Source organism: Macrobrachium nipponense, chromosome 31, assembly GCF_015104395.2.
Source record: "Macrobrachium nipponense isolate FS-2020 chromosome 31, ASM1510439v2, whole genome shotgun sequence".
NCBI classification, from domain to species: Eukaryota; Metazoa; Arthropoda; class Malacostraca; order Decapoda; family Palaemonidae; genus Macrobrachium; species Macrobrachium nipponense.
The window spans coordinates 16,616,565-16,688,087 of NC_061093.1; the positions used below are offsets into that span (position 1 = coordinate 16,616,565).

Consider the following 71,523-nt stretch of genomic DNA (forward strand, 5'->3'; position numbering starts at 1 on the left):
ATAAAATCTTATATATTATTTGTAAGATGTACACGTAAAAATATGTCAACCCGAACGATAGGATACAATTATATTTGTTAATTTTTGGCAAGTTTAGGACAACTTATTCTGCTTGTAATACTGTTGAAACTGTAAAATACTGTATATTTTCTTAATACGAGAAAAAAATCTCGGTAAATAAAGCCTGTAGGTTTTGAACATTCAGCACTGGCCGACGACACAAGTTGTCCAGGAAAAAGCTTATATATGCGGTCGGTCTATTCAACCAAACAAATCATGTTCTCAAAATATTCCTTAACTCGCACACAAATCGTATGCTTAGGTACTGGGGACCAAGTGGCCACACAAATAGGTGATAGCTTGCCATAATGTATGAAATGTGGTCGAAACAATGTTCACATGACAAACAGGCCATTAGAAAACCACAATGGAAGGAGGACTATCACAGGATTAATTCTAGAGTCAAGAAACGAACCTCCTAGGCCTAATTGGCAAATGTGTTGAAATTCTCCATACCTTACGAAGATACATATACGAAACCTGAGTATACCGAGGAGCTGAACAGGAAAGAAATCCGCATAAAAGTCTTATACAAAATGGTATTACATAATGCCCTATTAACTGACACAACCCTACCCCCGACAACCCCATCTCCCCATAAGGAGTACCAACAACCATATTCTTTAGCGAAGCCAAGTTAACAACGTTTTAACAAATGCTTTATAAAAATATCTATGAAAATTAAAAATGTTAGCTCAGCGATTTGCTCTATCGACTTTTAAAGGTGTCTACGTAGTACAGTCACAAACTATTGTTACTGGTGACAATGCAGTTATGCGTAGTGCTGTTAAATTTTTAAAAACAACACTGTAGATAGATAGCTATATGAATAATACTTCTTGGCTGTGTGAATCTGCTCCTGGGTTACATTGAATTATAAAATAATCATAGGTGGGCTGTGGCGTCCTAGACTATGTTGAGTAGAAATGGGTGCCACTTTAGTGTGTCCTACCAGGTTTTTGTGTCCTACATATGAATTTATCTGTTTTAGCGTGCATCGTACTAAGTCAAAATACGGAAAAATACCAACCTGCCAATAACAGCTCGAAACTATTAAGATAACTAGCCTCTTTTCTGCTATTTTTGGATGACTTGACAACTCATCACCAAACTGCCCAAAAATAGCTCGAACTACCCAAACTGGAAAAAAAAAAAAAACAGATAAATACCGAACTGTCAAAAATTAAAATAACCATCTTTCTATCTATATTTAGATAACGTTAAAATTCGTTACCAAACTGCCGAGCTTGAAGGTTTTGTAAATGAATTTCAGTCGTTTTGACAATTTTTTCATAGTCTTAAAGGACTTGTACAACCAATACAAGATGTATTGTCTGGATTTTTACGCTAACTTTAGTTAAAGCGCTGTGACTACCTTCCTAATTGAAAATGGATTACTGAAAGACAGGAATATTTGTCAGAAGTGCAATGGACCTGTTATTTCAACGAGAAAAAATCACGAGGAAAGGATTGGCCAGTGAGGAGATCCAGGAGAAAGGGATGTCAAGCAGTCATCTTTGTGAGAAAAGGCAATAATTTCTTTTCGTATACAGATTTCAATAGAAAATTACATTGTAACTTGAGCCTTCGTGCAATCTTTGAGCCCGTTTTTTGCGGTCTTCGGACTATCAGTAGTAGAGGTGACAAAATATACTGGATTATCATCCACTACTGTGATTGACTGGTTATTGCCGGGAGGTTTGGACTAGTATAGTTTCCGTCAGTCAAAGAGGGCAAATGGTTGGAACACAAAACAATCCTGTTAAAATCGATGAATCATGATTCGCCGGTCAGCGCAAATACAACAAGGTTCGGATTTTCGAAGGAGACCAAGCATCAGCTATAGTAGATCCAGAAAATGTTGTTATAAACATTTGCGATCATGCTAAGTGTATAGATGATTTGATTTTTATAGATTTTTGGCATTATACCAAACACTGGGACAACTAACGCCATTCAGCGCTGAAACGGAAATTGACAGTAAAATGTTGAAAGGTGTAACAGGAGGAAAACCTCGCAGTTGCACTATGAAACAATTGTTAGGAGAGGGTGTACAGTGAGATGGAAGAGAGAATATGAACAGAGGTACTGTAAAAGGAATGTAAAGTAGTTGCAGCTAGGGGCCGAAGGGACGCTGCAAAGAACCTTAAGTAATGCCTACATTGCACTTTGGGTTTTTGGTTTATGGCAGGGCAACGATGTACGAGAATTCTACATAGAAAAGAGGGATGCAACATCTTAGTTAATGTGATGAAAGGGAAGTAGCCAGTGGATCATGGATGCACTCGGATGAATGGCCGGCTACATCCCGCCGACCTTCACAATTGGGACATGAACATCACACCGTCAACCATCAGAGCGATTTTGTAGACCCCAATACTTCTGCTCATACCCAACAAATTGACAGAACTTGGCTAGAAAGCAAAATTAAGAAGAAAAAACGAGGAGTGCCTAGCCATCATCTGCAGGGACATTCCGACCAGGTCTGTTGGAGGCGTTCAAAGGGAAAGCGTGTCGACTTTTTTCTAGATATGTTAAATAACATTCAGAATGTTTTTTATCTAAAGCCTTCAAATATTTTGTTGTATGAATTTTTAGTCAGATTTCTTTTCATTATTTTAACTGCTTTTAAATGTTATAATACAACAATAAATGACAATCCACCTTCCGTTTTTGCTTTTCCCGTTGATAGTGCACGATGCAAATGCGGTGGTAGGGCACACACTAAAGCCGTAACTGATCGGTTAGGACACACGCTAAAACGGAACCTGGAAATGTTTGAGTGCTAATTTGGCTCGTTATCTACGCGTCATGAATGCGCTTTGGTATGCGATCTACACATTTCGCCGTGTGTAGTAGTTACTGGGCCCTCTGAGACCAAAGTATTATATACACCCATTCGATCCCCGAGGAGCTAGTTATAAACGCTGCAAAGCAGTGATTCAGCTACACTGTTTCGCCATGTTTAGTACTAGCCCCTCGGAAATCAAATGGGTTAATGTTGGGTGGATATAATCGTGGTTATATAATACTTCACCGTGTTTAGTACTATAGCCCCTCGGAAATCAAATGGATTCATTTTGGTTGGATATAATCTTGGCCATATAATACTTCGCCGTGTTTAGTAACACGGCGAAAGTGTAGATCGCATACCAAAGTATCCTCAAGACGCCTAAATAAAAAGCCAAAGTAACACCAATGTACTGGTTCTAGTTTACCTACGATAGACATCATGTTTGAAAAAAAATATAAATATAAAAGGAATGCCGCTCATATCATCACACTAAACTAGTCTTTGAAAAAAACAAGTTAACATTACTGTCCCTCTAATCCGGAAACAAACTTGTCCTGAAAGACCATAAAAATAAAAATAAAGAAATAAAAAAAGGACTGGTTTTTGCCAAATTCGCGAACGAGACGTCCGTCACATGTGAGGTCTCGAAACGTGCGCACCGAAAGACAAAAGAAGCGTAAAAGTCGAATGTTAACCACACCAGATACTAAATTAGCCAACGAATTCCAGAATCGTCATTGTTTTGTCGCCGGTCGCGGAGGAAGGAAGTCGCCAGTCGCTGAGAAGGAAGTCTTGAGAGAATGGAGTCTTCGATACGGCGAAGGTGTCTGTCGCTGATTCTACTCATGGGATTGTTTAGTAAGCAAAATTAGTCATTTTCAGGAATCGAGATAATAACTAACAGAATAAATAACTAACATTTCTTCAGCGAGGTAAGTGAATTGATGTTGCTACGTAGTGAGACTACGAGCCTGAAGAATACTGAAGAGTTCTCTAATTTGCAATAATTAGTTCAGGATTTGCTGGGAAATATTGTTTACTGCCTAATTATTCATTGAAGCGACTGAACGGAGGGATGTTTCCTAGACAGTGGTCGCCTAACGTTTGCGGGGGCTATTATGTAGGACTAATATTTCTTTACGGGTCATTATCTTTACGATATTCAGAGTCTTTAGTTTGTTTTTACGATAATACCCAACGGGCTTGTACTAAACACGCCGCAAAATGTTCAAAGCCTGATTAATCATTAACCAGCATGTCAAGAAATCAAGGCGAATTAGTATCGCCTAAATTATAGGTCTATGGCTTGTATAAATAAACAGTTATAAACCTAACAAAAAACAATGTCACCAGCATTATTCCGGAGAATCCGATTAGTTTTCTGTAATAACCAGTTCGGAGAGAGAGAGAGAGAGAGAGAGAGAGACTCACATTAATTAAACGGTATTGAAAACTCCGGTCATGAGTTGAACTCACGGAGAGTAAACATAATATTTTTTTATAATTAAGATGCTAAAATTGTTTTTTCCGTGATGCAACATTGCACAATTTCTAAAAATTAAAGTTGTCCATCGGAACACTAGGCCTTCTGTGGCCGAATCAAGCAAACGTTAACCAGCACGGTCTAATTCCACACAAGACACCATAAAAGATAAAAAAAAAAAAATACGAAAGTAATTAACTAACAAACTGCAATTTCAGACGTCCAACCAGCAAGAGCCTTCTCTGACATCACCAATGATGGCTGTGCGAATAGACATCCCTGTGATGACTTCACTCAAGATGCTACTACTCAGTAAGAATTTTAATTATCTCCATAATCCTCAATATATATATATATATATATATATATATATATATATATATATATATATATATATATATATAGTGTGTATGCGTGTGTAGACCTAACTATTCACTTTTATTTGGTCTAGCCGTCGAGTAAAGAACACGAACATGAATTATGAGATGCTGTGAGAAATCTTGAAGTTTATTATTATTATTATTATTATTATTATTATTATTATTATTATTATTATTATTATTATTATTATTATTATTATTATTATTATTATTATTATTATTATTAGTAGTAGTAGTAGTAGTAGTAGTAGTAGTAGTAGTAGTAGTAATAGTAGTAGTAGTAGTAAAAAAAATCTATCGGTTTAAAACTTTGCTAATTGCTACGTCATCATTTCCGGATCCACTCTTCCGGTCTGCGGGCGAAAGTGTGTGGTTGAAAGAGTGGGTGTACGTACACAAATCTGTTTAAAACCACAGCGTTGACCTTTCACGTAGTCCATTGTTGAGAGCCGTCAGAGTTAAGTAGTTGGCGCCAAAAGGACGTCGTCGCCCGGCACGCATATGAGAGAGAGAGAGAGAGAGAGAGAGAGAGAGTGTACGTGGTCAACTCGCACTCTCATTGTAACCAAGACCAATAGAATTTTAAACTTTAAATAAAAAAAAAAAATCCGTACCGATTTTTTAAAAATTAAAATTTTGCAGCTGAACTTATTTAAGCACTGAAGTATCAGTTGCACTCACGAGAACAGTGCAAAACTAGTTTTTTTTTTTTTTTTTTTTTTTTTTTTTTTTTTTTTTTTTTTTTTTTTTTTTTTTTTTTTATATATAAGAGAGAAATATCAGAAAGGACAGCGAGTACTACAAGTTTACAACACTGATTAACGAATATTGCTTAAAACACAAAGGCCACTCTATTGTTTTTCACCCTCCACTATAAATGAATGATAACAGATCATAAGATTTCCACCATCTAACGGCAATTAATTTTGCTTCCTGAATGCGTGTACTATACTGTCTAAGGAGGAAGCCAAACCGAGCGGAAGGTCACCTCGAACCACATTAATGGCCATAGAGAGATAATCTCCGTTTTACGAAAGATTTTGTGGTTAGCCTAAAGTGGTTGAACAGCGCGTTAGCTATAATGGAATGAACACTGCATGATGTCTTGTACTGTGTATTTTTTTCCAGTAATATTTTACCCGAGATGAACTTTATATCCATCCTTACGGTATTAAATCGTTTCTCTTACTGTAAATAATTCTGATACTGATATTTGAACAGTACAAGGCCTTTGCACGAATTACGTAGCAGAAAGCGAAGATTTCACAAGAAATTTCACAATTAACATTTTTATACATATATTTTAAGGAACATAGTCGCCCGGAGAGTGGGCCTGGTGATTTTGGGGGGAGGGGTGGCTGGAATAACGGCTGCCAAGAGCTTGATCGAGAACAATTACACCGATTTCGCATTACTGGAAGCTGGCGACTACCTTGGTGGGCGGGTGCGCACTCACAGAGAAGGTTAGTGACAAATGCTGGTTACAACAAAGAGTTTACATTACTTGGACTTCAAAATTGAAGTAAAAAAAGTTAAGGATATTGCAAAATATTAACAATGGAATGTATTTTTTATCTTTTCTGGGAATAGAGTTAAGAAAATTCAAGTTAGCGGGAATAGAACAAATTATTCTCGTACCAGGAAATCGAACAAAGCTTGCGTTACAATTCATAACGGTCCTGACTAGGCCCATAACAAGGTTGATGATTTTGTAAAGTTTATATCTTTCTAAGGAAACATCCTGGTGGAGGACGGAGCAGAATGGATCCACGGGGGAGAGAAGAACCCTATCTATCGCTGGGCAAGAAAATTAAATAAAGTGTCGCCTTATGTAACCGAGGAAGATTACGGTGAGTAAACCATCGTTTGTCCATTACGAACTGACCGTGTTTGGTTTGTATTAAACGATTTAGAAATGATGAGCTGTATGTGCCACAATTGACTGGATATTAGGCCTACGATTTCTGTGTTCCCGAGACAAAGATTAACTGAGAGATTCTGGCAGTCATTCTCAGGATTACTTATTATTTCGAACGGTTTGCGACACAGAATTCATAAAGGCCGGATGAGTACATACATATACATAAATCCTGCTTGTAACAAGGTGAAATGTACATTTTCGAATACTTATATTTGTACATTGACTGACCTTTGCAATGCATTCAAAATCTAGAACCTTTAACTACAATTTAGTAACATTTAGAACTATTTACTTCAATTTAGTACCAGAGTTTAGCACCAGTAACTATAATTTAGTACCATAACAAATAGCCATATTGTAAGAATCAACGGTGTATTTCATACATTTTCCCTAAATTACTTACTTTTGCCCAATTATATTAATTTACTAACTTATTTATTCTGACACTCCAGACTGGCGAGTCGTAACACAGGACGGGACCCGGAGTGACCCCTCCAAGTACAAAGTGATCAAACTGATGGAGACGTGCATGGCGCAAGAAGTCATAGCTCAGTACAGGAACAATTCCTATGGTCGTTGTTACCTGGACAGGTAAGTTAAGACACGTGTTTCTGACTCAGTTAAGCCTTGATTGTTTCTTCGGCAGGTCCTTAGAAAGGTAACTTCATTATACAAGCCCCTCATAAATAGTGTAGAACGAGAAGAGGACCTTGATAGTCATTATAACCAAGGACTTAAAATCCACAAAACAGTGCATAAAAGCTGAAAAGAAGGCACAGAAACTAGTGGGATACATAAAGAGGCAGTTCAAATACAGAAACAAAGAAACTGTGCTGCAGCTCTACACATCAATAGTTAGACCCCATTTTGAATATGCAGTACAGTTTTGGTCACCAACACTAAGGAAGGGCATAAATAGATTAGAAGGGGTACAAGCAAGAGCCACAAAGTTAATTCCATCCATCAGGCAAATAGTTACCAAAGACGACTTGGGACCCTGAACATGTATGGCTTAGAAACACGACGATTGCGAGGACAACTTATAGGAACATTCAAAATACTGAAATACATAACAAAAGTAGACAGTAACCTATTGATGTTAAACGAAAACCAGACAAAAAATAATGGATGGAAACTAGAACTGAAGATATACAACATCTCATTGCGGGAACTTCTTCACATACAAGATATGTGACACATGGAATAAACTGCCACCAGAAGTAAACAGCAACAGTGCGGAAAAGTTTAATAGAAAGCTAAGACACTGAATGAACAGAAAATCTGCTCTTAGAGATAAGAGAAAACACGATGTCTCTTCGGATGGACTAACAAGTCTTTGAGACATCCTAATCCTTGTAACTCTGGATAGACAGAGTACATGCGTAGTCCGATAATTATATAATCGGTCAGGTCAAACAGCTGACCACGTGAAACAGAATAAGGTTGGGGATATTTCCAGATGATCACTTTACAAGTAGCGATACTCCAAAAAAAGCAAATAAATTTGTAATAAAGATATCTTCATGGGTAAAGAAAATTACTTCCTAACCTTACCTATCTTTGCATAAGGATTTTTTTAAACCTTCAAACAAGTTTTCTTGTTGTACTTAGTAGTTAGCCGAATTCCTTGTATTTTTATATACCACAATCAATACACGAAAAACAAGTTGTATTACGAAAAATAAAATTGCAAATTTTGTATAACGTTCAAATACTTCACTTACATGCATTCAATATTAGCAATTCGCCGGGCAAACTGATTCAGTGCAAGTCAATACATGAAGCAACGTTTCGTTTGCAAACGACACCCTTGCATGTTACAAGGTGGTGTTAAAAGCCAATAACTTAATGAAATGATGGCCAATATCGAATTGAAATCCAGAGCAGAAGCTGCTTCATTTAAATCCTATGCTCCGTTCTGAGAGATTCACCTTTATTCAAGTTTAGGCCCAAATTTCACGTGCTTTTCGGAAACGGGGAATCTGAAGAAAGGGGCTATTGCTGTTTCACTTACATGTTGTTTCAACCTAATGTTACACGATGACTGCTTCCAAAAGCAGAACATAACGATCTTGATAGATAAATCAGGGCTGCCTTACCGAAGTTCTTCACATGAAAAATGTAATTTTCTTGCCTGTCTCGAATCAGTTGGAAAAGTATTTCTCTACTGCTGCATTATATGCAATATCTCACAGGAAAGCAATTTAATATTCAATATAATTAATTTGACTAATCTACTTTTGACGTTCCTTTCACAAACTGTGTAATTAAAAATCTAATTATATATAATATTGCAGATTCCCCTACGCCTACGGCAAAGGAACCGAAAGCAAGATCGGAAGAGCCTGGCTTCACCTCCTGGAACAGGTAAAGGCTTCACTCATTGGAGAACACACGAAGTGTTTAGTGAATAACAAGAGAAGGATGTCGTGCAATTGGAACTTCCTTAGTTCAAGCGAAGGTGCAATGCATTGCAATCCTCCTTGCATTTTAACTGTTTACTTAAGTCTTTATTCATTTGTTTATTCTATTTGTGTTTCTAATAACCGGTATTTTATTTCTGTATTTCCCACTACCTTCTAACGAATACCATATTATTTGGCAGCTTGAATTTCAAAGGAGTGTCCCCTATGGTGGTTTTTTCTCTCATAAGAAGAGGGTTCACCTTCTGAAGAATAATAATAATAATAATAATAATAATAATAATAATAATAATAATAATAATAATAATAATATTTTATTACAAATTATTGCTGCATGAGCTTTATAGAGGTTCTTCTCTGCTTTTCTCATTGTGGTTTTTCCATTATTGCTTCAACTGGTGAGCAACTTTTTAAGCAACACTGAGAAAACCACAATCAAAAAACAGAAGAACCTCTATAAAATTAATGCAGCAATGATTCTTAATAATTCATGTTTAAAATAATAGGGATATTATTGTTATTAATAATAATAATAAGTAAAATAATAACTAATAATAATAATAATAATAATAATAATAATAATAATAATAATGTATTTACAGTAAACACGAGTTGCTTTACGTTTAGCATTTCATATTATTATTAATTTTTTGATAGGTAGTCAATTACGAAGAGGGCACCGACAGCTGGCTGGAAAGCTCTGCCCTGGATACAGGTCGGTATGCTAATTACGGCTCGAGCTTCCAGTGGAAAGATGGTTACGACACTTTCGTCAATTTCCTCAAGGTGCGTGTGTTGGTAGAGCTTGAGAGAGAGAGAGAGAGAGAGAGAGAGAGAGAGAGAGAGAGAGAGAGAGAGAGAGAGAGAGACTCCTCTTGTTTCAGTGATAGAAATGACGAAAGGCAGCCATCAATTAAAATAACTCATCCTTGACTTATCATGATTAAAAATTTTCAACTGGAATGAGAGAGAGAGAGAGAGAGAGAGAGAGAGAGAGAGAGAGAGAGAGAGAGAGACTAACACGCCCGTCTACTTCTAGGCCAACATCTCACCCGACCTTGTGAGTTTATCGACACCCGTGTGTCGAATTACCTGGGACGAAACCGGCGCTGGGCGAGACCAGGTCCTGGTCTGGACCAGGAAAGGCCTCGACCAGTCGACGACTTACCTGGCAGATCACGTGATCGTGACCGCCTCTGTCGGTCACCTGAAGGAACGTCACGCCCACCTCTTCCTACCGGCGCTCCCGTCGCAGTTCCTGAAGGACTTGTCCGTAAGGTGTCTGAACTTGAATGTCGGACTTTTAAATATTTTGTTTGGTTGCATTTGCTCGTTTTCTTCGATATCTGTAATCTTATGGGATCTTTGACTACGTTTAGGAGGGGTGCCTATATTATTTTGCTCGTTTTCTTTAATATCTGTAATTTCTGTCTTTGGGATCTTTGACTGCGTTTAGGAGGGGTACCTATAATATTTTGCTAGTTTTCTTTGATATCTATAATCTGTTTTCGGTGATCTTTGACTACGTTTAGGAGGGGTACCCATATTATTTTGCTCGTTTTCTTTGATATCTATAATCTTCTGTCTTCGGGGCTCTTGACTACGTTTAGGAGGGGTGCCTATAATATTTTGCTAGTTTTCTTTTATATCTGTAATCTTCTGGGATCTATCAGTACGTTTAGGAGGGGTATCTTTAATATTTCTTTCTCTGCATCTTATCCCCCACTTCTATTTGGGGCCGATGTTCCTGACAGCTTTCCTCCACCTGGCTCGGTCCAACACATCGTCCTCTGACAATTGGTTGGCTCTTAGATCTTCTTGAATTACATCCTTCCACCTTCGCTTCTTCGTTCTTCTCTCCCAGCAGTCAACTCCCTCTGCATCACTCTCCTTACATATTTATGTCTCATCCCTTCTCATCACACTGCAGTCTCCTCTCCTGGGCCTTCTTTGATAGTTCTAAGACTTTGGCAGTTCCTTTACTTTCATTTATGCTCCTGTCCATTTTTGTTTCTCCACACACCCACCAGAGCACTGTCATTTCTACCGCATCCAATTTCCCCTCTTGCATTCTCTTTGCCGGTCATGTTCTGGACCTTGCATCAAAGCTGGTCTTACCAGTGTCTTTTAGACACTTTCTTTAACTTTTATGTTGATTCTGCGCTATATAAAAATTATATATACACATACATCGATGAAATTTTAGAAATTTTTAACTATATAATCTATATATATAAATATATATATATATATATATATATATATATATATATATAATATATATATATATATATACTTAAAAATATAAAACTCCATCACAATAAAAACTGCAAACTAAGCTACAAGAAAAAATGATCCAACTAACCTCATAAAACGAAATAAACAAGTGATTATAAAAGCTTTGAAAATTCTAATCAGTCGAACCTCCTTTTGAAAAGGGCATCGAGCTGGGCGTGGTGGACAAGGTCCAAATGGGCTGGGCAGCGCCCTGGTGGGGCAGGAGGCCGTTATGGATCATGGTACTTTGGACGGAATTCAATCTCCCTCGTGATATGGTAAGTAGGATGAAGGAGAGAATATTTGTAGGGATTACTAGTCATTTGTAAGCGACTTCGATGATAAGTAATGTTAAAATGCTAGATTTTTGTTAAGGTTACTCGATAGTCGTCAAATGTAGTGGACTGAATTGAAATGAATATAGAATTGAGGTCAAAGGCCAAGCACTGGGACCTGTGAGATTATTCAGCGCTGGAAAGGAAACGGAGAGTATAGGTAGGTCTGAAAGGTGTAACAGGAGTAGCTGTCATAAGAGGGTGGATAGCAAGATGGAAGAAAGACAATATGAAAGGAGTTACAGTAAAAGTAATGACAGAGGTTTGCAGCTAGGGGCCGAAGGAACGCTGCAAAGAACCTTTATTAATGCATACAGTGCACCCCTGGATGGGATGACAAATACACCGTTTTGAAACATTTTCATTTGATTTAACGTAACCGAAGCTATTTGTGGGCATCACTCAAAGTCCTCTGCGGCGTCCTTTCAGCCCCCCCCCCCCCCCCCCCCCCCACTTTCGTTCCTCAAACTGTACCTCTGTTGATATTCACTTTCTTCCATCTTACTAACCTCAACCCTCTCCCAACAATTGTTTCATAGCGTAAATGCTTTGAAGTTTTCCTCCCGTTACACCTTTCAAACCTTTTCGCTTACTCGGGGAGTAAGCCTACGCACTTAGTTGATGATGATGTTCTTGTTGTGGGTTAAGGAAGCCCTATGGAGAAGCCTAAAAAGGTCTGAAAAAGGTATTTCGCGTCGAGTTCAAGATACAGGATTTTTAGGATAGGAGATGCACGATTTATTTATTAGAATGAAAATGTAAAAAATGTTCAGCTTGCTCAACAGTACATAATTATTTCTAGTAAAATATAGCGTATTTATCTAAATTTTCGTTGGTGAAACAACGCTCTATTTGACCGTAGTTGTTAGCACGCGCCTCGATTAAGCTGGAGGTCGGATCACACCTTGTTACTCTCATTTTCCTTTCAGGTCTGAATGACCTCATAGGTCCCAGCGCTTATCCCTTAGCCTAAATTTTTATATCCCAATCACTGTATGGAAGTCAAGATTTTCCAAACCTCAAACATCAGACCCTCTCACGTTCTGCTTCTGTAGGAATGGATGTACGGCGTCGTTCAGGTAGTGAGTGTGCACCAACAGGAAAGCGTCGTGCAAGTTTTTGTGACAGGCCGTCACGCTACTGCCATGGAGAACCTGCCGGAGGAGACTGTTAAAAGACACCTCCGCAGTTTGCTTTCAAACGTCACGAAAACCGAAGTGCCCCAGCCGACGTTCTTCAGAAGGTGAAACATTACTTCTTTCTTTAGAGGAATATCTGTCTGTGTTTGACTTTTCCAGTTCACTCCATTTTTCATGATTTTCTTTGTATCTGAACGAAAACAGTCCTGAAATAATAGCTATGTATACGGTTCTACCTACGCATAGTTCTACCCATGATAGCTTCTACCTATGCATACGGTTATACCTTTGTTATGTATGTATGTATATATTATATATATATATATATATATATATATTATATATATATATATATATGTATAATGTATATGTGTGTGTGTGTGTGTGTGTCTACCAACAGTAAATTAATAATAAAAAGACAATAGCAAAAAAACAATAGCAAATATTTCATTCCTGTAAAAACTATTTAGCAAAACGACCAGTGTTATCATGTAGTTCCTTTTCACAGTTGCGGTAACCTTTATCAAATATTACAGGACATTTTTAAAATCATTTTTCGCTTCCAGGACTCAATGGGGACTAAATCCTTGGACCCGAGGGGCATACTCGTCCTTCGTCACCGTGGAGGGGGACCAAGCAGGACTTCGTTCAAGGATACCATTCCAAGTCCCACTCAAGAATTCCAGCGGGAAGAAGGTGAGTGCATAGGACGTTCACTCATCACAATAAGAAGTTTTTTTGATCGATTATAATTGTTCATGGATCAATAGTTGTGTATATTGCGCGTGTATGTGTATATTTACAATAAAGCCCCTTCCTCACAAGGGGCAAAGACACGACGGGCACTCTGACTTGCCCGCAATTCTCTCGCTTTTCAATAGTGTTACCAGATCAAACAGTCCAAGGGAGGCAGTAGTCACAGGCAGGCGAACCTATTGACCAAACTCTGATCGCCATCCACTCAAAATTGGTAACAGTGTCTGCCCGCCATGTGGAAGGGGCTTAAAGCAGGCTGCTGTAGCAAACAGTGTGACGTTTTAAAGCACCAGGTTTAATACTACTCAGTTTGCTGGGAGTTTGATCTTGGCTACAACACAAATGTAGAATAGTCCGTCTAGCGCAGTTGTGGGATTTTCTGATCTCCAAATTATCTAAGCGAGAAGCAAATTCATTCCTGCTCTCTGCTGCTGACATATGAAATTTCTGGTGTATCAGGTTACTCTTCTTTTCCCTCTCATTTATTTTTCACCTTTTGTCAGTTGTATCTCATTCTCTGTGGGCCGATTTCCCTTTGAAGCCCTCTTGGGGACTATAGTGTCTGATGACTTAAGTTTTTGGTTCTGAAGATTTAAAGAAAGGAAGGAAATGTGCATATCCACAAGATAACACTTACTTTCAAGTACGGTTATGAAAAATTATTGACTACGAAACTGTGTGCAAAGACCTGGTTTCTAACCTGACGGTTGTTAAGACAAAAGGTAATTTGTGGGCAGGGTTACAACATTTAAAAGTGCCAAAATGACGTCTATTCAATTTGTTTAACGACTTTAATCATAACATCCATGTAAAAGTCAAACATACGTAAATATGAAGCTCCGTGTAACCTAAGGTCCTTCGCCATAAAGTCCATGCTTCAAGTTAATTTTTATTCAGTGGTCCTACTTAGTTGTGAGGGAAGTACTAAATGGTTTTGAAATACGAGCCGAAATCTTTTATGAAAAGACCTACTTATACGCGTTATCTTCATAGAATACAATATGATCTAGATGTGACATTATAACGATAGATTTACCTGTAACTTAATTAATGTGTTACTTGGTTCCAGGCCTTGAGGATTACCTCGTCGATGCAAACCAGGGCATACTTCATTCAAACGTTGTTTGTTGTTCGCAGGTTGTGTTGTGGGCAGGGGAGCATACCCACAATACTCACTACAGCACCGTGGACGGCGCCATGGAATCGGGGCTGAGGGCAGCCTCCGAAGTTCTGAGTCATCTGAGAGCAAAGGGACGACAATGAGTTTTGACGTGGTGGTAGTTGTAGTAGCAGTAGCAGTAGTAGTAACAGAGGGATTCGGTTTGGAACGGCTTCCTTACTCGTTCTATGTAGCAGTGCTATCTCAGCTTACGACCACAAGAAGCAAAATAAGACATTTTCTATTAGGAGAATTTTCTTTCAGGTATCTTAAAAATGTATATTGTAGAAAGGATTTTATTTTTATATTATATTTAAAGTATGATATACAAGTATTCTATTGTGCTTGTGAAATACTGTATTTACCGTCAAAGCCGATATTTCTTTAAGATTATACGTACAAATAATGAACGCTATATGTATTAAAAGATTAAGTCAAAAGCTACTCCTCAGTTTCGTAAATTTAATATTATGAAATACTGAGACAATTCACGAGTCTATGAACAGCAATATAGGAAATAGCGAGCATACTTCGACGCTTGTTCACACACATTAATAAATGAGTACATAAACGGATTCTGCATACTGCCGCTCAAAAGAAGTCAACAAAATGTTCATAATGAAATCAATACTGAAAGGTAGTTTACAAATTTGCTTAGTTAGCTAATACAGGGAGAGGTGAAGAATATATTAAGGGAACTGCTTGATGTTGGGAATGATATCTAAGAGCAAAGAGCATTGGTGGTTGGTTTTAGTCTGAGCTGGCCTTATGCCAGTACGAGCTCTTGCATTATATTTAAATATATGAAAATGTTAAGAGCCATAAGGGTCCTGGCTTGAACCTCTGGTCTCCACAAACCAACCGAAACGAACAGCACTAAATAATGACCAAGGTCAGGGCTTATAATGGCAGCATACCGTTAAGAAACCCTTCGCGTCAGACTAGCGAGATGTCTGGCTAACACTTGGAAAGGAATAGCGAGTTGTTCTAAAAGTATTATTCGGGTTTCCTAACTTGAGGAAGAGCTACCAGTATCAGGAAGAATGAAATATATTGGCAAATTTTCACACCAAAGTGTTCAATTTTTATTGCCGCAGTCATCAGAAGATATAAAGGACAAAAAAGCGTAACTGGCAACTTAGGCCAAGTGGAGTACTCATTGTCTCAATTCTCAACGAGAGAGAGAGAGAGAGAGAGAGAGAGAGAGAGAGAGAGAGAGAGAGAGAGACTAAGATATCTTAGAATCTCAGTGAGGCAAGTGAAGTAACCAAGAGAGATCCATGTCAGGACATTTTTAAGTGCGTAGGGGAACAGAATAATAAAACTTGGTCTAAGTTACGGACAAATAGCACCTCAGAGCATTTGAACTAACATAGTACTAGTGAGGTGGAGTTTGTGATGTGATTAAGTGTCATAACAGTGCCTTCTGAGATAACACAAAACTCGATGGAACATAGAGGTAAGGCTGCTTTTAGTTCTTTAATATTGTAGCATAATATATCTATTATATCGCGAAAGAGAAAATGTAGATTGGTCTCAAGTTACAACGGTTAGCTGAAGACACTATGACAGGGCAAGTTAAATATAGAAAATACTCCATGTGGCAAGTGACCGATGAAACGCGCGCTCACTCTCTCTCAACTAGCGGCTGAGAGAGAGAGAGAGAGAGACTCTCCACTAGTGCTTGCCCATCTTATGATCTACAAGGTTTCTTTTACGCTTTTCCACTTTTTCCGACATCATTCGTACGGCTTCATACATTAACGAAGTGTAACGACTTATCTGTCAAAGAACTTAATCAGGTCTTACATATCTTCCACAATTCAGGATATAAAAATGATAAGATATGTCGGAAAAGGGTTTGAAGTAGGGAGGGAGGGAGGACGGTAGGTAGATAACGCTTATCGGAATGGGAATATAAAATTTAGGCCAAAGGCCAAGTACTAGACTTAAGAGGTCATTCAGTGCTGAAAAGGAAATTGAGAGCAGAAAGGTTTGAAAGGTGCAACAAAAGGAAAACTTCGCAGTTGCATGGTGTAACAATAGTTAGGAGAGGGTGGAAAGTAAGAAGGGAGAAAGATAATATGAACGGAGGTACAGTAAAAGGAACGAAAGGGTTTACAGCTTGGGGCCGAAGGGACGCTGCAAAGAACCTTATCGTACCATATTTTGAAACTGTGATATATATATAATCTGTTAAGAAAATTATATTTTTATTTATTCAAATGTCAACAAAAATGGCAAAATTTATGTCTGTATGTTGTCTAGGCAGATATTTAGAATGATTAACGAAGCCTATATATTAACTTAGGAGAGAAAAAAATCTGTATTAGGAAAGAAGAAATAAGTAGCATCTCTCGAGAGTTGCCAAAGCGAATCACTACACAGGAATATCAGTGACATCGCATCGTGGGGCCTGATGCCTCTAAACAGCTGAGGTTACCAATGGGTAGTAATATCCTTTAAGAACGCCATGCCATGCGCACACCAAACCACGGCACGATACGCCGATGACATTTTTATAGCCACAAACAGACAAGAAGACGCCAAATACTTAGCCAATACCCTCCATAATAATTCAACCTCAATTTTACTATAGAAAAAAAAGCAAAAACGAGAAAAAATTATAAAAAGCCCGACAACAGTATACTACACAAAACCCACAAACAAGGTATATAGAATACCTTGCCCACAAACACCAGACGCTGTCTTGACGCGAGAGGTGAGTGGCCCCGAGTCATTCAAGCCAATATCTAAAGAACACAGACTCGAGTGATCGGTAATATTATATGCTTACGTTATACGTGTACTAACACATTGCTCAATCCGGAAAGTAACCCACAGGGAACTTCAGGGAACTTGGAAAAGCAGCCCAGACACTAACCAGTGATGGATATCGAAACAAGAGCGTGTTACTTTTACATATATATATATATATATATATATATATATATAATATATAGTATATATATATATATATATATATAATATATATATATATATATATATATATATATATATATATATATATAATATATATATATGTGTGTGTGTGTGTATAAGAAGAGTGCTCCAATCAGACGACAGCCAGGTAAATGCGCTTTATTAATAAGTTTCGTGTCACCAACACATCAGTCTGCAATCGAAATTCACAATTAAAATAAACTTACAAATCAAAAAAGTTAAAATATACTCAGAACGTTAGACTAGAGAAAGAGGAGAAAACTACCTATTCCAGGAGAAAGATCTGAATGACTAAAAACGGTAAGGTCTGCACACATCACAAACCTCACGCCAGAGAGAGGAGATGACGAGGCGTTGGAGTTCAAACTAGGTGATAGGTGCTTAATAAACAATGACTCAAGGGTAGTTAGCTTTGTGGTGCCAATGATAGAGATATGATTATTTTCAATAATGATTTTACAACTCTTTGCAGGAGTTCTCATATTAGAGAAATCGGGATTAGAGATTCTGGACCCAGTTCTGTAACTTTACCCCAAATGGCTGTAATACTGGACTTGTAACAGTCTACGCGAAGAACCAACATAAATACCAAGACATCTTGGCATTAAAATTTATGTACAACATTGGATTTCATGAAATCATACAATTTGTCCTTGTAATTAAAAAAATCAATTTTTTAATTCATGGGAATAAGTTTTAAAAACCAAACTTTTCAATAATATTTTTAAGTTTCAAGCGTAAAATATCTGAATGAATAAATGGAATGGGTGCGTACATGGTCAGTTTAGGTACATTAAAATTAAGAGAGGGTGCTGACAGATGCTTCGCTAGCAATTTACTAACGGTGCAAAAAACTAACTTTTAGGGAAAATTATTTGTTTACAAATATTCCAAAAGAATCTCGACTTGACATTCCTTGTGAGGTGCTTTACCATTGACTTAAGAGTATCAATTACGGTCATTTCAATATGGCAATTCTTCAACAGATATGCTATCATCACAGTTACATGACAATTACAGAAAACTCAGGGTGAAGTGGGCCCCTTACTTTAGAAAGGAGGACTCAAATTCTTAAAAGGTTAGTCGAGTTGAGTTGAATATAGAATTTTGGCCAAAGGCCAAGCACTGGAACCTATGAGGTCATTCAGCGCCGAAATGGAAATTGACAGTAAAAAGTTTGAAAGGTGTAACAGGAGGAAAATCTCGCAGTTGCACTATGAATCAAGTGTTAGGAGAGGGTGGAATGTAAGATGAAGAAAGAAATATGAAAGGAGGTACAGTAAAAGGAACAAAAGTGGTTGCAGCTAGGGGCCGAAGTCACGCTGCAAAGAAACTTAAGTAATGCTTACAGTGCACCTCATGAGGCCCACTGGCGGCACTACCCCCCTACGGAATCTTAAAAGGTTAGGTATATAAAAATGATAACTTAGTGATATGTAAGTCAGCCAGATAAAGGGAAAGGAATAGAGATTATGGACAAGGCTGATTATCTTGAAAACATTAAAGTTATTTTGTCTGACGGCTCTAAATTTAAACTAATTGGTGAACCCATCTTTGTTTAAATTCATAAAAAAAAGATCAATCGCTTCCTTGGAAAGCTTAAACAGGGAAAAGTAATTTCTGATGATGACTACCAAGAACTAATTGATACCGGGTCTTTCTTTATGGACTTCAAAAATATACAGACGGTATATACCCTTAAGACGGATAATGTCCGCATATAATAGTCCGTCATTCATTTCCAAATTCTTGGTCAAAATACTCAATGAACACGCCAACTCTCAATTTTCGTTAAAGAATGGTTATGTATTTAAAGAAATTATTTTACAGGATGGTGATTTGTATATGGCCAGTCTGGACGTTGAATCGTTGTTCACTAACGTCCCTGATTCTGAGACACTTGAGATAATTCTGGATAAAGTTTTTAGTAATGATGAGACTTTTTGTGGTTTAGTAGGCAACTTTTTAAAACCTTCTTGGAAGTAGCTGCGCATGGTGCCACCTTTGTTTTCAAACGGCAGCTCTTTCTGCAAGCAGAGCGGGTTGCCATGGCTTCTTCTTTGGGACCGGTTTTTGCCAATTTTTTTCTTTTTTTTCTTATGGGACATTTGGAGGAGAGTTTTCTTAATGAGTGTCCTGGGAATTTTAAGCCAGTTTTTTTTTTTTTTAGAAGATAGGTTGATGATGCTTTTGCTATTTAAATTTCCGTGGCAATAAGTTTTTTTTTTCTATTACGTAAATGAGGCTCAGCCTCACATTATATGTACTACGTTGGAAAATGAGAAAGATGACACCCTGGCCTTCTTGGATATAAAAATAACTGGACGTGACCAGCATTTCAACAAGTGGTATGGATCATTATTATTATTTTTTTTTTTTAGTTCGTGTTTTCGTAATTTTAAGATTAATGCTGTCTCTACTCTGGTTTTTAGGGCCCTTCGGTACACCTCTGATTGGCCCTCCTTCAACCTTGAAGTCGGATTTCTTTTGGAATAATTTGTAAACAACTTATTTCCCAAAATGTTGGTGATTTGCATCGTCAGTAATTTGCTAGCGAAGAATCTGCCAGCAACCTCTCTTAATTTTTTTTCTCTTTTTATTGTAAATTTATACATCCATATATATACACATTTTTACATAGAAATCTCATGTACAATAGTCTTTGCACAGTATACGTATGCTCTAAAAAGTACTACAATATGTGGTTAACCCACAACATAAAAAATACATCAGTGTGGGACCGGGTATTGCTCCTCCCTCGCCAGAGGAGGATCTTATGGCTATCAGCCTCCCCCTCCGAGGAGGGCTCTTATGGAGTGCTCACCGGTCCCTAAGAGAAACCCTTACATACAAGAAGCACAAATTCAAGTTACATTGTTTTTGCTATTCTCAAAGAAGCCCTTTTTGCTCATAATACCGTCTCCAAGAAGTCTTCCGTGACTAACTTATTAATCTTTTGCCCATAAACTGACTTTAACATCCATTTACAATAATTAAGCCTACCTTTGAAATAATTAATCATATCTCTTTCATCTAGGTTTTTAACTCTGCTAATCCAAACAACATACAGATAATTGCACACTAAAATAATTGCTGTATTTTTGTCCCTGGTTGTTTTGTAATCAAAATCAAAGTACAAAAGGTTGAACCAATTTCTCTTATTAATAGAACACATTGACGATAATTTCACACTAAACCAATCAAAAAACGTTTTTATCTTAATGCAAAAATAAAATACATGCATTGTGCATTCTTGTTCATTACAAAGGTTACAATGTCCATTGTCTCTTAGTTTCATGTTTTTTAGTCTTACATTTGTGGGCAATACCTCATGTACATATTTGAACAAAAATTCTCTCTCCCGAATACCAATTAATTTGTTATTTATGTTTTTCCATATTCTCCCCCAACACAACAGAGGGTAATTGCTTTTAACTTTTGCGGGAACCTTGGAAAAAAGCTCATAGTAAATATGTTTACTTTTAACAATGGGGTGGGAAAAGATTTATGCTTAACACACTACTCTTATACCCTAATTGCTTTGGTATAGAATGCAGGAGTAACAAATGACACATCTGTGCAGGGAGCAGACTCTACCAAATGGCTTAATCTTATCCTACAGTAATATATATTCATTTTCCCTACCATTCAGAGCTTCCTTCAATGCTTGTGGCAGCAAGAATACCCGCAGTTTTCTTTGGGGTATACACTTATTATGTTTAATCCACCTTCATTCATAGGCAAAAACAAAGTAGCTCTACCTACAGGTTGATATTTCCCTTTCCACAAATACCTAAAAATTATGCTATTTATTTTCTGAGCATATATTTTGCTCTTAATTTGAATGCACCTAAGCTGACCATGTACGCACCCATTCCATTTTATTAATTCAGATAGTTTAGGTTTTAAAGTTAAAAATATTATTGAAAAGGAATATGTTTTTTGAAACTTAATCTCATTCCCACGCATCCAGAAAAAATTGGAGGGTTTTTTAATCACAAGGAAAAAGTGCAGAATTTCATGAGGTACAATATTAAATAATATAAATTTGAATGCCCAAGATGTCTTGGTATTGATGTTGGTTCTTTGCGTAGACTGTCGGTACAAATCCGGTATTACAGCCATTTAGGATTAACTTACAGAACTGGGTCCAGAATCTCCAATCCCAATTTCTCTAATATATAAACACATGCAGTGTTGTAAAATAACCATTGAAAAGAATCATATCTCTATCGTTGGCACCACAAAGCAAACGACCCAGGGGTTTATTAAGCACTTATCACCTAGTTTAAACTCCAAAGCTTCGTCATCGCCTCTCTCTCTCTCTCTCTCTGGCGTGAGGTTTGTGATGTGTAGAGACCTTACCGTTTTTAATCACTCTGTTACCTTTCTCCTTGAATAGGTAGTTTTCTCCTCATTCTCAGTTTAAACGTTCTGAGTATATTTTAATTTTTCGTGATTTGTAAGTATATTTTGTGATTTTCAATTGCAGACTGATGATGTTTTGGTGACATGAAAAGTTCCTAATTACAAAAACGCGTGTACCTGGCTGTCGACTGATTATACCCCTCTTCCTTTATATTTGTGACTTTCCTGATGTGATATACACATACACATACCATGGCTTGGTAATAAGACGAAAGTACTTAGAAACTCAATTGTTTCATTTTTCCTTCGTGACTGTAACTTCGTTCATACACGAGTTCCTCGTTGGACGAGTGGTTTTCACGCTCGGGTAACAACCCGGTGGTCCGAAGTTCTATTCTCCGCTCGGCCAACGTGGAATCGGATGAATTTATTTCTGGTGACAGAAGTTCATTTCTCGATATAATGAGGTTCGGATCCCACAATAAGCTGTGGATCCTTTTGTCAGGTGACCAATTGGTCAAGTAAAAATATCTGGTCCTTCGGGCCAGCCCTATAGGAGAGCTGTTAATCAGCTCAGTGGTCTGGTAAAACTATGATATGTACTTAACTTGCTCGTACACATACACAGTATACACATTATACGTTTATAAATTATAAAGTTTCCCTATCAGGAGGTTGTCCCACCAATAAAGTAACATGAGAAAACTGCCACGCTTATAATTTAACTGCCAATATAAAGACCTACAAAGACAGTTGATCAGCATTATGTCGAACCCACTTGTACTTTCACTCACCTTCAACTGTTATACACAATGGATTCTTTGATATTAAGACCCTTCCTTTCTAATATCGCTTCCACATTCTATCCAGCAAAGTCTATTCCTCTTACCATATTTGAAGTCTCCATATTCTTAATTACTTTTAATAATATTCTTACGCCATATATACTATCAAAACAGCACAGTTACTTTCGAATTTTTCTCGGTTGATCTATATTACTATTCCGCGGCGGCCTAGACTATGACAGTTGCGGTTTTTCTATGCAGTTTTACCTCCTGAACATGAATTTTAAGTTATATTTATTCGGACGACTGTAATTAACACCCAGGGGCCAGTATCCGCGGTTACGTTCCTTGCCGTCCACGCGGAACTATTCTTTAGAATTACCCTTTTCTCTTTATTATTTGGGTACAGTATCCAAACTCCACTTCCATGGAGGGAGAGTTGGCTCAATGATTCCTTCATACATTCCCTCCTTGGCTCCCTTAGATAATCAATCTTCCCCAATCTCTCTTCATGTATTCTGTAACTTAAGACAGTGATAAGCTGAGAGAAGACGTAAGTTCAACTCTTCATGAAATACCTAAATATACCAAACTGCTTTATTCTATTCAACCGTCCACTTTAGCATTCTTCTTGCAATCTCGCTTTTATTTGTCCCCATAAATGTCAACTTTGCTTTAACAAACACAAAACTCTCCCACTATCTGCGCCACCTCATGCTTAACAATCTCAACCAGCACTTAGCCATCTGCAGACATAACCCTTACAAACGCTATTTACGAACTATTTTCTTAAAACACAACTTTGCGCTTAAGTTTATTGTCCTTCCTTTGATTTTTCGCATCGCCAAAAATATTCAACAGCAACACGGACTAGACAAACCTATATCGGATTTAGTTTTTTACAAAAATTAACTACCGGCAATCGATAATATGCCACATCAATAAGGGATATATATACCAAGGATATACATTTACCAGTAGGCCTGCTTAATGTTCGCTGCCGATAAACAAATGGTGCTCCGTTGTAGGGTGGTTTATTATAACAATGTTGTTTGAACGCTTTTAAGAAACTCGTACAAAATACCAAAATATGAGGAACGGGAATAAATAAACCAAATTATCATTTACCTTGCTTGTCCAGGCCAGTTACCGCCTGCGATCCAGTTAACAAATTCCTGCAGAATTGTTTCTGTGCGTTTTATGTACCTTAAATGAATTGTCCAGGTTTGGTAAAAAATCCACTTCTAGTAGAGAAATGTACTTTTCTTAGCTTGGAAAGTTTTCTAACCTCGAGCACCGTTTAAAGGATAAGACCGTACACGCTGAGCTACAGATTAAAACTGTCGGAAACTGGAAAGTTTGAAACTTCAAGCGGGTAGGTGCATTCACTGACATTGCCCCGTTACTGAGGAAGTTAGATACTAAAACGCGCTGAAGAATATTTCAACTACGACAATGAATATCTAAGGATAAGTCACAGACGTAGAAAAACCCAATACATATCTGAAATGAAATATATTCATAGCATTGATTGGCACAACTGGATAATTCGTTAAGTTCTATAACCGAGGAGCAAGGTCGCGCATTATGAAGATAACATGAAAAATCTATCGTAAAACTCTTGATGAAAAATCTCGTACTGGTACTTTTTATTCTTAATAGGTCAAAATTTATATAGGAAGTTATAATTATTTCCCTTGTACTTTTTATTTACTACATTTACTCTTACCTGATTGACTCTAACACTTTCGTCAAAGAATATAGGAAAGTACTGGGTATATAAGGTTTGGCCAAAGTTAATATGAATAAGTAACTTACAGCGAATTGATATAAGTCTAACAGTAGATTAGGTCACACTCACTCAAGAGAACTTACTTTTTTTTTGCATTTGCAGGTGACCCTTCACAACCACCTCATCCAGCCGACATCCTAACTGGAAATTATGAAGAATGGTAAGTCCCACAAGTAACTTAACAGGCATTATAATACACATATATGTACACGAATGAAAAGAATTATATATAGTATATATATATAAATATATATATATATGTTTTAATGTTTATAAATATAAATATATATATATATATATATATATATATATATATATATATATACTATATATAATTTTTTCATTCGTGTAGTACATATATAGTGTGTTATTATATATATAGATATATATATATATATATATATATATATATATATATATATATAATGTGTTTATAAATATATATATAAATATATATATATATATAGTATATATATATATATATATATATACACATATATATATACCTTTTACAGGAATAATAATTCTACCAGTTAAATGTTAGAGAACAGCGCACACACAAACTCCTCTCTATATAGATATATTTGTTATAACTTTCCCTTGTGTTAGTACATTAAAAGAATAATGTCAAAACTTAGAAAAATGGTACGATTTCATAAAATATAATCGGTAAACTAACTGTTTTCTAGTTATTGTAGAAAAAAACTACTGATGATTACAGCAAAATTGAAGAAGTTACAGTGAGAAGTTCATCATTCCTTTTTGTTGATTTTCTAAGAATATTTATTTATTTTTGATTGAAGGAAAAATTCAGCCGTTGAGAAAGAGGTCATTATCATAGGAGGAGGCATATCTGGACTGACGGCAGCCAAGACTCTGATAGAAAACAATATTACCAACATTTTGCTTCTCGAGGCTGACATCAGAATCGGAGGACGAGTCCGGACTTACAGGCAAGGTTGAAGTCTTTGGAGTCATTTTTAAAATGAATTTAAAATATATTAGTGTTCCTTGAGTATATTGAAATGTGTATACAACTGGCTATGATAAGACTGCAAATAAGACTCATAATATTAGTTCATTTATATGGTAACATTATTTATCTTTACGGTACTATTTATCTAGTCTAACGGGTGGGAGAAAGCTCAGTCAAGCAGGCCACATTAGGCCTATGATTCCAGCTTTATCATGGTCTTAAACGAAAATATATAGCCGATAATAATATCTTACTATTCAATAACTGAAAAATTGCCACACGGCCCTTAATCAGTCATTCAATTATTTTAATTTAATCAAGGAAACCTGTCAGTGGAAGAAGGGGCGGAATGGATCCACGGAGGCGAAAGGAACCCACTCTACCGACTTGCCAAGCAACTACAGGCCGTGGTTCCCAGCCTGCCTGATGATGTCTGGGGTTGGTGTAGTATTTTAGGGATATTATCGTTATGTCCTGTTAAGCGTTGTTAAGATTTCTTGAGTATTTGTGGTAGTGATCATACTCAATATTCAATCATGATGAATATAATAGCGAACTGACATCCCGAAAGACAAGAAAACCCTTGAAAAGAAGATACATTCAGGATGCACTTCTTGGCAGTTATCCTGAAAGCATTAGTACCACTGTGACTTAACCAGTATGTATGAGACTTTCTTTTTGTTTTCACTGACAGACGAAAGAGTGGTGACCAATAACGGCCGAAGGAGCGACCCCTTGAAGTACGAGGTAGTGGAGGAACTCATGGAGGAAGCCGACACGAACGGAATTCTCGAGCCTTACTACCATACTGGTTACGGCCAGTTTTACCTCGACAGGTACTGTTCAAAAGGGTCGGTCTGGTCATTTTTTCTGCCTAGGCACCTATATAGTTTTGAATGGATCTATTTATTTGTTCACTTATTCAACAGGTTTTATATGTGCAACTTGAATGCTTAATATCGTTGGTATATGACGTGGTATATTACTGAAATATTTACGTTATGTTATTTGAAAAATTAAGTTGTAAATCCACAGGTACTTGATAAACCGATTGTGAAAGTCACTGAAAAAATATGATAAAATACAATAGATCCTCACAAATAACTGAATACATTACAATAAAGCATTAATTTTTGACAGCATTGCATGACACGGCGGCCTAGGTTTTATTAAGACGGCCTTATGCCGTCACGGGAACTTGTTCTTGGGCAGCAGGTGTGTTAAATGTTGATCAAAGGGTGTGGATGGTATAGCTAATGTGTAAAAGTTACTACACAACTTACGATGAGTTTATTTTGTTGCATAAGCCTTATAAATATCTCTTTAAATAATATGAGTCTATTTCTTAAGACACGTCCACACTTGTTGCATTTCCACGTATCGTATCATCGTTGCGTAGCAGTGTGGACGGGAAAGAGTTGCACCGTTGCGTATCAAAATATGATACAAAGATACGCAACGGGCTCGATCCACCATTTGACGGTCTTTTGCCGTCACATCAAAGGACGATACACAACGCATCAACCCTCGTGTGCACGGGAAGCGTGGCATCGTTCAAATTGCAAGCTCAGTCTTGTTGTAGCGACGACCACGAGTATATATATATATATATATATATATATATATATATATATATATATATATATATATATATATATATATATATAAAGGCTTTTGCCACGGAGGAAAAAATGAAAGGCGAGAGAGCCAAGAACTTTCGGTCTAGTACGACCCTTTACTTGTGCCTAAGTAAAGGGGTCGTACAAGACCGAAAGTTCTTGGCTCTCTCGCCTTTCATTTTTTCCTCCATGGAAAAAACCTTATTTATACATAGCATCATGTTTTATATACTTCGTGATCAAGTTATTCATATATATATATATATATTATATATATATATATATATATATATATATAATATATGTGTATGTATGTGTGTGTGTATGTATTTTCAGCGTGAAGAACTATCTAGGAACTAAAAAAAATGGATTTGAGTAAGGAGGATGTCATACGTCTGATAGAATCGAAGAAACAGGATGATACTGTTGCACCACGGAACGATGATACAGCATGCGTGTACGCACCAAGTGGCACAATACACAACGATGATACGATACGTGGAAATGCAACAAGTGTGGACGCGGCTTTATAGGTCTGTGAACACAGTTTCCCGGATGCATATTCTGCTGTGTTCTGGATAATTATGAGAAAATTTTGTAAATGTATTTAGCATTTTATTATTATTCAGAAGACAAGGTCCTATTCGTAAAGAACAAGCCCACAGAGATCATTAACTTGAAATTCAAGCTTCCAAATTGTATGTTGTTCACTTGAAAGAAGTTACAGAGGACAATACGAAATATACGAAATACAGAAAGAAGGGATCAGTTAGTGGAAAAGAAAAAAATATATATATAATTTAACAGAATAATAAATAAATATACAAAAACATAAAAATAAATTAAGTTTCGTTAACTCATGTTGCTATTTTCCTCGTGTTATATTTAAGCAAATTCCTGAGACCAATTAAAAAGAAGGATGGGTTTTCTTGTTCGCAAACTTACATTTTTTTTTTCTTTTCTTTACCCCTCAGATTTCCAGAAGCGTATGGGAAGGGCTGGGACTCGACCCTGGGCCAAGCATGGCTACACCTGTTGGAAAAGGTATATAAGTAAATACACTTAAGTGACATTTGTATTGATATTTGAATAACTTATTTATATTTCTGTCTGTTTATTTAGTAATTTAATCATTATAGTTTTTTTCTTTTTTAATAACTGATCTCTTCTTTGCATATTTCCTTTTGCATTCTGTAACTTCTTTCAAATGAACACCACAATATTTTTCTGAAGCTTGAATTTTAGTTTATTGGCCCCTCTGGGCTTGTTCCATTTGAATAGGGTTCTTCTTCTTCTGAATTAATAATAATAATAATAATGTGATTATGAAGAAGTCATACATAAGAAATGCGTTAAATAAACAATAATTGAGATTTGAAAAAGAAATAGTATCAAGATCATCCGCAGTTTGTTGGAGTCTGAAGAAAGACTAAAAATGGCAACATCCTCAGAAAAATGGGTCTATTTAAACTGACAGGTCCGTGAATGAGCACACCCAGACAGTTGAGGAGAGTGGTTCCTATACTTTTTATTACCACGTCCCCTCCAAGAGTTGGTCATTCCCTCCACGGCCCCCTTGCATCTATAATTAAAATTCCCTCCCAGACTCAGGGGAAAAAAAACTCTAATCCTTCGGGCCAGCCCTGGGAGAGCTGCTGATCAGTTCAGTGGTCTGGTAAAACTAAGATATACTTAACTTAACCATCCTATAAGACATCCTCACTGACGTTTCCTCTATGTTTCCAGACGGTGAATGCAGAAGAGGGCACCAACAACTGGCTCGACATGTCTGCTCGAGATGCTGACCAGTACGTGGCCAAAGGACAGGACCACCACTGGAGGAACGGATTTGGCACCGTCGTCGAATACCTTCAGGTATATTTTGACCGGATTCGAGTCACGTGGTTAACGAGGCTGCGATTTTCCTCCCTTTTTAATGGTTCTCTGTGTTCCTGGGATAATTTGAGTACTTTTGGTGACGTGGTTCCTTCCTTCTTAGCATACGTTGAAATTTTTACTGGTCTTTAAAAAAAGATGGCGACTCGTAGGCTTACTCAGTAGGATTTCGTTTTATAACTCAAGTCAGTGACAGCTGAAGAGCGCTTGGCGCGAGAAACTATGTGTGAAAGTGTGAGTTCATTTCTTGGGAAAAATACAAATAACTTATTAAAATTTGGTATTTACCCCAAAACATTCGTGTTCGTTGATATGAATTCAACTTCCGCATTCTTAAATGCAATATTGACGTTCCAGGAATCCATTCCAGACGATGTCATTCGACTTTCATCTCCAGTTTGTCAGATCTTCTGGGACCAGGATGACGGAGGAGGAGGAGGCGGAGGCAGTAAAGTGCTCCTTGTGACCAACAACGGCCGCGCCTCCTACTCTGCCGGGCGCGTCGTCGTTGCGATTTCAGTAGGGCACTTGAAGGAGAGACACCAGGACCTCTTCCGTCCTCCACTTCCGGTTTCGCTTGTCAAAGACTTAAATGTAAGAATGATGTATGAGACTTTCGCGTTCTTGTACGAGAATGACCCTCAGTTGATAAAGGGCGTGGACGGTATGGTTAAGATAGACTGAATTTATACTAAAATAATTTGATGCTACAAAACCATTTTGGAAAGTTAATACCAGCAAAATATGTAACTACAGTTTGTAATTATAATAATCTGACACAAAAGTTTTATATTTCAACCAAGTGGGGTTATAATTTTTATTTTATTTATTTATTGTTTTTTTTTTTCTTTTGCAAATAGTCCATAGAACTGGGAGTGGCAGACAAAATCCAAATTGGTTGGGAGGAACCATGGTGGGGTTCCAAAGATCCTTTGTCCGTGGCCATCCTCTGGACAGACCGGAATCTTCCTAAGGATATGGTAAGTGTCTGGAAATCTTTGATCTAAGAGAGAAATCCTAAAGTTTCCTTCAGTTATTTTCTATGGACTCCAAGTCCTTGTTTCGTTGCATCAGAGACAATTTCACATGACGGTTTGCTTACTTACAGAAAAGGTCTTTTGCTGATATCATGAGATTCAGCACAGTAGCTTGAAGTGGAATATTGTGCAGTAACTCATAGTCTGGTGTCTTTAATAAGTTGAAACTGTCTAACTCAGTTTGATAAGCATTGCTACCTTTCACAAGGTAACCTATGGTATCTTGCATAGATCTGCTCATCTTGTGGCCATTTGGTAACGTAAGTTAAACGAGCTTCTTTTAGGTTATCAGTTCCATTGCCTTATCCAAGTAGACATATAATCACGTGTATTGAAAAGTTTATTCATTCCCAAAGGCCCTGATAGTTCCTGTAGTTGCAACAGTACAAGTTATCTAAATATACCAGGCAGAATATGCAGGCTGATGTAAACAGAGATAAGGCAAATGACGATCACGGTTCTTTTATCTGACGTTAGCCAGGGGGTACTGAATTTCAAAGTAACGTGTTCAATATGCTGTAGCATACAGTATAGTTTTTAAAAGTAATAATACATAAAGCTGATTTGGTTAGTCCTTTATGAGATTTGATCTCTAAGGAAAATGAAGTGTTTCGTTTCCTCTCTGTTCGTTTCTGTGCTACTCGTTCTACTTTGTTGCCTTGTAAATCTTGTGGTTGGGCTGAGAACGACGGACAAAGGAGCCGCTGACGAAAGCAAACCTTACCTTTCCTAGAATGCCCGCGACCGGACTTAACCCGCTTAACCAGACGTTACCTTCTAACCTCACTCAGGGGACCGTGCCCTGATCTGACAGGGGTGGGGTTTGCCCAAGGGGCCTTGGGTTTGCCTTAACCCTGGAAACATGGAAACATGGGCTAAACTTCCGCTCGGAGGCAGCGTTACAACCTGCTCCGCCGTTCTGCAAACTGTTCCCACCCCCCACCCCCCCCCCCCCCCCCACCCCCCCCCCCCCCCCCCCCCCCCTCCGGAGTTACTAGCAAGTGATGCTTATAACGTAAATGAGAAAAAGTTTTCCCGGGATATTTATTGCTGAGAAAAGCAAAGCCACACATATATACCGAAATCTTCGTCTAATACCAACAAAATATTGATTTTTAGTTTTCTGTAAAACGGAACTACTGAGATGGTTATATGTCTGTCCGTCCACACTTTTACTGTCCGCCCTCAGATCCTAGAAACTACTGAGGCTAGAGGGCTGCAAATTCGTATGTTGATCATCACCCTCCAATCATGTAGCTTTCATTCTATGTAAGGTTAAAGTTAATTAGTCATGATCAGGTGAAAGTTTCATGGGCCGTGGCTGAGTCATACAGCATTATACGCTGTACAGAAAGCTGGAATGCGTACATGAAATTTCAGCGCCATTTTCACTTGTTTCTTCTAGAAAAATCGTGAAACTCTGTAACAACTATTTACATTTTGTTTAACTTACCTCTCTCCTGTGTCTGACGTCAAATGCTTCACGCACAAACAAACCTCAGAGACATCTGGTGGTGGCCACTCGTGTGAGTTACAAGGTCCACGATAGAGAAAGCTATCAAAACGAATTTTCCCCCAAAAGGAGTGGCTCTACGGCATCGTGGAGATCTCCAGCGTGACCCAGCACCCTAACGTCCTGCTGACGTTCGTCACGGGAGAAGAGGCGAAGGTGATGGAGAGTCTGCCCAAGGACTCGGTGAAGCGGCATCTGATGCGCCTCCTGGCCACGATCACCGGCCTCCAGGTTCCTGAACCGATTCTCTTCACCAGGTTTGGCCACCTTTTTTTATTTTTGTATCGATTTATGTATTTATAATGATTTTATTTTATTAATTAATTAATCTTTTTTTTTGAGTACGATGGATTTCCATGGCTGGCAATTTAACCTCTTTTTTTTTATTGTATTGGTGTCAGTATATTTGCGATCTTTCCTCCCGAACACACACACACACTTAAATCTACGGTAGAAAGGTAAGTGAAACAGGGACTTGGAACAAGTACTTTCGTAGTATATTCTACATTTTCATGTTCACACTCAATATAATAGAAGTTGACAGTCCTTTATACAGAAAAACAGAAAGAGGGGGCGGAGTTTTTGTATATAAAGACTGTCAACTTATATTATATTCAGTAGAATATACTATGAAAGTACTTGTTCCAGTTCCCTGTTTCACTTACCTTTCTACCGTGGATTTAAGGATATTCTCAAGTACGTGTTCCTTCGTGCTACATTGGACTCACATAATTGTATTATTTGTCTGGAATCCAAATTATGACTGCACAAAAATAAATAAATAAATTAAAACTACAAAGTAGGAAAAACCTGAGGAATCAATATCATATAAAATTTCTCATACCAAAAGAAAAAAATAAATAAAAACCTCTTATGACGTTATCCTTCATAGGAGTCAATGGGGTCGGAATCCATGGACACGAGGTTCCTATTCCTCTTACATCACAGTTGAGGGCGACAGAAGCGGCCTTCATAAACGTCAAAAACTCGGGATGCCGCTGACCAACTCCTCAGGAAAGACAGTAAGTCATAATGATATTATCATTTTAATTCATGAGCTACATACTTCTCTCTTTAGACTTTTGAATCTACTCATCACATTCAAGCGATACGTACGTGATCTATTCTTCTTATTGCTAATGTTATTACTCAGGTGGTGTTCTGGGCAGGTGAACACATCCACAATACAAGGTACGGCACAGTTGACGGAGCAATGGAGGTGGGAGAACAACAGGCGAGGAGGCTTATAAGAAAAATGAAAGAAAGTGGTGACCAGACCTACAGTAAATCCACTCGTGTGGTGAATGGTATCAAGTGACCAATACTCTGCCTTTATATTTCAAATATTATATTCTAACATCGTACAGCCTGTGGAATATTTTGCTATATGATATCATATTTACTTATTTTATATATATATATATATCATAGTATATATATATATATATATATATATATATATATATATATATAGATATATTTAATTATTATATTACTATTATATACATAATATATACATATATATATATATATATATATATATAATAATATAATATATATATAATAAATATAATCGTTTTTTATTACTGTTTTTTGACTGATTTTATCATTGTTTTTGGGTGCTGTTTATACAAACACCTGGAGAATTACCACTACAAAAAACGGGAATATTGCTGCAGTTCAATAACCATTTTCTTTCTATAACTTTTTAAGGTAAACTAAAGGATTCTTGGCATTCTATGAATTTTAAGTAAACTGAATTATACAATGCTATTCTTAATCGTCATTGTCAATTCAGGGTTTTCCCGTCAAATTTGTAATAAAAGAATATTTATGAATATATTTTTTCACACCGGATTATTTTTGTAAGGCGTTCTGACAAATCTTTCATAAAGCACAATTTCATACTCTTGTACGTGACATGATGTTCAATTTTGACAAATAAATACCGAAAACTAGACAAACAGTGGATATTATTATATCCTTTCGGTTTTATAATACTCATAGCAACGCAGGAGTATGTTTAATCGGTTTGGAAGTCGAATTTCCCCCTCTAAAATGGGAACGTTCATTGTTCTTCCAAGATTGGAAATTGTACAGTGTGTAGTAATATTAGTTTCAGGTGAAGCTTTAAAGGCTAAACAGTTAGAAATTTTATTGGAGAAATCATTTAATAGAGTTGTAAATCCTTACATTGATTATATAGTATACACGCTCTTTAGGAAGTTATTGTCCAATTCATGATTGTTACAGGTATACTGTAAATTACCAGATGAGAAAAACAACGCATACACACACACGAGTTCTCAGAGACATATTTAAGTCAACAAACCCAAGCCAAAAGCGTTGACTACGTTTCAGCGAGATCAGCCGATCATAACAAGCACTAACTTACAAACCTGAAAATGGGAAAATATAATTCGCCCTTCAGATCTTCCCATATTAATGAATCACTCCAGAGTTAGAATTGTGTATTGAAACTCCTCTTTCTAAGTCTACGAAAGCAACTCAGTCACTCCCTTTAAGCCCATCTTGATGCGAAACAGAAATCACGGCTTGAAACTAAGGGTAAATGATGTTGTTGATGAAGTCAATATGGTCTGCCACGCTGGTGTAAAATCCAGGCAGCCTGGTGGCATTAGGTTGGTTGCATAAGACATCTTTGCTCACGAAACCGACGAGGAACCGACGTTCAGACACGTCTTGGAAGAGAGGTCCTCTAGTGTGCTTCTGAAGGAGATACAAGTAAAACAAAATAACTCGCTTAGATGTAAGCTTCCACATCAGAATTTAAGAGAAAATTACATTAAACACCTGTATACATACATTTATTTAGACACGTAGCAGATAGAAAGTTTTTATTGTATTTTTCACGTGTTTATCAAGTATATAGTCCTCTGAGGGAAGCGGAGAGAGACTTATGGATATAAATAAGTAGGTACTGTCAGGAAAGCGCAAGTAGGAACACTACAGGTGGGCATTCCAATCAATATTGATATCCATCTGACGACATCCTCAAATCTCTCACAATTTTTGACTCATGGGGCCAACACGTCTCCTAGAACCTAAGCACAAATATTGTTGTATATCATCTACGGGGTGGGGGGTGGTGAGAGAGAGAGAGAGAGAGAGAGAGAGAGAGAGAGAGAGAGAATCAATGACTTACCTCACATGTACTATTTCCCTGAAAGTCAGCGCAAAACATGTCTGTCTGCTGAACGAACCGAGGATACTCAGTTCTCAGGGAGTCCAACATCTCCTGGTCTTTGTAAAGGTTTTCGCACTTAACCGATTGGACTATTTCTAGGCGATCGTTACCCTCACCGGCCGCGGCAGTAGAATTCACTTTTTCAGGTACTGTAAAAGCAACCTTAATTAAATAGACCCATACTGTATTCTTTATATTACTCTTTTATGTTTTCCCGTAAGGGATTAGGCTGATGTAGAGATGGTGGTGAAAAAATTGAATGAATAAAATAAAAATTAATTACACTGCAAGAAAATGTCCATTACAGTTTACCACAATTCTCTCTTTAAGATAAAAACACAACTGGTTTAGTTTGTCTTCAAAGCTTTAAATTGAATGTTTGTCATATGCAGTAAATAACAGTAAGCAAGATAGTCACCATTTCCCACAGAAAACCTAAAGCATTTGCATGTACAATCAAGAGTTCGTAAGTGACGAGTCTCAATCACTCCATGAAGAATTTCGAGTCACAGACAAAGGTTGTCTCTGTTACTTGAAGTGTCATATAGATTGGTAGACTCTGATACCTGAAGCGTCACAGATAGGTCTAGTTAGTCTCTGATACCTGAAGCGTCACACGGATGGATCTATAATAAGTTTTTTCCATCTGTCCACCCACCTGTAGTGCTCGCACATAGTAACACTGCATCCTGGGCTTTAAATAGTTACTCTATGTGTAAGTTTTAATAAATAAAAGGATATCTGGGTGGACATTTGCAACGGAAAAGTGTTCTAATAATTTACTGTATGCAAATTACACCTTTAATATTAGAAATAGGATATTGTTATTATTATCGAATGTAAGCTGCCTTTTCGGGGTGGCGAATGGAACAGCCAGACGCAGTGGCGGGAAAATTGCTTCTCTCGCTGTTCACCACGGCAAGATGTCGACTTTATTGGACCACACCTACTCTGCTACTAAGCTAGGTGTTACTTCATTACAAGTAAGTATATCAGTATATACTTTTAATTTTTATAAAGTGCGTTTTAGCCAGATACGATATGACGTAACTTGGTTTAGCATCTGTTTAATGGAATTTGCGTCTGGCTGCTCCATTCGCCACCTCGAAAAAGCAGCTTACATTCAACAATAATAACAGTATCCCATTTCAAATATTAACGGTGTAATTCGCATACAGTAAATTATTAAAACACTTTTCAGTTGCAAATGTTCACCAAGATAAAATTTTATTCACCTAAAACTTACACATAGCGTAACTATTTAAAGCCCGGGACGCAGTGTTACCATGCGCGAGCACCACAGGCGGGTGGACATTTGAAAAAAAAAAACAATATAGTTAGTCTCTGTCACATAGATAGGTCCAGTTAGTCTCTGATACCTGAAGCGTCACGTAGATAGGTCTAAGTTAGTCTCTGATACCTGAAGCGTCACTTAGATAGGTCTAAGTTAGTCTCTGATACCTGAAGCATCACGTAGATAGGTCTTGTTAGTCTCGTTACCTGAAGCTTCGTCTGTGACGACAGAGCCAACAGGAGGTCTCTCGTCTGACAGACAAGAGGGAAAAATCTCCTCGCCGAATTGGACGGTCTCTTTCGTCTCCAGAAGGGCGACGTCGTTGTATCTCTCGTGGGAATTCAGTCTTTTAAAAAGAAAAAAAAAAAGGAAAAAAGAAAATACGAGAATTAAAAAACAAAGTACTATTCATTTACATGACAGGAACTTAGTCATGCTACCAAAAATAAAATAGATATTACAGAATGCTTTTAAATATGTGGATGGTACGTGCTATAATTATTTCACAGCCTTCTGGTGAAAAGTATTAGATAATTCAGGGATGACTTATTATATGAAATATAGAACTCGTTCCAAATACTGGATGTATATAATCGAAAAGAAAAAAAAGGGACATATTTAATTAACAGCAAAATCAAGCTTCCCAGACACCAAATAAAAATAAAAATACAACTGATCTTAGCTTACTACTTCTACGTATAAAGTATATCTAGAAAATGGACCTTCAATGTCAACTTGAAAAATAAACTAATTTAAGGTTATGTTTCTTGATATCTAAAAATCGTCGTAACGAAAATTCTTATTTTCGGGAATACAATTATTTTTGGAAGATTAATTTTCAAATATTAATATTAATGTAAACACAGCAAAATATTAATAAAATGTTAACGTGAAATTCCTCAATATTGTATATATATATTGTTTGAACTATTTAAAATAGGCAGTGACCGATTAAAATAGGCAGTTATAAGCATTTTAGTTTCAGGCACTACTCACTTGTAGTTAGGGTGGACGATGACCCGCAACACTTCATAATCGACGGGGTTGAGGCTGCCCAGGCGAATCTTTCGAACACTGAGTGGAAACAGAGGGTGAAATGCGATTACAATTCGCTCTTATTTCATCATTTTATACAAATGGACAAACAACAAAGTGAAAAGGACAAGTAAAGATTGGTAATTAATCAGTCCTGATAGGTGTAGAAAGATATAGTTATATTATATAATATATATATATATATACATTATATATATATATATATATATTATTAATATATATATAATATATATTAATATAGTATATATATATATATATATAATAAGTATATATATATATATATATTATATATATGATATCATATATATATATAAAATATATTATACTATATATTATTATATATATATATATATATTATATATATATTTATATATATATTATTATATATATATATATATATATAATATATATATATATATATAAGACAAGCAAAGTTTAAAATAATCGTTCAATATTCGATAGGGACGGTAATCAATGTTATATGCTGGGTCCAAATACGCCAAATAACAAAGCTATTTTTAAATCACGTTCACAATATACTGGATAAAAATACGCTGAATAAAAGTTTTTTATTTCTGAAGTTATTATGATGAAAATAACAAAGACATTCATTCACTTGACAACATGACATTCTATGCAAAAATCCTCATATATATGACGTTCCTTGGAATAAAAGCAAAGATAATATCTGATTCATTCAAACGGAAACAGAAATAGTTCCTAAGCAAAGCAAGTAAAAAATGAGCCAAGGTTTCTTCGGCGCAATCGAGTTTTCTGTACATCGTACAATCAAGGCCACCGAAAATAGATCTATCTTTCGGTAGTCTCTGTGTAATGCTGTATGTGCCGCAGCCCAAGAAACTAACTACTGCTCAGTGGTGGCCTGCCTATGTCGTTGCCAGACGCACGATTGTGGTTAACTTTAACCTTAAATAAAAAAAGAATATCTATTGAGGCTAGAGGGCTGCAGTTTGATGCTTGGAGGGAGGGTGATCAACATATATACTAAGAAAGTAGATTCACATCTCCCATTTGATGTCTAGGCCAGTCCCTTACGACGTTCCTGATTGGCTGTTGATAAGCCAGTCACAGGGTTGGAAACTCTCAGTCTCTCTCTCGAGAGTTCACATAGGCAGTGTGTACGTTCCACTTCTGAAGAATACGTCTTTCATAAGTATCCCTCGGGAGAGATGGAGCATACATCCTGCCTATGTGAACTCTCTCGAGAGACTGAATGTGAATCTACTATAGCAGCCCCTCTGGCCTCAGTCGTTTCTGAGATCCGAGTGCGAACGGACAGATAAACAAATTTCTTTACTTTTACAAAAAATTGATCGTACTGACGAAAACAAAAGACTCACGGACTCTCTGGATCGAGGACGCAGTGGGCAGCGATCAGCAAGAACCTCTCGTGTATCAGGACAGGGGAGCAGTGGTCCTTTCCGAAATTAATTGGGGCGCTCGGTGGGTCGTGGGCGTGTACGGAGTCGGCGTCGGCTTGAACGTGGGGATGTTCGTGCTGGTGATCGTGTACATGAGCGTGTGCGTGTTCGTGTACGTGGTCGTGTTCTCCGTCGTGTTGGTGCACGTGCACATGAGGATGTCCTGAAATAAATATTCTTCTAGTTCAAAATAGATACATGTGCACACTGCCTCTAGATAGCCTACAAAAATGTCCACATCTCTATATACACACTGCCTCGAGGTAACGTTATGAAAATATATACCTATATGTATTTACATGAACGCCAATCTATATGACACACTGACCTCTTTGTACTTTATAAAAATGTACATCTCTATATACACACTGCCTCGAGGTAGCGTTATGAAAATATATACCTATATGTATACTGCAACGTACAATCTATATGTACACATTGCCTCGGGGTAGCTTTATGAAAACGTACATCTCTATGTACACACTGCCTCTAGATAGCTTACAAAAATGTACATCTCTATGTACACACTACCTCGAGGTAGCTTTATGATATTGTACACCAGTCAAAGTCTAACATTCCCGAGTGAAACTGAATATAGCTACAATATATATAAAAATGTCACAGTTTACAATCATAATACAAATAGAACAGTATACAACTGTATTGCTGTATAGTACCTGTGTCGTGTCTTCTAGATCTGCTGTGTGCAACATCCTGAAAATAGGATACAAACACTTATGTAACCAGTTCGCTCATTTGAATTCTTGTAAAAACCAGCCTTTTAGTCAATTATATCCATAATAGACAGTCTAGGACGCATTTATGTCTTCAGAGAACCAAGAATGATAATCAGATTGTTTAAAAATCGCAGTGATTTTAAAGAAGTTAGATTTGAATGTTTCTGAATGTAGAAATCTTTTGAATTCCTTCAGAATAAGATTTTACCCACCAATCCAAAAACAGTACCAGCGACGCCCTGTCGTTTTGTCCTTTCTAAACTTGGTCCACTTTCCTTTACAGGTCTCCCGCAGTCTGTCGGTGAATAAAAAACAAAAGGCATCAACTTTAGAAAACTGAAGATTTAAACTGATAATGAATTCATAGAAAATGAGCATCAAATGAGGTCCGAAAATGGACTTGAAATTGAAGTCATAGAAAACTAACTTAAAAAATAATGAGGGTATAGACAAATGGACTTGGACTGAAGTCATAGAAAATTGGTTTAAAAGATAATGAGGGCGTAGAAAATTGGACTTGAAAATGAAGGCATAGAATATTGACTTAAAAAATAATGAGGGCATAGAAAATGGAATAAAAAATAATGAGCCATAGACAATGGACTTGAAATAATGAGAGCATAGAAAACGGACTTAAAAACAAGCAGGGCATACAAAATGAACATCAAGAATAATTAGTGGACAAAAAATGGACTTAAAAAATAATGAAGATATGCAAAATGGACTTAAACAATGGGGGAAAAAAATCCGGGTTTCGAAAATAAACAGGGCATAAAAAGGACTTCAAAAACAATGAGGGCATTAAAAGGGCTAAAAAAAATAATGAAGGCATAGAAAACGGAATACACAACATAATGCTGTGCAGTTAAGGAACAGAATTTTCCCTTGACAAGTAACGACCTTTTGCGAGTCTTGCTTAGGCCTGTGCACAATAACACTATCTTTATTCTAGAAGGTACAAGATAATATATCTGTGATAGCAGTTGTCAAACTTTTTAGAACAAATATATAAAAGCTTTCGAACCCTTCCCTTGGGTTCAGCTTCAGTTTATAAGAGTAATTTACCATAACATGCACCAAGGCAATAAACTCGAGGGCCAAGGACACCAAGAATGGCTGCCCCCAGCAGCATATTCCCGAACTGTAACCGAGTACTGACCCTTCCCTGGAAAAGCGGAATGCCATATCTTAAAAACTAACTATAGAATTGTCTTGAAAATAATCTCTTTATGTTCCCCACACCCAAATTACCCAGAGCATCCTGATTTGACCTGACCTAACCTAATTTAACCCATCCTTACCTAACCTAACCCAATCTAGGGGCATGGAATAAAACCGGGGCTAGTGCAATATCAGTATAAATCTCGGGAATTTGCCCTCCATTACCTAACCTAATCTAACCTAGGAGCATGGAAAAAAACCGGGGCTGGTGCAATACCAGTATACATCTCGGGAATTTGCCCTCCGTTGGAGATCTGACTGCCCGGGGGCAAATTCCCGAGATGTATACTGGAATTGTACCAGCCCAGTTTTTTTCCATGCCCCTAGGTTAGGTTAGGTTAAGTAAGGATAAGTTAAGTAGGTTAGGTCAGGTCAAATCAGGATGCTCTGGGTAATTTGGGTGTAGGGAACATAGAGATTATTTTCAAGACGATATGGCATCTCACTTTTCCAGGGAAGGGTCAGTACTCGGTTGCAGTTCGGGAATATGCTACTGGGGGCAGCCTTTCTCGGTGTCTTGCCCTAGAGTTTATTGCCTTGGTGCGTTTTATGGTAAATTTACTCTTCTGAACTGAAGCTGAACCTAGGGAATGGTTCGACAGCTTTTATAAAGTTTGACAATTGTTATCATCAGATATATTATCTTGGACCTTAAAGAACAATGATAGTGTTATTGTGCATAGGCCTAAGCACCATGGTGAAGAAAGTGGTCAGCTGACCCTACTAGGTCATTCCATTCCTCTGCTGTTATTTCCGGCTGTAATGACTTACCGAACTCTGGCCGAGCGATGCTTCTGGTGTTGTTTGACAAGAACTCGTCAGGAATTTGGCAGAGGTCGCAGGAGTGGGGGCACAGCCTCCTCACGTCAGCATAACGGCTACAGAATCCCTCCAGTTCCCAAGAATCGCAGAATGGGATTCTGTTGAAGCAGCCTGGATCTGCGGGCGAAAAGAACCCAATTCTGTAGAATATATAAACGATAGAACATTCTGTGGGAATATATAAACGGTAGAAGAGATATTATTCTGTATAAATGTATAAACAATAGAAAGTATGTTTAAACGAAAGAAGAGGTATTATTCTGTAGGAATGTATAAGCAACAGAAGAGGTATTATTATTCAGCAGAACTGCATAAATGACTGAAGAGATATTATTCTGTAGAAACGTATGAAAGATAGATAATCAATAGAACAAATATTATTCTGTAGGAATAGATAAGCGGTAGAAGAGATTATTCTGTATAAATGTATAAACAATAGAAAGTATGTATTAACGACAGAAGAGGTATTATTCTGTAGAAATATCTCAGCAACAGAAGAGGTATTACTATTCTGTAGAATTGCATAAATGAATGAAGAGATATTATTCTGTAGAAACGAACATAAATGATAGAAGAGGCATGAGATGTCTATTGTTATTCCATTGAACCAGCTCCAGTGAATGTCTGATACTGGAAGTTAAGTATATCTTAATTTTACCAGACCACTGAGCTAATTGATTAACAGCTCTCCTAGGGCTGGTCCGAAGGATTAGATATTTTTACGTGACTAGGAACCAATTTGATACCTAGCAACGGGGTCTACAGCTTATTGTGGGATCCGAACCGCATTGTATCGAGAAATGAATTTCTATCACCAGAAATAATTCCTCTGGTTCCGCGTTGGCCAAGCCGAGAATCGAACTTCGGACCACCGGGTTGGTAGCCGAGCGCGAAATGCACTCGGCCAACGTGGAACTTGAAACTGGAAGACCTTACCTAGACAGACGTTGCAGGTGACGGGGCAGTTCTGGGCCATGAATTTCAAATTGGTGTCACAGAAGCCCCAGGACTCCCATTTGGAGCATTCGGGAGAGTGGTCCTCGCAGCTTCCTAGAATAGTGCATAGGGGCCTATGAACATAACTGGAGATGGGAAATAGTTTAGTTTTCTCTAAATACATGACATGTAATAGTGATACAAGCTCTGTAACTGTAGTAGATTCACATCAACTGTGCATTTGAGGTCTAGGCCAGTCTCTTACGGCGCTCCTGATTGGCTGTTGATAAGCCAATGACAGGGCTGGAGAGGTGGAACATACATCCTGCCTATGTGACTCTCTCGAGAGACTGAGAGTTTCCAGCCCTGTCATTGGCTTATCAACAGCCAATCAGGAGCGTCGTAAGGGACTGGCCTAGACATCAAATGCACGGTTGATGTGAATCTACAAGTCCCTTCTCCCGTTGATCATTTTCCCACAAGTGCAAATACGTGTTAGTTCAAGTTAGAAGTTCCATAGATATCATGAAAGTTGAAGCGCTGGCTGTGCTAAAATCCACGGATAGTGATAAATAAATAAACGAATATATTAAAATATAAATAAATATGTATAAGGCAAATGAAAGAAACAAATGAGTGCTGAGAAACCAAATCAATAAAAAAGCGCTTCGAAGGTTCTTCGGCGCAATCGAGATTTCTGTACATGTATCATCAAGGCCACTGAAAATAGATCTATCCTTTGGTTGTCTTGGTGCAATGCTGTATGAGCCGCGGCCCATGGAACTTTAACCTTAGCCCGTTGGTGGCCTGGCCTAAATCGTTGCCAGACGAACAATTATGACTAAATTTAACCTTAAAATAAAATAAAAATCACTCAGGCTACAGGGTTCCAATTGGTATGTTTGATGATTGGAGGATGGATGATCAACATACCAATTTGCAGCCCTCTAGCCTCAGTAGCTTTTAAGATCTGAGGGCGGACAGACAAAGTGCGGACCGACAGACAAAGCCGGCACAGTGACAGTAGTCTTCCTTTCAGAAAACGGCAAATCCACGCCAAGGCTCAGCAATCAACGCAACTTCTTCCTCCAAATGGCTTTTATCCAATTGGGGGACTCCTGGCATAATCTTTTCACGGTTACCACTGACTGGATCCCAATTTGGCCAAATTTTCGTCACTTTATAAAACCTATCCCGTAACATAGGTTATATTGGGCACAATTTTCAGTGTCGAAAATGATGACAATGATTGCAGGTCCACAATAATATCGCATGTGAAGTATAAAGTCTTTAATAATAAGAGCTTTCGAACCTTGTACTAGGTTCATCTTCAGTCAGATGAACCTAGTACAAGGTTCGAAAGCTCTTATTATTAAAGACTCTATACTTCACATGCGATATTATTGTGGACCTGCAATCATAGGTTAAATTGTTAAAGATATGAACAGTATAATCTTTAAGATATAAAAAGTTTTAGCCTATATAAGGAAAATGCATTTTAAATTCAAGCCATGATGTGAGGTGTTGCTAGCTCATACCAAATGAGAGAGAGAGAGAGAGAGAGAGAGCCCTTTCAAGATACCCTGCTTAGAAAACTGGTGACCGTCATTCGTCATTTTATTTCTTCAACATAACAAAACTTAGCAAGTGGATTTTTGCATTCCATTCATAGCAAAAGAAAACTAAACGGGAAATAGGACTAAAGCAACATAATTCGCAGGCAAACAAAAAAAAAAGTTAATAATCGTAAGGAAGGTCACTTACCAAGATGGGCTCTGATGTTCGTCGCCAGTGATATCAAGGTCAAGAGAAGACAAAACAGGATGGGAGAAGGACGCGAGGAAGGAAACATGATTCCTCAGATAAAATCTTTCCTCACTTTCCTCAGGTCTTCTTTGAAGAGGTAGTCTTTCCTCTGAGACGATTATCTGGATGTGGGCTGTGGCAAGATTGTGAGTATTACCTTATTCCTGAAAACAAGTACCTACAATTAAGCTGTATATCTGTGATGTGAAAGAACAAACTAATAAAACAAATCGCCTAGTATTTTGATAAGTTATTTATATTAATGATGTATTAATCTGTTAATTTCTTAATTTATCTTTTTTTCTGTTGCTCTAATAACTGAACCCTACTTTCTGTATTTCTTATTGCCTTCTGTAACTTCTTTGAAATGAACGCCATATTCTTTGGAAGCTTGAATCTCAAGCTAACGGTCTCCGTGCCCGGGCCTGTTACATATGAATAGGGGCTTACCTTTGGAATAATAATGACTTATTTAAAAGTTCACATGAAGAACAAGAAAGAGATAAATGAAAAGAGAAGGGTCTTGAAATAAGAACAACTCGGGTATTCCCCTGAGAAAGGAATCCACTGGCCATCTTACCCTTTCGAAAACCATCAAATTAAACTCGGGGAAAGAAGGGATGGGCTGAATGGTGTAACTTCAGGCCGTACCCAGAGTTTTTATGGAGGGGGGTGGGGGATCGTTTTTCCCGAAACTAGACCTTTTCACCTATATATGCCATTGCATATATAGGTATATACAAAATGAAATACTTGAAAATATGGACTTCCAGAAACGACCCACTCGACCTCCCCCCGTCCCCGGTACATGTCTGAACTTAAACACCTCAGACCAGGGAGGATGGTGCAACGAACAAACTTGGGAGTTAGCTAATTCAGTTGAACACATGATTGCTACGCACATGAGCATTTCCATGGACAGTTACCAGTTACTTAGCAATTTTAGACACTTTAATTCTAAGCATATATTTTTCATTACAACGCATCGTTTAAAGCTCTGATGTGGCCATGAAAACACGACAAAATAGTCTGTTGTACGTAAAATGCGTTATGTAGCAGTTAAGCGCATGCGCTCCAAGAACACAGCATATTGACTTGTTTGTTTCCGAATGACCCTGTCAACTGCAATTGTATACACATATAGCACTATAGACCAAACTAGTCTTACAGCTTTAGTTCGTAGAAAGATAAGAGGTCACGTTACTGACATTGTGGACTTCGAGGAATACAAATCAAACAGTTTGAACTTGAGAGACATTGGGATGGCGACTGAACGGAGAGGGAATGCAGCAAACAGGTCTTTCTCATACAGCATTCCAGCCGTCCTTCACAGGCTTACCAACTGTGCCTATTACCGTCCGCTGTTTCCCTGTTTTCTATCATATTTTGCAAATGCCACACCAATATCTTCTTGTGGGAAAATTACGTGATGTTTGACAGAAGTGTTATCTCATTTATTCACGTTTTTTTCTGGCGGATTAAAATAAGGTTTTCAGGAAGAAAATGGATGTGATGGAGATTTCTAATGGTGTAAGATCTTTGTTGTGGTATTGCTGGAAGTTGAATCAAACTTCTCTTTCACTATATCGGATTATTGCCCTTATGGTGACACGAATCAAGATTACGAAGAAATAATTATGTACTGGTCAGCCTGTATCAGCTTGACACCGGGAAGTAACTTCGTAGTAGTTAGTACGCTTGCTCTTTTCACTGCTCTCCTTTTCCTAGTGACTAGTCCTACAGCGCCTGTTTACCCGAGAATCTTGGTCAACTGTCATCAAACCGTCTTCTTTAAACAACGCAATTCCACAAAACTGAACGCCGCTCACTCTTCCTCTCTTTCCCATCCCGCAACAAAGGAAACACGGGGTAAAATCATCCTCACCAAATAGTGCCCAAGAATTCAACATTCACTGAAGAAACAGAAGCGCCAAACTACGAATCCACGCAGTAAAGCCACCGAGTAACGTATGTTTTTAGGGAAGACTTAGCGGTCCCCAAAGGTATACCCGAGTTACAAATCCACCTCACAGATTTACTTTGTACACTAAGGAGAGGCGAGCCTGGAGGGAGTTGCCAGAAAGGACCCTGAGAGAGAGAGAGAGAGAGAGAGAGAGAGAGAGAGAGAGAGAGAGAGAGAGAGAGAGAGAGATTCTGTCCCTCGTACGTTGCCTACTGATTAGGAATCACCCTCCCCCACCTCATCCTCCCCTCTATCCAGGGAAGAGGCTGGTTGGTATAGGTACGTGGGTGGGATTCTCCAGGACTGGTTTTTGTGGCTCTAGGAAAACTTCAGTAGGTAACTGGCGATGACGTTCGATGAGAAATGAAAATGGCTGTATTTTTTTACCTACAATCGTATGATGCTTGTTATATATGTATATATATATATATATATATATATATATATATATATATTATATCTATATATATATATATATATATATATATATAATGCATGGCGCGATTTCTGTAGCGTATGATTATATGGACATCTATACTTGGAGGGCGGAGGTTAATTAGCTTGCTTAAGATAGACTGCACCTAAATTGCACAATTTTCAAAAATCAACTTTTGATCAGAGCGTTTATAGTCATAAATGCGTGACACACACACACACACACACACACACACACACCCACACATAGATATATATATATAGATATATATATATATATATATATATATATATATAATATATATATATATATATATACACTTTCTAGCAGGACGACCAGGAGGACGCTGGGGATTCCCAATGGGGATACCTAGCTAGCTATGTATCATTGTGAGTGACCCCTAGAAGTCGAGAAGGTGAACAATACGGTCGAGGCTGTGAAGTGTAATTTCATGAATTTACAGTCAGTAATCTGACTTAAAGATGGAGTACCCAGTAGGGGAGTATTGCTGTCAGTGCCCCTCACGCACAACTGTAGGCATTACTTAATGTTCTTTGCAGCGTCCCTTCGGCCCCTAGCTGCAACCCCTTTTATTAATTTTACTGTACCTCCGTTCATATTCTCTTCTTCAATCTTACTCTCCACCCTCCCCTAACAATTGATTGATAGTGCAACTGCTTCGAGGTTTTCCTCCTGTTACACCTTTCAGGTTTTTCTTCTCAATTGCCTTTTCAGCGCTTAAATCCAGTATTCAATTCAATGAAAGAGAGAATTGTTCATTTCTGGGATTTAAATCAGTGAATGAAAATCTTAAGACAGATTCATGACATTAGGAAAGGGATTTTATTTAGAAGTTACAATTCGCTCTTAAGATCCGTTTAGTACAGCCGCTTACTTTGGTTGGAAAAACTAAACTAAATCAATTGACAAACACGAGAATTTAAAAAAAGAAATCAATCAAATCTCTCAATTGATACGATTTGCTGAACTCGAAATGTTTCGTATCAACAGTGTCATAAAATGATTTTTGACATTAACGCTATATTGGGCAAAAATGCAGTTCACTTCATACACAGCCAGGCACTTTCATTTCCTCCGGCCAATTTGGATTTGTAGCATAATAATATAAAGGATAAAAGTAAACAAATGAGTCAAAGTCTCGTCGGCGCAATCGAGTTTTCTATACAGTGTATAAAGCTGTATGAGCCGTGGCCCATGAAGATTTCAGCCACAGCCCAGTGGTGGCCTGTCCTTTAGCGTTGCCAGACGGACTATTATGGTTATCTTTAACCTTGAATAGAATGAAAACTACAGAGGCTAGAGGGCTGCAATTTGGTATGTTTGAAGAGAGAATAAGCCTAAGTGATGCAACATGGGGACTTTCCGAAGATTATAGAGAGTTGCAGACAGAAATCAAGTTTCCATCTAAAACCGTAATAGAGGTCTAGATTTATTTTTCACAAGGTACATCCATCAATAATTTGTGCATCAATATTATATTGCATTCCATCCTAACTTTTATTCCTTGTTTATACTTCAGCTGAAATACCGAAATATTCTGGGTTAACTCACCTAACACGACCTGAGGATACGATATCTCCTAAATCCGTTTTCTATAATTTCTGATCCTTATAAACACCGTTTTCTTTCCTGTCGCGGCGGTCTGAATGTAGTACTCCTCTGGTGAGTAACAACAGATGCAGCTGTTACGTCCGACACCGACAGATAAGCATTGCTTTTATGGCTTCTGTAGAGGGTCAGTCTGTCTCCGTAGTACGGAAGAAGGAAAACCATTCCTCTAGTTCAAATCTGTAATAGAAAGCAGGGACAATTGGTCTCGGATTATGTGAAGTTTCTACATTTTGGAGAGCTAAGACTTTTTAGGCATTGCGATTGTCTTCGTAATTATTACACTTACGCAGTGGAATAAAAATAATAGTAATAATAAGATTTCTGCCTTAATCAGTTAAACTGCAGAATATAAACAATCTTGTATCAAACAATTAAGTACCAAAATTCCTATCAGTCTAGAAACATTAACTTCTGGAGCTATTGCTACGATATTCAAAATAAACAACCAGCAAATTCTTCAGATAACTATGTCGCAAGGTTTACCGAAGAGGAGCGTTGTTAGATCAATAAGAAATCAATCGAAAAAGATTTTCGAGCTGATGCGAAGGTCGGAATCCTTTGCAAGTTCATTGAAGTGTAACTAGGTCTATTGATGGTGCTGAGTGATGTTGGCTGCAAATGGCCTGGGTGGGGACATTGCAGACAGATTAGTCTGGTGGTTGTTGACATTATGGTATCTGCAGCCATTGTACCCTGATACGTTTCGCTAGATTTACATTGCAAAGTAACGTTTATATTATGTATATGTCAATGCAGTGATCGGGACACCTGGGTTTCGAACGCTCGGTGAATAAGGGTGAGGCTTAGCCGTTAGAGAACCTACTAAACGTAAAAAGTGCTCTGACAACCATGTGACTCAAACTTGCGATGAACTGGGAAAGAAGAAATGGAAAATAAACAAACCAAAGTGTAGTGGATGAACGAACATTCGAAAGAAAAAGGAAGGACTCAGATCTTGCAGAGCTCTGACATTAGAATGTAATGGTTAATATAGCATCTCACTAGAAAGTACAGAACTTTGCAAATGTTGGTTGTATGAAATATGGTGAGTCCAGTCCCATCTAACTAATACACTTTCGAGCAAAAAGTGTAATATGCAGTTAACACGGTCTATTCTATCACGTCAGTTTCTTTGGCGGTAAAGCTTCAAGTAAATGAATACCTACCGCTCTCCTCCTTTTGTGTTTCAGTTCCTCCTCTGTAGCTTAAGTTGTGTATTTATTCTACGAATCGTTGTTCCTTTTTTGTTTATTCTACATAGGAATCACATTCTTATTCAGTCATTTTTCCCCTTTGCTCATTGCATCCTCTTCTGATCTTCTGAACATGCAGTGTTCCACTTTTATTATTGTCAAACTCTTTTTATACTGTAGGGAACTGGAACACCTTAGACTGGTATTTCACCATATCACTAAAGAATCTACTCGCGACAAGGACCCTTGATCGAGAACGGTCATCAGCTTTAAAAGTCCATCCATTGGGAACTTTTTAGAAGGGGTCACATAGTACCATGACTTGCGCCTTCTAAGTGGGGTCATCTGAGACTATGACGTTAGACAAACATGCGTCTATTTTCCCCGCCCGTTTCCATGGTTACTTATCGAAGCTTTTCTTTTCTTTCTTTCAGTAGTCATAAGCAAACGTGGTATGCAATGTACACCAGCTTAATTTAAGACTGTTTACTATTTCTAAGATAAGACTGTTACTACACCCTTATATCGAATAACACTAGAAGTAAATGCCGTGCTGTGACACTAGGCAGAGATACATGACACACAAAAATACTGGGGAATTTTGGCAGATTGCCATTCTTTAAAGAATGGCCAGTTGCTGACCTGACAAGCACAACTGGTAAATTGCCATATACCAATGTTAAAAACAAAATAAAGCTTGAAATCATCTTGACTGTACGATGAATGTTAACGGGAACAACTCACCAGCAAAGGCAGACAAACATACCTGAACCAGATAGCTACGGGCTGCTCTATGAGCAAGAGGCCGTGCTGGCATAAAGCCAGCTCAGTCAAAAACAACAGCAACCAGATAGCATTGAGATAAATAGTTCATGAACACTTCTTAACTCCGAAGCAGGGTATTCCTTGACTTGTAAATAGGGTGCATTTCAAACACGTTCTCAGTAAACTGCTCGAACAGTCAAATGAACACAAACAAAATAATTTTCATTATCAACGCTCCATGTTTAATCAAAATGACTATTGATATAACAAGAATACTTTCACACGCGGATTCACTTATACACGCTCAGAGAGAGAGAGAGAGAGAGAGAGAGAGAGAGAGAGAGAGAGAGAGAGAGAGTTAACTGATCAGTAACACCTGCAGCTGTGACGTCAGACAAATATGCATTTTTTTTCCGGCACTTCTGATGGTCAGTTTCTCCAACTTCAACTCGGGGTCTGCCCCGAGGTCAGTTGTGGAGGGAAATATTACGACTCATTATTCGTCTGATGCTTAAATGACTTTTAGCACCTAATTGTCAAAAATTTTAAATCGAATAAAATCTTACTGGCTTAAGAATTCTAAAATTGCACCAATAAGCTAGAATGGGAATGGAAACATGATGCATTGATGTCATAAGTTATATTGTACTTAGATGATTTCACTGACGATACATTATTGAGAAAACTATTTTATCGAGGCCAAACAACTTCTCTAAGATGAAGACAATTAGAGTATGAGAGAATTTGGTCCAAAGCTTTCCTTCCCTCTTAGGAAAGTCTCCTCCAGTCCAGAGATCCTTTGAAAAGTTGCAAAGACTGACCATCGAAAAAGACCAGAAAAACTCTGCATATTTGTCTGACGTCACAGCTTCTGCAGCTGTTGCTGACCAGAAGTACTTGAGGGAGAGAGAGAGAGAGAGAGAGAGAGAGAGAGAGAGAGAGAGAGAGAGAGAGAGAGGGTGGAGGTGGCAAAAGATTTGAATTCTATAAATGACTGAAACACATTGCAAATAAAAGCAGAAAGCAAGGGTTAAGAAAAAAAAGATAAAGTGTGAGACTATCACTCTTTTTTTACTTTCATATAATGGTCATGAATCTATTCAAACAGGTTTATTCCAGAACACCTGATCCAGCTCTTCACATCATAACCAATGGGAATATAACCCTAACCTATATTAACCTTCATGGAAGGCGTTACAGAATAAAGCGGTGTACAAACAAAATACTGCCCAATTTTGGTTTGAGAATTTTTAAATATTTTTTAGTTCCATAAAGGCTTAGGCGTCTCTTTTCTCCAATGATATTTAGACGCTTTGAAAGATGATGTGGCGTTGTAAACCACTTAACGCAATAGAAGGATCAATCTACAAGATGTTTTCCAAGCTGAAGAAAATATGATTTTTTGTATAATAATAATAATAATAAAATAATATAATCATAATAATAATACATAATAATAATAATAATAAACTCGGCGATACCTGAAACTTCAGAGAGAGAGGAGATGAGAGAGAGAGAGAGAGAGAGAGAAGAGAGAGAAATAATAATAATAATAATAATAATACCAGCGATACCTGAAACTTCAGAGAGAGAGAGAGAGAGAGAGAGAGAGAGAGAGAGAGAAATAATAATAATAATAATACCAGCGATACCTGAAACTTGAGAGAGAGAGAGAGAGAGAGTGACCTTACCTTACAGACCTTACAGTTCGTTCGGGTTGCCCCAGGTCCCTCAGTGTGAGGCACCTCTAATGTCTACCAGAGAGTTGCTAGTACATCTTCCGGTATATTTTGCATCTTCCCAATCTTGGATGGTCTGGATGCAGTTTAGATATTTGTCGAGCTTATTCTTAAACACAATCTACGCTCACTCCTGATATATTCCTCAGATGAGCTGGCAACGCATTGAATAGACGCTGCATTATCGATGCTGGTGCGTAGTGGATTAATGTCCTGTATGCTTTCCTTATTTTTCCTGGTATTGTTTTGGGCACTATTAATCTACCTCTGCTTGCTCTTTCTGATATTTTTAGTTCCATGATATTTTCTGTTATTCCTTCTATCTGTTTCCATGCCTGAATTATCATATAGCGTTCTCTTCTCCTTTCTAGACTATATAATTTTAATGATTGTAGTGTTTCCCAGTAGTCAAGGTCCTTCACTTCTTCTATTCTAGCTGTAAAGGACCTTTGTACACTCTCTATTTGTGCAATATCCTTTTGATAGTGTGGGTACCATATCATATTGCAATATTCAGTGGACTACGAACATATGTTTTATAAAGCATAATCATGTGTTCAGCTTTTCTTGTTTTGAAGTGCCGTAACAACATTCCCCATTTTTGCTTTACATTTTGCCAAAAGAATTGCTATTTGATCATTGCATAACATGTTCCTATTCATCATCACACCAAGGACTTTAACTGCTTCCTTATTTGTGATTGTCTCATTATTAGGTCCCCTATATGCATATAGCTTTCCTTCTCTGTCTCCATAATTTATTGATTCAAATTTATCAGTTAAATACCATCCTATTTTCCTCTGGCCCAATCATATACTTTGTTAAGGTCTCTTTGTAGAGCGTTCCTATCTTCATCACAAGTAATTTCTCTACTTATTCTTGTGTCATCAGCGAAAACTACACTACCGAATCCTTAACATTACTGTCTATGTCTTCAATCATAATAACAAACAGTATTGCAGCTAACACCGTACCTTGTGGCACACCGGATATTACCTTGGTTTCATCCGATTTCTCATCGTTTGCAATAACTATCTGTTTTCTGTTGTGTAAAAATAAAAATTCTTTTAAACCATCTTCCTATTTTATCTACGATATTGTGTTTTCTAATTTTCTTTGCTAATATATTATGGTCCTACTTTGTCAAAGCTTTTGCAAAGTCTAGATAAACTACATCTGTTTCATTTCCGCTTTTCATATTTTTGAATATGTTCTCACCGTGGACTAACAGTTGGGTTGTGTACTTTTTCCGGGTACGAAACCGTGTTGTCCTATATTAAACAAATTATTTTTTATTAAATGTTTTCATAATATTTTTGTTTCTTCATTACCCTTTCATACACTTTCATAATATGTGATTGTTAGACTCACAGGCCTATAATTACTTGCCTCAAGTCTTGTTCCACTTTTTTTTTTGGAAAGTAGGGGTGATATATGCTAATTTGTGCTCATCATAAATCTTGCCTGTATCTACACTTTGTCTTAATAATATTGCAAGTGGCTTTTGCGATAGAATGAACTACTTTCTTTAACAAATAGCAGGGATTCCATCAGGCCCTGCAGCAGCTCCATTTTTAATTTCATTAATTGCCTGCACAATATCAGCTTCATTAATTTCTATGTCAGCTAAATATTCACTATTTTCGTCCCTTACTTCTATATCATTATCTTCATTATCTATTCTAGGGGTGAATTCTCTCTTATACCGTTCTGCCAGTATGTTGCAAATTTTCCTTTTTTTCATTCGTTAATCTCCCTTCAATTCTCAGAGGGCCTATTTCTATTCTTCTTTTATTCATCTTCTTCGCCTATGAGTATAATAGTTTGGTTTTGCTTGATATTTAATAGGGTTTTTTCTTCCAATTCCCGTTTTTTCATTTTCTTTTGATTGTATAATCTTTTGTTCTGCATTTTCTATCTTACTTTTTAGTTCTATAACTTTCCATGCATTTTTTCTTTTTGCAAGACCTTTTTTCCACTTTCTGATTTTCTGGAACAAGATCCTTCTGTCTCTTGGTATGCATGACTGATGTTTACTTTTCTTCTTCGGTATATATTTATCCACTATTTTCTCTATTTTATATAATATCTCCGTATTTACCCTTATGTCATCGCTTACGAAAATGGTATCCCAATCTTTGTTTAATTCTTCATTTATTTTCTGACCATTTTATATTTTTACTGTAGAAGTTGTATTTTCCATATCCTTCCCACTTTTTCATTTCTTGCTTATCTCTGTTTTCACTTGCTTTGGAATGAACTGTTAATTCTATGACATTATGGTCTGAAATACTCGCATTATAAACTATTATTTCTTTAACATAATTCACCTCGTTCACAAATACTAGGTCTAAAGTATTTTCCTTTCTTGTTGGCAGGTGATTTATTTGTTGAATGTTGTATTCTAGTAGCATATCTAATAGCTTTTCGAATTGCCTCTTATCTTCTGCACTACTATTACTCTCTTTTTTATATGTATAAGTACAGCCACAATCTCCTATTCGTTCTTTCCATTCTACGAAAGAAAGTTGAAAGTCACCAGATAGGAGAATAGTCCCAGTCCTTGTGATTTCTACATATATCATTCAATTTTTCAATTATTAAGTCAAACTCTTTAGTATTAGGAGGTCTATATATTACTATGTTCATTAATTTTTCAGATTCAAATTCTACCGCTATTAGTTCACATTCTGAGTTACTATATTTCTCATATATTTTTCCTTGTTTTTTGAGAGAGAGAGAGAGAGAGAGAGAGAGAGAGAGAGAGAGAGAGAGAGAGAGAGAGAGAGAGAGAGAGAGTGGTCTTTCTGGAGGTCAGACTTTCCAACTTTTCATTCCAGGTCAGCCTCATGGTCAGTTGTGAGATAAACACTACGACTCATATTATTCGTCTGATGCTTAAATGACTTTTAGTTCACTAATTGTAATAAATTTGAAATCGAATAAAATCTTACAGGCTTATGAATGAAAACATTGCACCAATAAGCTACGAGCGGGAATGGAAACATGATGCATTTATGAAATAAGTTATATTGCACTTAAATGCAATCACTGACGATACATTATTAAATTAAACTAAATTATCAAGGCACAAACAACTTTCCTAAGATAGAAACAATCAGAATATGAGATAATTTGCACGAAGTCTTCTACCCCTATAAGGAAAGTCTGCTCCAGTCCAGAGATCCTTTGGAGTGTAAGAGACTGACTATCGAAACAGACCATTAAAACTCTGCATATTCCTCTGACGTCACAGCTTCTGCAGCTGTTACTAACGAGAGAGAGAGAGAGAGAGAACAAGCGAAAAAGGGGGGGGGGGGGGGGGGGTGTGGGGAGTTAATGTTGAAAGACTGGAGGATTCTGAAATCATTAAGCAACTTGCAAATAGTAACTGCAGCTAAGAATTAGGAACAATGCGGTCCTCCGGCTGCCGTCCGTTCTCCAGCCAGTGTGGGTTCGGGCGCCTCCGTTGGAAAGGGCCAGTGAGTGTCCGGCGGTCCCCTTGCTGCCGTCCATTCTCCAGCTAGTTTGGGTTCGGGCGCCTCTGTTGGAAAGGGCCAGTGAGCGTCTGGTGGTCCCCTGGCCGCCGTCCGTTCTCCAGCCAGTTTGGGTTTGGGTGCCTCCATTAGAAAGGGCCAGTGAGCGTCAGGCAGTCCTCTGGCAGCCGTCCCTTCTCCAGCCAGTTTGGATTCGGGCCCCTCCCTTGGTATAGGCCAGTGAGCGTCCGACGGTCCCTCGGCCGCTGTCCGTTCTCCAGCTAGTTTGGGTTCAGGCCACTCCCTTGGTATGGGCCAGTGAGCATCCGGAGGTACCCCGGCTGCCGTCCGTTCTCCAGCCAGTTTGGGTTCGGGCGCCGCTGTTGGAAAGGGCCAGTGAGCGTCCAGCAGTCCCCCAGCCACCGTCCGTTCTCCAGCCAGTTTGGGTTCAGGGGCCTCCATTGGTATGGATGGGCCAGTGAGCGGCCGGCGGTCCCCCGGCCATCGTCCGTTCTCCAGACGGTTTGGGCGCCTCCATTGTAAAGGGCCAGTGAGTGTCTGGCGTTCCACCACCTGCCGTCTGTTCTCCAGCAAGATTGGGTTTCAGCACCTCCGTTGGAAAGGGCCAGTGAGCGTCTGGCGGTGCCAACGCTGCAGTCCGTTCTCCAGTCAGTTTGGGTTTGGGCGCCTCTGTTGGAAAGGGCCAGTGAGCGTCTGGCAATCCCCCGACTGCAGTCAGTTCTCCAGCCAGTTTGGGTTGGGGCGCCTCCATTGGAAAGGGCCAGTGAGCGTCCGGCGGTCCCCCGGCTGCCATCCGTTCTCCAGACAGTTTGGGTTTGGGCGCCTCCATTGGTATGGATGGGCCAGTGAGCGTCTGGCGGTTCACCCGGCCGCCATCCGTTCTCCAGACATTTTGGGTTCAGGCGCCTCCTTTGGTATGGGTGGGCCAGTGAATGTCCGGCAGTCCACCAGCCGCCATCCGTTCTGGAGGTGCCTCCGTTGGTATGGATGGACCAGTGAGTGTCCGGCGGTCGCCAGGCCATTGTCCGTCCTCCAGCCAGTTTGGGTTAGGGGGCCTCTGTTGGTATGGGATGGGCCACTGAGCGTCAGGTGGTCCCCCTGCCGCCGCCCGTCCTCCAGCTAGTTTAGGTTCAGGCGACTCCGTTGGTTTGGGATAGGCCAGTGAGTGTCCGGCAGTCCTCCAGCCAGTTTGGATTCGGGACCCTCCCTTAGTATGGGCCAGTGAGCATCCGATGGTCCCACGGCCGCCGTCCGTTCTCCAGCCAGTTTGGGTTCAGACGCCTCCGTTCGAAAGGGCCAGTGAGCGTCCGGCGGTCCCCTGGCAGCCGTCCGTTCTCCAGCAGGTTTGAGTTCGGGCCCCTCCCTTGGTATGGGCCAATGAGTGTCAGACGGTCCCCCGCCTGCTGTCCGTTCTCCAGCAAATTTGGGTTCGCGCACCTCCTTTGGTATGGGCCGGTGAGTGTCCAGAGGTACCCCGGCCGCTGTCCGTTTTACAGCCAGTTTGAGTTCAGGTGCCTCCATTGGTATGGGTGGGCCAATGAGCGTCTGGCGGTACCCTGGCCGCCGTCCATCCTCCAGCCAGTTTGGGTTCGGGAGGCTCCGTTGGTATGGGATAGGCCAGTGAGCGTCCGGCGATCCCACGGCTGCCGTCCGTCCTCCAGCCAGTATGGGTTTGGGACCCTCCCTTGGTATGGGCCAGTGAGCGTCTGATGGTCCCCCGGCCACTGTCCGTTCTCCAGCTAGTTTGGGTTTGGGTGCTTCAATTAGAAAGGACCAGTGAACGTCAGGCGGTCCCCCGGCCACCGTCCATTCTCCAGCCAGTATTGGTTCGGGTGCCTCTGTTGGAAAGGGCCAGTGAGCATCCAGAAATCCCTCGGCCGCCGTCCGTTCTCCAGCCAGTTTGGGTTCGGGCACCTCCGTTGGAAAGGGTCAGTGAGTGTCCGCAGGTCCCCCGATCGCCATCAGTTCTCTAGCCAATTTGGGTTCGGGTGCCTCCCTTAGCATGGATGGGCCAGTGAGCGTCCAATGGTACCCCGGCCGCCATCCGTTCTCCAGCCAGTTTGGGTTGAAGCGCCTCAGTTGATATGGGTGGGTCAATGAGCGTCTGGCGGTCCCCCGGCCGTCGTTCGTCCTCCAGCCAGTTTGGGTTCGGGCGCCTCCGTTGGTATGGATGGGCCAGTGAGCCTCCGGCAGTTCCACGGCCGCAGTCCGTCTTCCAGCCAGTTTGGGTTCGGGCGCCACCGTTTGTCTGGGATGAAACAATGAGCGTCTGGTGGTCCAATGAACGCTGTCTGTCCTCCAGCCAGTTTGGGTTCCCATCCCTCCTTTGGTATAGGATGAACCGGTGAGCGTCCGGCTGTTCCCCAGCAGCCGTCCGTCCCCCAGCCGCCGTCCGTCCCCGGCCGCCGTCCGTCCCCCGGCCGCCGTCCGTCCCCCGGCCGCCGTCCGTCCCCCGGCCACCGTCCGTCCCCCGGCCACCATCCGTCCTCCAGCCAGTTTGGGTTCGGGCGCCTCTGTTGGTATGGGATGGGCCAGTAAGTGTCCGGTGGTCCCACAGCCACCGTCCGTCCTCCAGCCAGTTTGGGTTCGAGCACCTCCGTTGATATGGGATGGGCCAGTGAGTGTCCGGTGGTCCCCCGGCCGCTGTCCGTCTTCCAGCCAGTTTGGGTTTGGGCGCCTCCGTTGGTAAGGGATGGGCCAGTGAGCGTCCAACAGTCCCCTGGCCGCCGTCCGTCCTCCAACCTGTTTGGGTTCAGGCGCCCGGCCGCTGTCAGTTCTCCAGCCAGTTTGGGTTCAGGCCCCTCCCTTGGTATGAAGGTTCCCAGGCCGCCGTCTGTTCTCCAGACAATTTGGGTTCGAGTGCCTCAGTTGGAAAGGGCCAGTGAGCGTCTGGCAGTCCCCCGGCTGCCGTCCGTCCTCCAGCCAGTTTGGGTTCGGGCCCTTCTGTTGGTATTGGCCAGTGAGTGTCCGACGGTCCCCCGGCCGCCGTCTGCTCTCCAGCCATTTTGGGTTCGGGCGCCTCCGTTGGAAAGGGCCAGTGAGCATCCGGCGGTCCCTCGGATGCCATCCGTTCTCCAGCCAGTTTGGGTTCGGGCCCCTGCCTTGGTATGGGCCAGTGAGCGTTCGACGGTCAAGCAGCCAGTGTCCGTTCTCCAGCCAGTTTGGGTTCGGGTGCCTCCATGGGAAGAAGCCAGTGAGCGTCCGGCGGTCCCCCGCCCGCCGTCCGTTCTCCAGCCAGTTTGGGTTCGGACGCCTCTCTTGGTATGGATGGGCCAATGAGCGTCCGGAAGTCTCCCGGCCGCTGTCCATTCTTCAGCCAGTTTGGGCGCCTTCATTGGAAAGGGCCAGTGAGGGTCCGGCGGTCCCCCGCCCGCCGTCTGTTCTCCAGCCAATTTGGGTTCAAGAGCATCCCTTGGTATGGTTGGGCCAGTGAGTGTCTGGCGGTCCCCCAGCCGCCGTCTGTCCTCCAGCCAGTTTGGGTTCGGGCGCCTCCGTTGGTATGGGATGGGCCAGTGAGCGTACATCAGTCCACTGGCTGCTGTCGGCCCTCCAGCCAGTTTGGGTTAGGACGCCTCCGTTTGTATGGGATGGGCTAGTGAGCGTCCGGCGGTCCTCCAGCCGCCCTCCGCGCTCCGGCCTAGTTTGAGTTCGGGCGCCTCCATTGGTATGGGATGGGCCAGTGAGCGTCCGGCGGTCCCCAACCCGCCGTACATCCTCCAGCCAGTTTGGGTTCGGGCGCCTCCATTGGTAGGAGATAGGCCAGTGAGCGTCTGGAGGTCCCCTGCCTGCTGGCTGTCCTCCAGCCAGATTGGATTTAGGGGCCTCTGTTGGTAAGGGATGGGTCAGTGAGAGCGTACAGCAGTCCCCCGGCCGCCATCCGTCCTCCAGCCAGTATGGGATGGGCCAGTGAGCGTCCGGTGGTCCCCGGCCGCCGTCCGTCCTCCAGCCAGTTTGGGTTCAGGCGCCACCGTTGGTATACGATTTGTCACTGAGTGTCCGGTGGTCCTCTGGCTGCCGTCTGTCCTCCAGCCATTTTGGGTTCGGGTGCCTCCGTTGGTATGGGATGGGCCAGTGAGTGTCCAGCGGTCCCCCGGCCGCCATCCGTCCTCCAGCCAGTTTGGGTTTGGGCGCCTTCATTGGTATGGGATGGGCCAGTGAGCGTCTGGCAGTCCACCGGCTGCCGTCCGTCGATCAGCCAGTTTGGGTTCGGAACCCTCCTTTGGTATGTGACAGTGAGTGTCCGATGGTACCCCGGCCGCTGTCAGTTCTCACGCTAGTTTGGGTTCAGGCGCTTCGGTTGGAAAGGGCCAGTGAGCGTCTGGCGGTCCCCTGGCAAACGTCCATGCTCCAACCAGTTTGGGTTCGGGCGCCTCCATTGGAAAGGGCCAATGAGCGTCTGGAGGTCCCCTGGCCGCCGTCCGTTGTCCAGCCAGTTTGGTTTGCGCGCCTCTATTGGGAAGGGTCAGTGAGCGTCCGGCGGTCCCCCGGCCGCCATCCTCTCTCCAGCAAGTTCGGGTTCGGGTGCCTCCGTTGGTATGGATGGGCCAGTGAGAGTTCGGCGGTCCCCCGGCCGCCGTCCTCTCTCCAGCCAGTTCGGGTTCGGGCGCCTGCGTTGGTAAGGATGGGCCAGTGAGCGTCCGGCGGTCCCCCGGCCGCCGTCCTCTCTTCCAGCCGTTTCGGGTTTCGTGCGCCTTGCCCGTTGGTATGGATGCCAGTGAGCGTCCGCGTTCCCCCCGGACGCCGTTCCTCTCTCCATCCTTTCGGGTTTCGGGCTCCCCGTTGGTATGGATGGCCCAGTGCGCGTCCGGGCGGTCCCCCGGCCGCCGTCCTCTCTATTCCAGCCGTTCGGGTTCGGAGCGCCTCACATTGGTATGGATGGGCCCCGGCCACCGTCCTCTCTTCTTCCCGTCCATTTCGGGTTCGGGCGCCTCCGTTGGTATGGAAGGGCCAGTGAGGCGTCCCGGTGTGGTCCCCCCTCCGGCCCGTCCTCCATCTTCTCCAGCCGTTCCGGTTGTTCGGGTTCGGGCCCGCCCTCCGTTTGGTATGGATGGGCCAGTGAAGCGTCCGGCGGATCCCCCCGGCCAGGCCGTCCTCTCTCCCATCCGTTTCGGGTTTCGGGGGGCGCCTTCCTTGGAAAAATGGATGGGCCGATGAAAGCCTGCCGGTTCGGTCCCCCCGGGCCCATCCGGTCACTCCTCACCTCCAGGCCGTTCCGTGTTCGTGGGCCCTCCGTTGGTATGGATGGGGCCAGTTGATCGTCCGGCGGTCCCCCAGCCGCCCGTCCTCTCTCCAGCCTTTTCGGTTCGGTCGCGCCTCCGTTGGTATGATGGGGTCCATTGAGCTCCGGCGGTGGTCCCCCGGCCGCCGTCCTCTCTCCAGCCAGTTCGGGTTCGGGCGCCTCCGTTGGTATGGATGGGCCAGTGAGCGTCTGGCGGTCCCCCGGGGCGCCTCCATTGGTATGGATGGGCCAGTGAGAGTACGGCGGTCCCCAGGCAGCCATCCTCTCTTCAGCCAGTTCGGGCCGGGCGCCTCCGTTGGTATGGATGGGCCAGTGAGCGTCCGGCAGTCCCCCGCCCGCCGTCCTCTCTCCAGCCAGTTCGGGTTCGGGCGCCTCCGTTGGTATGGATGGGCCAGTGAACGTCAAGCGGTCCCCCGGCTGCTGTCATCTCTCCAGCCTAGTTTCAGGTTTCGGGGTGCTCCTCCGTTGGTATGGATGGGCCAGTGAGAGTCCGGCGGTCCCCTGGCCGCCGTACTCTCTCCAGCCAGTTCGGGTTCGAGCGCCTCCGTAGGCATGGATGGGCCAGTGAGCTTTCGGCGATCCCCCGGCCGCCGTCCTCTCTCCAGCCAGTTCAGGTTCGGGCGCCTCCGTTGCTATGGATGGGGCCGCTGTCCTCTCTCCAGCCAGTTCGGGTTCGGGTGCTTCCGTTGGTATGGATGGGCCAGTGAGCGTCCGGCGGTCCCCCGGCCGCCGTCCTCTCTCCAGCCAGTTCGGGTTCGGGCGCCTCCGTTGGTATGGATGGGCCAGTGAGCGTCCGGCGGTCCCCCGGCCGCCGTCCTCTCTCCAGCCAGTTCGGGTTCGGGCGCCTCCGTTGGTATGGATGGGCCAGTGAGCGTCCGCGGTCCCCCGGCCGCCGTCCTCTCTCCAGCCAGTTCGGGTTCGGGCGCCTCCATTGGTATGGATGGGCCAGTGAGCGTCTGGCGGTCCCCCGGCCGCCGTCCTCTCTCCAGCCAGTTCGGGTTCGGGCGCCTCCGTTGGTATGGATGGGCCAGTGAGCGTCCGGCGGTCCCCCGGCCGCTGTCCTCTCTCCAGCCAGTTCGGGTTCGGGCGCCTCCGTTGGTATGGATGGGCCAGTGAGCGTCCGGCGGTCCCCCGGCCGCCGTCCTCTCTCCAGCCAGTTCGGGTTCGGGCGCCTCCGTTGGTATGGATGGGCCAGTGAGCGTCCGGCGGTCCCCCGGCCGCCGTCCTCTCTCCAGCCAGTTCGGGTTCGGGCACCTCCGTTGGTATGGATGGGCCAGTCGGGTTCGGCGCCTCCGTTGGTATGGTAGGCCAGTGAGCCATCCGGCGTGGTCCCCCAGGCCGCCGTCCTCATCTCCAGCCAATTCGGGTTTTTTTCGGCGCCTTTCCGGGTTGGGTATGGACGGGCCAGTGAGCCGGTTCCGGTCGGTCCCCGGTCGCTGTCCTCTCTCCAGCCTTATTCGGTTTCGTGCGCCTCCGTTGGTAATGATGGCCAGTGAGCGTCCGGCGGTCCCCCGGCCCCTCCGTCCTCTCTCCTAGGCCATTTTCGGGTTCCGTGCCGCCTCTTGGTATAGATGGGCCGGTGAGAGGCCGGCGGTCCCCCGGCCGCTGTTCCTCTCTCCCAGGGCCGTTTTCGGGTTAGGGCCGCCATCCGTTGTATAAGATGCGTCCGTGAGATTCCGGGGCGGTCCCCCGGCCGCCGTCCTCTCTCCAGACGTCGGGTTCGCGGATCCTCCGTTGGTATGGATGGGCCAGTGAGCTCCGGCGTCCCCCGGCCGCGTCCTGTCTCAGCCGTTTCGGGTTCGGGCTGCGCTCCGTTGGTTTTAATGGGAAAATTTTGTGCCAGTGCGCGTCCGGCGGTTCCCCCGGCCTGCCGTCCTCTCTCCAGCCATTCGGGTTCGGCGCCTCCTTTGGTAGGATCCATGAGCGTCCGGCATCCCCGGCGGCCGCCTCCAGGTCCGCCGTCTGGCCCGGCCGCCTTTCCCTCTCTCCAGCCAGTTCCGGGTTCGGGTTGCCTCCGTTTGGTATGATGGGCCAGTTCGGGTTCGGCGGGGCCTCCGTTGGTTTTTATGATGGGCTAGTGAGCTCCGGCGGTCCCCGCCGCCGTCCTCTGCTCCAGCCAGTTTCGGGTTCGGGCGGCCCTCCGTTGGTCGGGTTGGGCCATGTGTGAGCCCGTCCAGCCCCCGGCCGCCGTCTCTCTCCAGCCAGTTCGGGTTCGGGTGGCGCCTCGTTGGTATGGATGGGGCCAGTGAGCGTCGGGCGGTCCCCCGGCCGCCGTCCTCTCCAGTTTCTTCCAGCAATTTCGGGTCGGGCGCCTCCGTGGTATGGAATGGGCCAGTCGAGTCGTCGGGGTCCCGCGGCCCCCGCCCCCGTCCTCTCTCCAGCCGTTTCGGGGTCGGCTTTTTTTTTTATTTCGGGCGCCTCAGTTGGTATGGATGGGCCCAGTGAGCGTCCCCCTCCGGTTCGTCGCCGCCCGTCCCTCTCTCCAGCCGGTTTTCCCCCGGGTTTCGGGAGCGGGTTCTCCGTTGTAGGATGGCCATTGCCAGTGAGTTTCGTGCCGGGCCGTCCCCGCGCCGCCGTCCTCTCTCAGCCGTTTCGGTTCGGCGCCTCCGTTGGTATGGATGGGCCAGTGGCGGGTGCCCGGGGACGGTCCCCCGGCCCGCCGTCCTCTCTCCGCAATTTCGGGTTCTGGGCGCCTCCTTTGGTAGGATGGGCCAGTGAGCGTCCGGCGGTTTCCCCCGGGGCGCCGTCCTCTCTCCAGCCGGGTTTTCCGGGTTCGGGCCGCCTCCGTTGGTATGGATGGGCCAGTGAGCGTCCGGCGGTCCCCCGGACCCGCCCGTCCCCCCCTCTTCTCCAGCCGTTTCGGGTTCGGGCCTCCTCCGTTGGGTATGGTGGGCCATGAGCGTCCCGGGTTCCCCCGGGCCTCCGTCCTCTATCCAGCCGTTTCGGGTCGGGCGCCTCCGTTGGTTATGTATGGGTCCAGTGAGCGTCCTTGGTACCCCCGGCCGCCGTCCCCCGGCTCTCCGCAGTTCGGGTCGGGCGCCTCCGTTTGGTATGGAGGGCCAATGAGCGTCGGCGGTTCCCCCAGCCGCCGTCCCAAAATCTCCAGCCCCGTTCGGGTCGGGCGCCTCCGTTGGTAGGGATGGGCTGAGACGGTCCCCCCGGCCGTCCCCCTCTCTCCCAAGCCGTTTTCGGGTTTGGGCGGGCCTTCCGTTGGTATGGAATGTGGCCAGTGAGCGTCCGGCGTCCCCCGGCCCGCCGTCCTCTCTCCAACGTTTCTGGGTTCGGGCGCCTCCGTTGGTATGGATGGGCCAGTGAGCGTCCGGCGGTCCCCCGGCCGCCGTCCTCTTCTCCAGCCGTTCGGGTCCCGGGCCGCCTCCGTTGGTATGGATTGGGCCAAGTGATGCGTCCGGCGGTCCCCGGCTGTCCTCCTCTCCAGCCATTTGTTCGGCGGGGCGCCCTCCGTTGGTATGGATGGGCCAGTGAGCTCCATCCCCCAAGCCGTCCCCTAGTTCGGGTTCGGGAGTCCGCATCTCTCTCCCAGTTCGGTCCTTCGGGCCCCGGATCCGAGGGTGGGTTCCAGTGTTACCGGGCCCAGTAACCGCCTGCGATCGTCCGGTCCGCGTCCTCTCTCCCCAGCCAGTTTCGGGGGTCGGCGGGCCCCCTCGTGGTTATTGGATGGGGCCAGTGAGCATGCGCGGTCCCCCACCGCCGCCTCTCTCCAGCCAGTTCGGTTCTTCCGGGTGCCTCCGTGTGAGGCTTCCAGTGAGCCGTGTTGGGCGTCCCCCGGCCGGGCCGCCTCCTTGGTAGCCAGTGGCGGTCCGGTCGGCGCCGCCGTCCTCTATCCTCCCAGCCAGTTCGGGTTCGGGCACCTCCGTTGAAGCTCCACTGTCTGCCGGCCGCCCGTCCTCTTCTCCAGCCAGTTTCGGCGGGTTCGGGCGCCTCCGTTGGTATGGAAGGGCCAGTGAGCGTCCGGGCCTGCCCCCACCCCCAGCCGCCGTCCTCTCTCCAGCCAGTTCGGTTGGGCGCCTCCGTTGGGTAGGATGGGCCAGTAGCGCCGGTCCCCGGGTCCCCCGGCCCGCCGTCCTCTCTCCCATTCCGGTTTCGGGTTTCGGGCGCCTCCGTTTGGATGGATGGGCCAGTGAGCGTCCCGCGGTCCCCCCGGCCGCCGATCTCTCATCCCACCTTTTCGGGTTTCGGGCGCCTCCTTGTATGGATGGGGCCAGTGAGCTCCGGCGGTCCCCGCCGGCCCGGGCCGTCCTCTTCTTCCAGCCGTTTCCGGGTTCGGGCGCCTCCTTTGGTATGGATGGGCCAGTGAAGCGTCCGGCGGTTCCCCCGGCCGCCGTCCCTCTCTCCAGCCTTTTCGGGTTCGGTGGCGCCTCCGTTTGGTATGGAAAAAGGGGCAGTGAGCGTTCCACCCGGCGGTCCCCCCGGCCGCCCGTCCTCTCGTCCAGCCAATTTCGGGTTCGGGCGGGGCCCTCCGTTGGTATTGGATGGCCATGAGCGTCCGGGCGGTCACCCCCGGGCCCGCCTCCTCTCTCCCAGGGCGCCCGTTTTCGGCGTCCCGGCGGTCCCCTGGCTTTGCCATCCTCTCCTCCAAGCCAGTTCGGGTTCGGCGCGCCTCCGTTGGTATCGGATGGGCCAGTGAGCGTCCCTGCGGATCGTCCGCGGCCGTCCTCCATCTCCTGCCAGCCATTTCGGTTCGGGCCGGCCTTCCCGGTTGGGAGGATGGGCCAGTGGCAGCGGCGGTCCCCCCCAGCCGCCGTCCCTCTCCAGCCGTTTCGGGTCTAGGGCGCCTGCCTTGGTCATAGATGTGGCCAGTGAGAGTCCGGCGGTCCCCCGGCCGCGTCCTCTCTCCAGCAGTTAGCTTTCGGTTCGGAGCCTCCGTTGGTATTGATGACCAGTGGCGCCGGCGGTCCCCCGGACCGCCGTCCTGTCTCCAGCCAGTTCGGGTTTCGGGGCGCCTCCGTTGGTATGGATGGGCCATTGAGCGTCCCGGCTGTCCCCCTCGGCCGTCCTCCGTCCGCCGTCCTCCAGCCGCCGTCCTCTCTCCAGCCAGTTATAGTTCGGAGCGCCTTCGTTTGTATGGATGGGCCGGTTCGGGGTTCGGTGGGCGCCTCCGTTGGTATGGATGGACCAGTGAGCGTCCGGCGGTCCCCCCGGCTGCCGTCCTCTCTCCACCGTTTCGGGTTCGGGCCGCCTCCGTTGGTATGGATTGGGCCATTTTGAGAGTCCCCGGCAGTCCCCGCCGCCGCCGTCCTATGATCCAGCCAGTTTCGGGTTCGGGCGCCTCCGTTGGTATGGATGGGCCGTGAGCGTACAGCGGGTCCCCAGGCCGCCGTCCTCCTCTCAGCCAGTTCGGGGTTCGGGCGCCTCCGTTGTATGGATGGGCCAGTGAGAGTTCCGGCGGGCCCCCGCCGCCGTCCTCATCTCCATCCAGTTCGGGTTTCGGGCGCCCTCGTTGGTATGGATGGGCAGTGAGTCCGGCGGTCCCGCCGGGTCCGCCGTCCTCATCTCCAGCCTTCGGGTTTCGTTGGCGCCTCCGTTGTATGGATGGGCCAGTGAGAGGTCCCGGCGGTCCTCCCCGTCCGCCGTCCTCTCTCCAGCCGTTTCGGGTTCGGGCGCCTCCGTTGGTATGGATTGGCCATGAGAGTTCGGTCGGTCCCCCGGCCGCCGTCCTCTCTCCACCAGTTTTCGGGTTCTGGCGCCTCCTTTGGTATGGATGGGACAGTGAGCTTGGTCGGACGGTCCCCCGGGCCCCGCGTCCTCTCTCCAGCCGTTCGGTGTTCGGGGACGCCTCCAGTTGGTATGGATGGGCGTCGAGGCCGTCCGGCGGTCCCCCGGCCGCCGTCCTCTCCCCAGCCAGTTCGGGTTTCGGGCGCCTCCGTTGGTATGGATGGGCCAGTGAGCGTCCGGCGGTCCCCGGCCGCCGTCCTCTCTCCAGCCAGTTCGCGTTCGGGCGCCTCCTGTGGTATGGGATCAGCGGCGGACCCCCCGTCCTCCTCTCCAGCCAGTTCGGGTCAGCGCCTCCAGGGTTGGTTTAGGAAGGGCCAGTTGCGCGTCCGGCGGTTCCCCCGGCCGCCGTCCTCTCCAGCCAGTTCGGGGTCGGGCGCCTCCGTTGGTATGGAGGGGCCCATGGCCAGATGAGTCGGCGGTTCCCCCGGCGCCGTCCGCCTCTCTCCAGCCATTTCGGGTTCGGGCGCCTCCGTTGGTTGGTATAGATGGGCAGTGAGCGTCCGCGGTCCCCCCCCCGGCCGCTCCTCTCTCCAGCCGTTTCGGGTTCGGGCGCCTCCGTTTGGTAAGGAATGGGCCAGTGAACGTCGGCGGTCCCCCGGGCCCGCCAGTCCTTTCCTCCAGCCGTCGGTTCGGGCGCCTCCGTTGGTATGGATGGGCCAGTGAGCGTCCGGCCGGTCCCCGGCCGCCGCCTTTCCCTCTCTCCAGCCAGTTACGGTTCGGGCGCCTCGTTGGTTATGGATGGGCCAGTGAGCGTCTGGCCGGTCCTCTCTCCAGCCGTTTCGGGGTCGGGTGCCTCCGTTGGTATTGGCGGGCAGTGCGTCCGGGCGGTCGGGCTGCCCGTCCTCTCTCCAGCCAGTTCGGGTTCGGGCGCCTCCGTTGGTATGGATGGGCCAGTGAGCGTCCGGCGGTCCCCCGGCCGCCGTCCTCTCTCCAGCCAGTTCGGGTTCGGGCGCCTCCGTTGGTATGGATGGGCCAGTGAGAGTCCGGCGGTCCCCCGGCCGCCGTCCTCCTGACCAGTTCGGTTTCGGGGCGCCTCCGTTGGTTATCCGGATGGGCCAGTGAGCGTCCGGCGGGTCCCCCGGGGCCGCCGTCCATCTCCCAGCCGTTCGGGTTCGGGTGCCCTCCAGTGGAGGATGGGCCAGTGAGCGTCCGGCGTCCCCCGGCCCTGGCTGCCATGCCTCTCTCCAGCCAGTTCGTTTTGGGACGCCTCCGTTTGGTATGGATGCCATGGGCCTGAGCGTCCTGCGATCGTTCCGGCGGCCTGTCCTCTCTCCAGCCAGTTCAGGGTTCGGGCGCTCGTTGGTATGGATGGGCCAGTTGAGCGTCGGCGGTCCCTCCCCCGGCCGCCGTCCTCTCTCCAGCCAGTTTCGGGGTTTCGGGCGCCTCCGTGGTGAGTCCAGCTGTCTGCCCCCAGGCCGCCATCCTCTCTCACCAGTTCAGGGTTCTTCGGGGCGCCTCCGTTGGTATGGATGGGCCAGTGAGCGTGCGGCGGTCCCCCGGCCGCCGTCCTCTCTCCAGCCAGGGTCGGGTCGGCATCCTCCGTGTGAGCATCCAGGCTGTCTGCCAGCGCCGTCCTCTCTCAGGGCCAGTTCGGGTTTCGGGGAGCCTTCGTTGGTATGGATGGCCAGTTCGGGGTTCGGGCGCCTCCGTTGGTATGGATGGGCCAAGTGATGCGTCCGGCGTGGTCCCCCCGGCCGCCGTACCAGTCTCGCCTCCAGCCGTTTCGGGTCGGGCGCCTCCAGCCTTAGTATGGGTAAGGGCCAGTGAGAGTACGGACGGCCCCCGGTCCCCCGGCCGCTCCCGTCCTCGGGTCTCCAGCCAGTTCGGGTCGGGCGCCCCCTACGTTGGTTAGGGCTGGGTTGGCAGTGGGCCAGTGAGCGTCCGGCGGTCCCCCGGCCGCCGTCCTCTCTCCAGCCAGTTTCCGGGTTCGGGCGCCTCCGTTGGTCTGGATGGGTGCCCAGTGAGCGTCCGGCGGTCCCCCGCGGCCAACGTCCTCTCTCCTGCCGTTTCGGGTTCAGGGCCTCCTCCTAATCCGTTGAGTATGGATTGGCCTGTTTGACGGGTTTCCGGGCGGTCCCCCGGCAGCCTTGTCCCTCTCCACCTTTTCGGGTTCTGTGGCCGCCTCCGTTTGGTTATGGATGGGCCAGTGAGCGTTCCGGCGGTCCCCCGGCCGCCGTCCTCTCCTCCAGCCAGTTTCGGGTTCGGGTGCTCCTCCGTTGTAATGGGATGGGGCCAGTGAGCGTCCGGGACGGTCCCCGGCCGGCGGTCCCTCAACGACCTCTCCAGCCGTTCCGGTCTCGCCTCCCGTTGGTATGGATGGGCCAGTGAGCGTTTCCGGGCGTTCCCCCGGGCCGCCGTCCTCGTGGTCCAGCCGTTTCGGGATTCGGGCCGGGCGCCTCTCGTTGTATGGATGGGCCAGTGCAGGCGGTCCCCCCGGGCGTTCCCCCGGGCCGCCGTTTTTTTTTTTTTTTTCCCTTCTCTCCCAGCAGCCTTTTCGGGGTTCAGGGGTGCGCCGTCCGTTGGGTATGGATGGGTCCAGGTGAAGCGTACCCAGGCGTCCCCCCGCCCCGCCGTCCTCTCTCCAGCCGTTTCCGGGTTCGAGCTCCTCCCCGCTGATATGGTGGGGCCGCCGTGAGGCGTTCGCGGCGTTCCCCCCGACCGGGCGCCGTTCCTCATCCTCCCAGGCCGTTATCGGGTTCGGGCCGCCTCCGTTGGTAGGGATGGGCCAGTGAGCGTCCGGGACCGGTCCCCCCGCGCCGTCCTCTCTCCAGCAGTTTCGGGTTCGGGCGCCTCCGTGTATGGATGGGCCGTGTGAGCCGGTCCGGTCGGTCCCCCGGCCCGCCGTCCTCTCCTCCCAGCCGTTTCGTTCCGTGCGCCTAACCGTTGGTATGGATGGGCCAGTTTGGGAGCGTTCCGGGCGGTCCCCGGCCGCCGTCCTCATCTCCCGCCGTTTCCGGTTCGTGGCTCTCCGTTTGGTATGATAGCCAGTGAGCGTCCGGGGACGGTTCCCCCGGACCGCCGGTCCTCTCTCCAGCCGTTTCGGGGTTCGGGCGCCCTCCGTTGGTATAAGGATAGGCCAGGTGGAGGGGCGTCCGGCGGTCCCCCGGGCCGCCGTCCTCTCTCCAGCCGTTTCGGGTTCGGGCCCCTCCGTCCTGGTTAATGGTATGGGCCGAGTGAGCGTCCGGCGTTCCCCCCGACCGGGCCGCCTCTCTCCAGCGCGTTTCGGTTCTGGGCGCCTCCGTTGTAATGGATGGGCCAGTGATCCGGTCCGGCGTTCCCCCGGCCGCCGTCCTTCTTCCTCCAGACCGTTTCGGGTTCGGGCGCCGTCCGTTGGTATGGATGGGCCAGTGAGCGTTGCCGGCCGGTCCCCGGCCGCCGTCCTCTCTCACAGCCGTTTCCGGGTTCGGCTCCTCCGCGTTGGTATGGATGTGCCAGTTGAGGCGTCCGGCTCCCCCGGCCGCGTCCTCCGTTCTCCAGGCCAGTTCGGGTTCGGGCGCCTCCGTTGGGTATGGATGGGGCCAGTGAGCGTCCGGCGGTCCCCCGGCCGCCGTCCCCTCTCTCCGACAGGTTCCCCCGGGTTTCGGGCCCTCCGTTGGTATTGGATGGCCATGAGCGTCCGTGCGGTCCCCCGTCCAGCCGTTTCCTCATCTCCAGGCCAGTTCGGGTTCGGGCCGCCTTACCCGTTGCTATCGGATGGGCCATGGTGAAGCGTCCTGGCGGATCCCCCGGTCCGGCCGGCTGTCCTCCTCCAGCCAGTTTCGGGTAGGTTCGGGTGCGCCTTTCGTTGGTATGGATGGGCCCAGTGGAGCGTGCCGGCGGTGCCCCCAGGCCGCCGTCCTCTTCTCCAGCCAGTTGGGTTCCGGTGCGCCTCCGTGTGAGCCGTCCACTGTCTGCCAGGGCCGCCGTTCCTCTGGGCTCTCCAGCCCCCAGTTCAGGTTCGGGCCCTCCGTGGTATGGATGGGCCAGTTGAGCGTGCCGGCGGTTCCCCCGGCCAGCCTTCCCTCTCTCCAGCCAGTTCGGGTTCGGGCACCTCCGTGTTGGACGTCCAGCTGGTCTGGGCCCACGGCCGCCGGATCCTCTCTCCAGCCAAGTTCGGGGTTGGTTTGGGCGCCTTCCGTTGGTATGGATTGGCCAGGGTTCCGAGTTCGGGCGCCTCCGTTGGTTGGAATGGGCCAGGTGAGACCGGTCCGGCGGTCCCCCACCGGCCGCCGTTCCTACTCTCCAGTCTAGTTTTCGGGTTACGGGCGCCATCCAGTTGGTATGGATTGGGCCGCAGTGAGAGTCCGGCGGGTCCCCCGGCCGGCCCGTCCTTCTCTCCAGTCCAGTTTCGGGTTCGGGCGCCTCCGTTGGTGTTATGGGCCAGGGTGAGCCGTCCAGGGCGGTCCCCCGGCCGCCGTCCTCTCTCCAGCCAGTTTCCGGGTCGGCGCCTCCGTTGGTATGGATGGGCCAGGTGAGAGTCCGGCCGGTCCCCCCGGCCTGCCGTCCTCCTCTCCAGCCAGTTTCCGGGTTCGGGAGGCGCCATCCCGTTGGTATGGATCGGGCCCAGTTGAGCGTCCCGCGGTCCCCCGGCCGCCGTCCTTTCTCCTCCAGCCAGTTTCGGGTTGTTTCGGGCGCCTCCGTTGGTATGATGGGCCATGGAGAGTCGGCGTCCCCCGGCGCGCCGTCCTCTCTTCCAGCCAGTTCGGGTTCGGGCGCCTCCCCGGTTGGTATGGATGGGCCAGTGGCCCCCGCCGGCGGTCCCCACGGCGCGCCGTCCTCTCTCCAGCCGTTTTCGGGTTCGGGTCGCCTCCGTTGGTATGGAGTGGGCCAAGTGAAGTCCGTGCGGTCCCCCGGCCGCGCCGTCCTCTCTCCACCGGTTCGGGTTCGGGCGCCTCCGTTGGTATGGATTGGGCCAGGGTGAGAGTTCGGCGGGTCCCCCGGCCGCCTCCTCTCTCCAGCCAGTTCGGGTTCGGGGGGGGCCGCCTCCGTGTGGTATGGATGGCCAGTGAGCGTCCTCGGTCCCCCTGGCCTAGCCATTCCTCTCTCCAGCCAGTTCCGGGTTTTGGGCTCCTTCCGTTTGGTATGGGATTGGGCCAGGTTGAGCGGGGTCCTGCCGTATCCGTTCCGGTCGGCCGTCCTTTCCACCAG

At 44.1% G+C, this 71,523-nt stretch overlaps 2 protein-coding genes across 5 annotated transcripts; one reads left to right on the forward strand and one right to left on the reverse strand.

The window, feature by feature from the left end:
* The first annotated feature begins 3,531 nt into the window (after positions 1-3,531).
* LOC135206651 (spermine oxidase-like) lies at positions 3,532-33,063 on the forward strand. Of its 2 annotated transcripts, XR_010312808.1 has the most exons (15): positions 3,532-3,712; positions 4,556-4,649; positions 6,026-6,180; positions 6,451-6,567; positions 7,091-7,229; positions 8,936-9,005; positions 9,719-9,847; positions 10,101-10,334; positions 11,500-11,616; positions 12,729-12,916; positions 13,379-13,508; positions 14,706-14,991; positions 24,739-24,796; positions 25,440-25,589; positions 25,934-26,050. XR_010312808.1 is itself a non-coding variant. In XM_064238008.1 (12 exons), exons 1-12 carry the CDS (start codon positions 16,174-16,176, stop codon positions 32,993-32,995), a joined length of 1,524 nt encoding a protein of 507 aa, XP_064094078.1. In that variant the 5' UTR covers positions 15,923-16,173; the 3' UTR covers positions 32,996-33,063. The 2 variants fall into 2 exon arrangements, 1 of the variants encoding a protein (XP_064094078.1); XM_064238008.1 differs by lacking the exons at positions 3,532-3,712; positions 4,556-4,649; positions 6,026-6,180; ... (7 more) ...; positions 13,379-13,508; positions 14,706-14,991 and adding exons at positions 15,923-16,186; positions 26,307-26,448; positions 28,206-28,275; ... (4 more) ...; positions 32,570-32,699; positions 32,831-33,063 and having other exon boundaries at positions 25,440-25,594.
* Positions 33,064-33,817: 754 nt separating this feature from the next.
* On the reverse strand, positions 33,818-46,272 carry LOC135206652 (uncharacterized). Of its 3 annotated transcripts, none has more exons than XM_064238009.1 (11): positions 46,085-46,272; positions 44,158-44,363; positions 42,394-42,507; positions 41,407-41,574; positions 39,627-39,709; positions 39,355-39,391; positions 38,597-38,840; positions 37,176-37,253; positions 36,386-36,525; positions 34,844-35,034; positions 33,818-34,407 (listed from the first exon to the last, which is right to left on the reverse strand). In XM_064238009.1, the coding sequence occupies exons 2-11, from the start codon at positions 44,243-44,245 to the stop codon at positions 34,240-34,242; spliced, it is 1,311 nt and encodes a 436-aa protein (XP_064094079.1). In that variant the 5' UTR covers positions 44,246-44,363; positions 46,085-46,272; the 3' UTR covers positions 33,818-34,239. The 3 variants fall into 3 exon arrangements, with proteins under 3 accessions (XP_064094079.1, XP_064094080.1, XP_064094081.1); XM_064238010.1 differs by having other exon boundaries at positions 44,158-44,396; XM_064238011.1 differs by having other exon boundaries at positions 46,209-46,229.
* Between the last annotated feature and the right edge of the window lie 25,251 nt (positions 46,273-71,523).

What these genes read in the sequence shown, in the direction of transcription:
- LOC135206652 (XM_064238009.1), bottom strand. Translation starts at nt 44,245, where the DNA reads ATGTTTCCTTCCTCGCGTCCTTCTCCCATCCTGTTTTGTCTTCTCTTG. An exon ending in GAACATCAGAGCCCATCTTG is followed by an intron (nt 42,508 to 44,157) that starts GTAAGTGACCTT and finishes GCACTATTCTAG; the next exon opens with GAAGCTGCGAGGACCACTCT. An exon ending in AGGGAAATAGTACATGTGAG is followed by an intron (nt 34,408 to 34,843) that starts GTAAGTCATTGA and finishes TATCTCCTTCAG; the next exon opens with AAGCACACTAGAGGACCTCT.
- LOC135206651 (XM_064238008.1), top strand. An exon ending in AGTCCGGACTTACAGGCAAG is followed by an intron (nt 25,595 to 25,933) that starts GTTGAAGTCTTT and finishes AATTTAATCAAG; the next exon opens with GAAACCTGTCAGTGGAAGAA. An exon ending in CCGTCGTCGAATACCTTCAG is followed by an intron (nt 29,107 to 29,484) that starts GTATATTTTGAC and finishes TTGACGTTCCAG; the next exon opens with GAATCCATTCCAGACGATGT.